Below are 72,089 nucleotides of genomic sequence, written 5' to 3'. Positions count from 1 at the left end.
TATAAGGCCCCCGAAGCTACCATAAGGCATCTGACTCCTCTGACCGTAGCAGCGGGCGCCGCTGCACAGCTCACTGATTGGCCGCAGTGAAGCCAGAGCTATTCAGGCAGTGCGAGGTCTCTTTAAATCAGAGAGCCCACACTGCCACTAGGACAAGCTGCCGCCTCTTGCTTGCTCTGCCCTGATGGAGTCTGGCTGACTCACAATTAGACAATAAATGTGTGCCGTATTCTTCTTCATGGAAAAATAAGACATCCCCGGAAAATAAGACGTAGCACATCTTTAGGAGCAAAAATTAGTATAAGACACTGTCTTATTTTCGGGGAAACAGGGTATGTGTACTCATGGTACTATGTGTTGCAATCAACATTAAGTGTCCTGTTCTATGTGGTAAATTAAAACATATATTTCATATAAGAACTCCCATCATATATGTATGTAGATTGAGACCCTAGTATACATCTGTTTATATCTGCTTTCCTCTCAATTTAGCTCTTCATATAAACCTCAGCTTCTGCACAATTCTAGAGCCAGTGTTGTATAGTGGTTAAGAGCGGTAGACTTGTAATCTGGTGAACCGGGTTCACTTCCCTGCTCTTCCACATGCAGCTGCTGGGTGACCTTGGGCCAGTCACACTTCTTGAAGTCTCTCAGCCCCACTCACCTCACAGAGTGTTTGTTATGGGGGAGGAAGGGAAAGGAGAATGTTAGCTACTTTGAGACTCCTTCAGGTAGTGATAAAGCGGGATATCCAATCCAAACTCTTCTTCTAAATGTTAACAGGGGAAATATCGGCTTGATATTTAAAATCATTTGGCATAATTCATGAATTTCTTAGAAGAGCTTGTTCATCTGTGAATAAGGCTCTCCTGGTTTTCAGGAGGAAATGATGGATATCTTAATGTACTTCCTGCTTACTGATTTCAGTTTGGTTAAAGCCACATCTTGACAAATGCTGGCTCAGGGTGGTGCTTTTATCCTCCAGTAAACAGCACAGGAAAGATAAAAACAAAACATTATTGGTGCCAGTCACAGAGAGAACCTGATAGTAGAATGTTCTGCTCAAATCAATTCATTTTGTGATATTTTCATGTAGGGCGGTCATCATCACTTTTAGACAGAAAGTGGCCATTGTTGATGGCAGGAGTGGTCTGTACTCTTCTTCCTTAACCATTTCCCTCTTCCATTCCTCAGGAGTCTCATACGAGAGAGACAAAAGCTGTGGAGCCCTCAAATATCATCATAGCACCTCCACACCATGTTGGAATCCACCCAGAGTGGCTGGGGGAACTCAGCCAGATTGGCGGGGTATAAATAATAAATTATTATTATTGTTGTTGTTGTTCTTGTTGTTGTTGTTATATTTCTTTTTCATCTTAGATGACTGGAAATATCCCTTTAACGCTGAATTAACCCATAAAAAAGATTTTTTTATTGATGAATGAAAAACTGTTAAAATTGACATGATGGAAAAAACTGAGCTTTACAGATATTTCCACGATGAAACTCTGTCATGCTGGGTAGTTGAACTTCCTCACAAAGGCGGTGCTGCTGCCTGGTTCATTCTGCCTGATGAAGGCAAACTGAAGGAAGTGGAGGATGCTATGGGGGAGGAAACTTTGTCCAAATGGAGAACATCTTTAAAAAAGGGGTAAGGCTTTTCTCTTCTGCTGTTTCTAAATGTCTCTGCAGTAGATAGTCTTTATTAGAGTTGGGAATGAAGGCATCTATTTTATAACTGTAAAATGCCTCTATTTAAGGGTATGAAGATCTGACACTGCAAATGCAGTTTATTGCTGAGTGTTATAAAACTCTTCATCGCTGATTATTTAATGTTCTGATTCTCGTTTAGGGAAGAAATTCATCTGTCCCTTCCAAAATTCTCCATGTCTGCATCCTATAATCTCAACGATGTGCTGTCTAGGCTGGGCATTACTGATGTGTTTAGCGGCAATGCTGATCTATCTGGAATTACTGGAAGTAGCGACCTGAAGATTAGCAAAGTACGTGTGTAAATATCATGTCTTGGGTATTTTATGGTATGAGATCAGGCTTTTTAAAAGTAACTGACAAATTTACTTCGAAGCATGAAGAATCGACCCCTGGACCTCTCCACCTTCTCTTGCAGTCTCTGTAGCAAGAAGACTGTGCCTGATCATTCCTTATCAGGAGACTCTTTGCCTCCTTGCCATAGTAACCAAGTACATAGGGTTGTAGGCAGTGTTAGTACCACTCAGAGATGACCCATTCAGAATAATTTTATTTATTTATTTAGTTTGTTCGTTAGTTCCCATTATTCACTCCAAGGTGCCAGGGTGAGTTACAACATTGAAACACAACATTAAAAATAGTTTGAAAACTACCTGCAATCATAAAAAGAAGGAGGGTCGTGGAATTGTAGAACTGTAGAGTTGTAAGAGAGCCCTAGGGTCATCTAGTCCAACCCCCTGCAATGCAGGAATCTCAGCCAAAGCATCCATGATTGATGGCCATCCAGCCTCTGCTTAAAAGCCTCGAAGGTATGAGAGTCCAGCACCTCCCTTGATCTGGATATTATACTGGAATGGACTTCCTTAGCCTAGATGCCCCTTTATGCCCCTTCTAACTCTACCAGTCTATGAGTCTATGAATTATTCTGGGACCTTTACTGGTGGCAACTGCATGCACACAGACTTAATTGCATTGCATGTGAGAATTTTGCTTGGGTTAGGGAAATGCTGCACTAAGTTCCAACACATCTGAAAGACGAATCAGAACCCAGTGTGGTGGAGAAAATTAAAATAAAGCAGCCAATCAAAAGACAGTCCAGACTGGAAGTTCTTTAAGACAGGCAGAACCCAGTCCCTCCATTCTTCTGTGCATATTTACAGGCAGCGCTTGTGGCCTTGGAACAAAGGTTTGGAAGGAATTCTTCCTCCTCCTTCCGAGCACCTTGGCCATGTGACTTGAGAAGCACCCAGTGGCCCAGTGGGCTTGGTGCTCACCTCACATGCATGCCAAGCCTCAAGTGCACATTCAGTGACTCAGTGAAAGACGGCATAAGGGGGACCAAGGTTTCCCTTCTTTCTTTCTTTTTTTTAAAAAATATATATTGATTTTTCTTTTTCCTTCATTACATACATCTCAAATTCTTAACATTTACTATATATTCCTCCCTCCCTCGCCTCCAAGGCTTCCCCCAACTTCCGCTTCTGGTTTGTTTCTATTTTCACCCACTTCTCTATCTCTTAACAGAAAAAGTTATTAATTACGTAACTTCAAGCCTAAAGACATGAAAATAACAGGAAATACACCATCATATTTCACTATCTTCTAAACATTTTCTAATGCTAATAATGTGAATTAAAGGGAAGTCTCTTTCTGCACAAAACTGCTCCATTTTGGGGAAGTTTTGCTCCTCTTTTCTCTTACTTTCTGAGAAGTCTTGCTCATAGGTTTTTCCCTGCTTTTGCACACACTGTACGAACCTGCTCTTCACGCCTAGCTGATCACAAAACCTGATTACATTGTTACATGATATAATCAATCATTAGTAACAGACATCCTAAGCTCATGGAAAACAAACTGTACTTGCTCTCCATGCCTAGCTGACCATAACTATAGAACCCGATTGTTATATTGTTCGTGCCAATTAATCCCTAGTTACAATTCAATTAGGAGGCTTCATGCCTGTCTAGTTCTAGCTCCGATTCTCAGCCTTCTCTCCATCAATGATAAATGATCACATGTAATCCCCACCTTTCAGATGTAATTCCCGCCTTAGTACTTATGTTAACCAATTACAAGTTTCTGTGTGTATGTATCAGCCAATCAGCCACAGGCCCACCTGTGGCAATGCTTGCAATATTCAATAAAATAGGCTCTCAGGGTCCGCCCTGACAGACGCCTAGCTACACCTGCCTCTCTCGTCTCCCGTGATTTTTCATTTCTACAGTGAATGTTTATTTAAATCCTGCCATCAAGTCTATTGACTTTCTTTGTTTCTGCAAATAAAATATGAATGGTTCCCAATCTTTTTTGAAGTCTCTGTTGTCTTTTTCTCTTAGTCTATCTGTCATTTTTGCCAGTTCTGCATAGTTCATCAACTTCTCTTGCCATTGTTCTTTAGTTGGTATTTCTCCGGTCTTCAAGGTAGACCAAGATTTCCCTTCACCCAGTACAGTTACATACGCTTGAGGTTACATACACTTCGCGTTACAGACACTGCTAACCCAGAAATAGTAGCTCAGGTTAAGAACTTTGCTTCAGGATAAGAACAGGAATAGTGCTCTGGTGGCGCAGCGGCAGCAGGAGGCCCCATTGGCTAAAGTGGTGCTTCAGGTTAAGAACAGTTTCAGGTTAAGAACAGATTTCCGGAACGAATTAAGTACTTACCCTGAGGTACCACTATACTGCCTCCGTTATCTACCCCACTGTCTCTTGAGTTGTCTTTCCTGCCCTGACTAACAGCCAATTAATAAAATGCAACTGGAGCCTAAAATGTTGTTATTGCAGAGTCCTGTGCACAACGGAATGATGAGCAGTACGTGCCACATGCTTAATGTTGCTTTATTTTCAGTTCAAAGTTGAGAAATTACAAACATGCATCTTGCCTCTGCGGGAGCAGAGAAGCAACCGTCCTTCTCCTCGGAACGAAGAACACCGAGAGAGACAGTGAAAAACAGGAAACCAGTGTACGTCACATCCAGCTTCCCATTCCCGTGGGAAAACCCAACAGTACTCTGACTGTGGAATGTAAACATTGTCTTGTGACAAGCACTTCGCTGCACAGTGAAGAGAGCAGAAACCAACATCCTCCCCCTTTCTGTGAACATCACTGGGCAGCGTGTTCGTACAATATCAGTACAAACCCAACTTCTGTACATAGGTACAGTGTTGATCCCTTGATACAATCTTGGACAATACATCAGCAGGAATTTCATTACCTGGCATATAGGACACCGTTACGAGTCCCTTCTGAATATGTTCCCTAGCATGTTGCAACTTCAATTGCAAGTGCTTCGTGCTTTGCTTACAACCTTCCGAATTCAGCAAAGCCAAACATGCTTTGTTGTCCTGGTAAACCTGGATTGGACATTTGACAGGAATTTTCATGTCTTTGCACAATTGTAACAACCATTCACAATCCTTAAGTGAATAAGACAGTGCATTCAGTTCAGCTTCACAAGTACTTAAGCTGATTGTTGTTTGCTTCTTGCATGACCAATCAAATAGACCCTGATTGTACATGTAGCAAACTCCAGACGTACTTTTCCTGTCTGTAGTGTCACTTCCAAAACTTGCATCTGCAAAGATTTCAAGACCACCAGACTTCTGATTGTTAAATCTCAGTCTGTAATGCATAGTGCCCTTCAAATAGCGTGCTATGCGTTTCAGAGCTTTCCAATCCTTAACAGTAGGATTGTTGACTTGTCTGCTTAGCAAATTACAGCTAACAGCAATGTCAGGTCTTGAACATCTGGCAATGAAGTTTAGCTTGCCTAGCACACTTCTGTACAGTGTAGTGTCAGAAAATGCTTCTTCAGTGTCTTCTACCTGATAACCTGTTGTCATCAGTGTGTCTACAGGGTTAGCATCCATCAGGTTTAGTTTGCTTAACACATCAGCAATTTTCCTTGACTGGTGTACTAGAATGTTACCACTTTGATCTTTCTCTATTTCCAGAGATAGGTAGTTGTTTACCTCACCAAGATCTTTCATGTCAAAGTGCTCTTTCAGTTGAGCTAGGGCGTTATTGTACATTGTGACATCTTTCCAAAAGAATAAAATATCATCAACATAAAACAAACAATACAGCTTCTTTTGCCCCTCCTCTTTGACAAACACACATGGATCAGCTTTCCCTTGCTGAAAACCTAGAGAAAACAATGCTTCAGTGAGTTTTGTGTGCCAACACCGTGCACTTTGTTTGAGACCATAAAGGGACTTCTTCAGAGCACAAACAAATCCCTGTTTTACCTGTACGCCATCAGCTGGAAGCATATAAAGTGATTCACCTAGAGATCCGTACAAAAATGCTGTATTTACATCGTGGTGACTAATGTGTAGATTCTCCTCTGCAGCTAGCTTGAGCATAAGCCTAATGCTCTCATATCTTACAGTGGGTGAGTAGGTCTCGTGATAGTCTTCACCTGGTACCTGTGCAAAACCTCTGGCTACCAATCTGGCTTTGTGTCTGACTATCTTGCCATTTTGATCAGTCTTCGCTTTGAAGACCCATTTGCTTCCAAGCAGTTTCATTCCTGGAACTACTGGAACTAGCTCCCAAGTTTTGTTCCTTTCTAAGGAATCAAGCTCAGCCTTCATGGCGTTTAACCATGGCTCAGCTTCCTTAGAATCCCAATCCTGGATTTCTTGGAAACTTGAAGGTTCAAATACCTTCTTGGAGCTTTTAACAGCTGCTACTGCTGTCTTAGCAAATTCATCAGCAAATCTCTTTGGAGGTCTGCCTTTTGTGGCTCTTTGTGACCTGCGAATTAGCCTTTGGTCTTCAACACTCTCCTCTTCCTTCTTAGGAGAAAAGTGACCTATTGTGAACAATGGTTCTTCCAATTCTTGATCAGAGCTTTCAGAGGGTCGCATAGAGGCTTTCGCACTCTTGAAATCCTCTGAATTATCCGATTCAGTTTCAGACTCAGAATCAGAACCTTCATCAGTGGGTGTGGGTTGCTGTTGCTTATCCTTAGTCTCATCACTGTCATCAGGATAACATTGAAAAATTCCCACATTCTCCCCCCACTTGGCATTGTACTCAACACTTCTTGTGAGCTTAATTGTCTTAGAGTCAGTCATCATTATTCTGTAAGAACCTTTCTGATAACCTAGAAAGATACCATGCAATCCACGTTTGCCTAACTTGGAGCCTTGTGGTGAGTGAATCCACATGTCAGAACCAAAAATTTTCATGTGTTTGATGTATGGTTTCTTGCCAAACATCTTCTCATAGGGGATGCAACCAATCGCTGAAGATAACCTGCGATTGTAACTGTAAACAAAACACGAGAGAGATTCGGCCCAATAACTCTCTGGAAGATTGGCATCATGCAGCAAGGTTTTTAACCCTTGAAGCAATGTCTGATTTGCCCTTTCACAAAGTCCATTCTGCCATGGCGAGCGAGGACTGGACAAATCGTGTTGAATTCCTTTCTCAGTCAGAAAAGCTTCAAACTGCTGAGAAGTGAATTCTCCCCCGCGATCTGTGAAAAGAATTTTTATCTTCTTACCATGCACATTATCCAACCAAGCACAGAATTCCTTAAACCTTTGAAAAGCCTCTGATTTCTGCTTGAGATTGTACACATAAATATACCTGGAAAATGCATCAATGAGAACCATGAAGAACCTATTTCCACCCAAAGAGGGCGATAGTGGACCAACTAAATCAGCATGAACAATCTGGTATGGTTCTGTAGCTTTCCTACTAGACACCTTACCTTTCGCAGCCATTTTCACCTTGTTTGCTGCGCATGCTTTGCACTTCATGTGGTACCTGCAGGGTTTAATAGTCATACCTTCAACCAAGGCAGGCATTTTAGATACTGCCTCAAAATGCAAATGACCAAATTTCCTGTGAAAATCATGAATACATCCTGCATGCAAACTTTTGTTAGAACCTGCAATGCAACAAGTATCATTCTGCACAACATCATCATAATACAAAACAAACAAACGATCAAGATTTTCAGCATGCAATACATAATCGTCTTTCTTTGTGATGGTGCATTTCTTGTTCTTGAAGGAAACGTCAATGTTCCGTTCATTCAGCTGCATCACACTTAAAGATTGTGTGTGGCATCTCTAAGTCCAAACTGTGAAGAACAACAGTTCCGTAGCCTTGACTTGGGATCGTGTGGTCATCCGCCTGGTGAATCGCACCTTCCTGCGGTGTAAAAGACACGAACAGTCTCTTATCGTTGCACATGTGGTGGGTAGCTGCTGAATCAACAACGAAGAAAGATCTAGACGTCTTCTGGACCTTTGCGACGTTTGGAGTGAAGCGTGAGACCATTGCCTTGTGCTGCGTTGTCCTGGACACCGGACCTTTGCCTTTGCTTTGGCCTTTTCCACGCGATGAGCTTCCGCTGCGCTGCTCTGTCTTGGCCCTGGGATATTTGCATTCCCTCTTCATATGGCCTAGACGTCCACACGAGTAGCATTTCACTGCCTTCAAAGCTTTGGCGCCCTCTGGTGGTTCCACTGCACTCTGGGATGACGTCTGTGAAGACTCCCCCTTATCCATGCAGCTAGCACCCCGGCGATCTGCTTCATTCTGGATCACGGCAGTAACATAGGCTACTGTGAGCTGAGCAGTTGGTTGAACAGCAATCTGAGTGGCAACGGACTCCCAACTTGGACCCAAAGAATGTAGTATCATGAAGGAATACACAGCCTCTGGAAAGTTGAGTCCTCTCTGTTGCAGCTCATGTCTCAGATTCTGCATCTCCATGAGGTGTTTACGCACATCCCCACCTTCAGCAAGAGCCATACCATGCAGCTTGGCATAGTAGTACATTGAGGAACCAGCTTCTGTCCTCAAGTGAGCTTCTCTTAAAGTGTCCCAAATTTGTCTGGCTGTGGTCTTTCCACGCAACAGACAGAGCTCTTCTGGGGATACTATCAACGTAAGTGTTCCCCTTGCTTTGGAATCCTTAGTAGCCCATTCATCTGTAATTGGAGCTGGGGGGTTGTCTGTAATAACATTGAACAGACCCTCTTTCCGCAGAACAGCCTCTGCATAAAGCACCCACTCCGTGTAATTTTTCTTATTGAGCTTAGGAATCCCAAAAGCGTCAACCAGCTTTGCATTTTCCATCTCTGCTGCTTTAAACAAGCTGTGTCACAGTACAGCAGCTTCCAAAAGCACTTGTAAAAAGTACTTTCGCTTTTCCAGCCACCCAAGCCTGTGAGCTTGTGCCTTTGCCTGTATCGCGGCAAAACGGCTTTAAAAGTACAAAGTCCAGCCATAAAGCCATAAACTAGAAACTGGCAGGCTTCCCGGAGCATGAGCACATACCTTCATCAATCAAACTTGACGCGCAGAGCAGATAACGCGATCCGTTTCTCTGTCCCTCTGCCGGCATTCCGACTCGGCCTCTGGAGTCTACATTCCTCAGTTTGATTTACGTCTTTCTGGGCCCGGAACCAAAATGTTGTTATTGCAGAGTCCTGTGCACAACGGAATGATGAGCAGTACGTGCCACATGCTTAATGTTGCTTTATTTTCAGTTCAAAGTTGAGAAATTACAAACATGCATCTTGCCTCTGCGGGAGCAGAGAAGCAACCGTCCTTCTCCTCGGAACGAAGAACACCGAGAGAGACAGTGAAAAACAGGAAACCAGTGTACGTCACATCCAGCTTCCCATTCCCGTGGGAAAACCCAACAGTACTCTGACTGTGGAATGTAAACATTGTCTTGTGACAAGCACTTCGCTGCACAGTGAAGAGAGCAGAAACCAACATAATCAATTAGTCCCAAACATATGAAGTTCTGTAGAGGGGGGGAAAGGAGTCCTGAAGCCAAATATTCCTCCTCAGCTCCCAAATAGGCAACTAACCAAACCCCATACCATGCAGGGACGGAAGGTGGGCACTCCAGTGAAAAGACTGGAGTGTTTCCACAGATCGAGGCCTCAAAGCAGCTTCGTCCTCTTGGCTAAGTTTCCACATGAGCCAGCAACACCCCTCCCCTGGGGCAACCACTCGAGTCTCCTTTCCCGGGTGGATTCTGGGCATGGCAAATTCACCCCCACTCAAGTGAGCGAGCAGCATTCCTTTGGCTGTTCTGAGGAATCAGCAACAAATATACTGAAGCTACTTGTTTAATTTTTCTTGTAAATGTATAAAAGCATAGATAACATGCCAAGGTAAACTGAATTTAGCACCGCAGCTTGAAACACCACTTTAGAATAATATGGAACAACAGGAAACAAATAAAGAATAGGTTTATAAATTTGAACACACTTGGCACCTATCCATGCACTTCCTGGTCATTGTTTGTATCAATCCCATACTCTGAGTAAACCCATTGAAATTAACCTTAACAAAGGTCCGTATAGTTAAAGCCCTGGTTTTCCCAGTAGTGATGTATGGAAGTGAGAGCTGGACCATAAAGAAGGCTAATCACCAAAGAATTGATGCTTTTGAACTATGGTGCTGGAGGAGACTCTTGAGAGTCCCATGGACTGCAAGAAGACCAAACCTCTCCATTCTTAAGGAAATCAGCCCAGAGTGCTCACTGGAAGGACAGATCCTGAAGCTGAGGCTCCAATACTTTGGCCACCTCATGAGAAGAGAAGACTCCCTGGAAAAGACCCTGATGTTGGGAAAGATTGAGGGCACAAGAAGAAGGGGACGACAGAGGACAAGATGGTTGGGCAGTGTTCTCGAAGCTACAAATATGAGTCTGACCAAACTGCGGGAGGCAGTGGAAGACAGACGTGCCTGGCGTGCTCTGGTCCATGGGGTCACGAAGAGTTGGACACAACTAAATGACTAAACAACAACAACAAAGTTTGTTGTGTCTATTAGCAGAAAAAGAAACAAGTGGGAGACATGCAGTTGGCCGAAAGAGGGGGAGTGGGAAGAGACTGCACACACGACAGTGGCTCATTCATTCATTCATTCATTCATTTAATAAATATACTGCCCTTCACCTGAGGATCACAGGGTGGCTTATAACATGAAAATATGTAACATAACACAACACACTGGCAGCTGACTGGAAGCATTTAAACCTTAGACCCAATGGATGTGTGCTTGTGTGCATTTTTGTTTGTGGGGTTGTTTTCTTTGTGTGTGTTTGTGTGGTTGTGGTTTTTTCCTTGTGTGTGTTTTGATGGTGGGAAAGCACTGGGAAATGATTCTTGGAATGAGGATAGGAGGATTATAAATGTGTTTCGCTTTTCATCTGTGATATGTTGGAGGCTGTGATGGCTTCCCAAAATGGATAAGAAAATTGGCTTCCAGGTGGAAAAGTCAAAATTAGAAACAGAACTGTTAGAACCCAAAACTAAGAATTTGTCAAGAATGTATAACCTGCTGTTGAAATGGAACACTCAGGATGAAACGGTGAAATATGTTATGATCAAATGGGCACAGGATGTTGGACATAATATTATGCAACTTTCCTTATATTAAGCCATGTCGGTGCGAATTTAATTTCAATGCAGAAACAGTTGTCCTAAGTTGTGTGCTCATCAAGAGTTTTGCTGGGCTATAGCCTGTAGTCCCTAGTTTAGGATAGTGTGGATATTGTGGGCTGGAAGTAATGTGTTCAAAGTCATACTCTGCAACTGCTCAAAATCTGCAGCTGTAAACTGAGAACCAATGTCTGTCACAAGCTGTGTAGGAATCCTAAAGCATGCATGGAATTTCCCTTTTCCACAGCAGTCACACAATAGGTAGAAATCTTGTTCTGTACTAATCTTGGATCCTAGAACAATAGGCAAGTAGGATCCTAGAATGCAACAACTGATTGGCTTGCAGGAAAAGACCAATCAGGCTCCAGGAGGAAGTTAATCAGCCTGTTAGGCTGGTAGGATCATAGAATGCAACAACTGATTGGCCTGCAGGAAAAGACCAATCAGGCTCCAGGAGGGAAGCAGAATCGGCCAATCAAACGGGACTCATTGTGTAAATAATGTATATAAAAACCTGAGGTTTGGGGGGCAATTCATCACTGTTTTACAAGCTGCAATAAAGAGCATGAAATCACTACAGGACTCCGAGGATATTTTAAATCTGCATGGAACAATCCACCATGACCTCAAAGTTTTGTTCCTGGTATTTGAGCCCTCACGGAGAACCTTTTAAGACCCAGCCCAGGCCCTTGATGGATCTCACGGGATCCTTATGAAAGGTAGCACCCCACAAGACCTCCTGCGAATCTACCGGGAGGAGTTTAACTCTGCCTCCACCCCTGTTATCCAGGCTCCACATCTCCGGGGAATGATGCCCCATGTACAGGTAATGCCAGGATTGAGGTTTGTAATATGAGCTGTACAGTATTATGGGTTCAACTGCTTCAATGCCCAATTGACAAAAGCAGACAGTTTGGTTCTAAGAAAAGATTGTGAGTGTCTCCCTTCCAGTAAGGGAGATGGTGAAGTGTTAAAACAGGCACAGTGAAGTCTCTACAGTATGTGGAAATTTCAAGAGTATAAAGGGAAACAGCTGGAATAAAGTTTTTGCTACAGTTTCCAGCTGCTGGCTAGGATGTTTTTTGTCAGTACCACAGCCAGTACTTTGAATGTCATTACAGTCAAACTTTGGTTGTCCAACGTAATTTGTTCCAGAAGCCCGTTCAGCTTCCATAACATTCAACAACCGAAACGTGGCTTCCGATTGGTTGGTTGGTCCTTCATTCAAGCGGAAGCCACATCAGACATTCAGCTTCCGGAAAACGCTTGAAAACCTGAGCATTTACTTCCAGATTTTCGGTGTTCAGGAGCCGAAACGTTCCAAAACAGAGCTATTCGGGCCATTCCCCTCTTTATCTAAAAGCCTTCATTTTTAACATGTTGACATTTGCGTAGGATTTAGCACTCTGCTAAGTTCTTTTTCGGGGCAGGAAACATGTTACACATTTGAAATGAGGCACATGAATTTCACCTACTTCCAAGAACCAGTGTTTTACAATCAACTTTATTTTACATTTAGTTTGTAGTCAGTGGCATAATCATCCGAAAAATCAACTGCTGGTTTTGATATTGGGCTGATTCCACAGCGTCTGTAGAACAAAGGAGGGAGGCTCTTTTGTCACTAAGAAAGCTGGCCATTGGAAGCCTCGGAATGGTCCCCTTATGTTCATGGATGAGCTGGGTTTACTGTTTTCCCCATGAAAAGCATGGGCCCATCAACTGATGCCATTAAGAAAAAAAAGTATGGCCTGTCAAAGACCAAACTAACGGGACGGGGCCCAGGAGCAGCTCCAACCTTATAGCTCATAACGGTGGCGGCGGCTGCCTCGGTGCCACTTTCATCTATATCCAGAAGAGCCTTGTGAGAAGCCTGCACAGGAGGGAAAATAGGTATTTTACTGGAAACCATCACAGCCTCCAACACATCACAGATGAAACGGCAGACACATGTATACTCCCCCTATCCTCATTCAAAGGATGGTCTCCCAGTACTTCCCCAATCACTGTTCTTCCCCATGGGTACGGGATGTATGTGTGTTGGATATAGGAATACAATGCAGAGCTAAAGCGACCTGAGGTAGGTTTGTGGTGGAGAGACATGAGTGACACATTGCGCTCAATGGAATAAAGGCAGGATATAACAAATTTTCCACTTTGTTTGAAGTGGCCCAGATGTTCGTCTCAGTGGGTAAAGGGACCCCAGACCATTAGGTCCAGTCGCAGACGACTCTGGGGTTCCGGCGCTCATCTCGCTTTATTGGCCAAGGGAGCTGGCATACAGCATACATGGGGCCACATGACCAGAGCAGCGCACAGAAACGCCGCTTACCTTCCTGCCAGAGTGGTACCTATTTATCTACTTGCACTTCATGGTTTCAAACTACTAGGTTGGCAGGAGCTGGGACCAAGCAACGGGAGCTCACCCAGTCGCGGGGATTCGAACCGCCGACCTGATCGGCAAGCTCTAGGCTCTGTGGTTTAACCCACAGCGCCACCCGCATCCCATCTGGGTGGGTACCAGGAATGATTAATGCTTCATTGGAAGGAGAAAAGGTACCATCTGCCTTGAAGGAAGGGATAGTACTCTCCCTGCACCCAGAAGTGTTAAACCACTATTGTCCAGTGGCAAATATCTCCTTTCTACTCTATTCCGAACTTAAAAATGGAAAGCGTAAAGCTGATGGTCAACAAAATAGATTTAAAGACTCTCTCAAGGCAAATCTAAAAAAATGCAGTATAAACACCGACAATTGGGAAACACTGGCCTATGAACGCTCCAATTGGAGAACAGCCTTTACCAAAGGTGTCATGGGCTTTGAAGACACTCAAACTCAGGACGCAAGGGAGAAACATGCTAAGAGTTGATCTTGTGCTAAGTTGATCACCGTGATCAACTCCCACCCAGAAACCTATGTCCCCACCTGTATATGCGGATCCAGAACTGGCCTCCACAATCACATATGGACTCACCATTAATACCATGTTCTTGGGAGACAATCTTACTCGGCTACGAGTGATCACCAAAGAGGAAGAAGATCCCCTTTTTGGACAAGTACTTTAGAGATGGTGGTGGTCAAGTTCCAGGCATCCTTGGAGGAAGCTAATTACTTAGAGCAATTCCTGTCTGGCTTCAGGCCATGTCATGGCACTGAAACTGATTTGGTTGCCCTTGTTGTTGATATTTATCAAGAGAGAGATGGGATGGGGAATGTGACACTGCTCAGTCTCCTTGATCTCTTGGCAGCTTTTGATACTGTTGACCACAGTATCCTTCTGAGGCATTTCAAGGAGTTTGGGGTTAGGGCACTGTAGTTCCATCCTTGTCTCCAGAGCCTAGTGGGTGGTCCCCTAGATTTGATGGATGGGAGGTTGCCTGCTCTTGATGGGGTAACACCCCCTTTGAAGGAGTGGGTATGCAGTTTGGGGGCATTTCTGAATCCATTGCTATCACTTGAGGCTCAGGTGGCCTCAGTGGTATGGAGTGCCTTCCATCACCTACTTAATCTTGTAAAAAGTCCAATAACATACCATGAAATACCCAAACTGACCACATTTATATACGTACTTTGTCAATCTTCACCTTGGCACCTCCAGTAATTCCAGTCAGGTCAGCGTTGGGAGTAAAGACTTCGGAAATGCCCAGCCTAGGCAACAAATCTTTGAGATCGTAGGATGTAGCCATTGATAATTTGGGGATGGATAAATAAAATTGCGTTCTGAACAAGAATCAAAACGTTAAAAGATAGGCGATAAGAAACTTTGTTTAGAAATATGCAGCATTTATGGCTTCAGGTCTACATCAGGTCTACTTAAAGGGAAGCATTTTGCAGTTTGTTTTCGGGTGTATCCAGAGGCGTCGTGTGGGGAGGGCCAGGGACTGAAGCCCCAGGTGCATGATTTGGCAGGGGCGTGAACCAGGTGTCAGCTTGCAGGCACCTCTACCCTGCCTGACACTGGGGGGTCTTGCTGCCGTGCTGCAAGTCTTCTTGCTGAATGGCAGCATTGGGGGGGGTGGTCTGGCCCTGTGTGAGCGAGTGGGCAAGTGGTGCAACGTGGCCCCATGAACCCTCCACACCCCACACCCACTCAGTGGTGGCAGCAGCAAGGGTTGGGCTGGTGTGCTGGGTTTCACACCCAGCCCCTGGTCCCACATGCATGCAAACAAAACATGCAACACCACTGAGTATATCAGTTCTGATTGTGTTCTGTGTTTCTTTGCTGCTGTCAAGAGTGGGAGGAGAATAGCTTACTAAATCCTACAGGAATATGGTGAGCATATACTGCTAACCAAATGAATCTTGTACTTGGAGAGCAGAGCACAAAGTTCTAAGCTTCATTGCAGGTAAGAGAATCTTACAAGCGTCTTTTCCTGCTGACCCAGTGAAGGAAAATAGGATGGTGATGAGTGTTCATGACTCCTAAAGCATCTTGAAACATTAGGTAGGCAAATCCTACCACTAGAGGGAGGGCCCTTATCATTTTCACAGTAGCCCCTAACTGGCCCCAAGAAACCTCTCTCTTTTTTTGGCCTCCTTCATACTACTGGGAGTCATTTGTTTGTAGTGGCAATGCTTGATTGCTTTAATTGGCTGTTAGTCTGGGCTGGAAAGGAAAGTGAGGAGATGGCAGGGAGTAAATAACTGAGGCAGTATTGGGTTAAGGGCAACCTTTGGTCACCTTATTCAGACTTGTACTGGGTCATTGGAAATAAACTTTAGGCTTGGAATGCACATTTGGGGGCAAGGGGGGCAGTTCCAGTAGGGCTACTGTGCACTTGTCAAGCTCACCAGGAAACTTAGAGAAAGAAGGAAGTATCCCTTCCAATTATTTTATCTGCATCACTGAGTATCACCTGTAAAGATGCCCTGCTGTCAGGAGTGACACAATTTTAGGGAACTTGTCTTCATACACCACATTTTGCTCAGGCTAAGTATAATTTGTTTTGCAGGTCCCCTAAAGGGTCATATTAAATAAACATAATTGTTTTCACCACAGTTAGTTTCTTGGCTCTTCTGTTGGTGTGTTGGCAGAGTCCTTTGCAAATATGTCCTCCTTGATTTAAAAACAGATGCCTTTATTCCATGCATTAATAAATACTAATTACTACAGGGACATATAGAAACAGCAGAGAAAAGGCTTACCCTGCTTCTAAAGATTTTCTCCATTTGGACAAAGTTTCCCCTTTCAAACCATCCTCAACTTTCTCCAGTTTGCCTTTGTCAGGCAGAATGAACCAGGCAACAGCACCTCCTTTGTAAGGAAGTTCAATGACCCAGCAGGAAAGACTTTCATCACGCACATGTCTAAAATAGTCAGTTTTCTTCATCATGTTGACTTTCACAGTTGTCTTGTCATCAACAAAAAAATCTTCTTTTTCGGTATTTCGAGGAATGAATGGATTTTCCCACTCATCTTAGAAAAAAGGAAGAGTTAGTTGCCAATTTGAGAATTAACCTTCAGCCATGTGTATGAAAGCAGTGTGTTGAATCAGGAGAGTGCAGACAAAGGAGAAAGATTGCCAAGGGTAAGTCAACATGCTATTGGTATTTCAGAACATGCCCAATCGCCTTCTAAATCCAGCCCGCAGATGGTCAGCGTAGTTTTTACATGAGTAGAATGTTTCTTTTTATTTAAAACGCATCTCTGGGTTATTTGTGGGGCCTGCCTGGTGTTTTTACATGAGTAGAATGTGTGCTTTAATTTAAAATGCATCTCTGGATTATTTGTGGGGCATAGGAATTTGTTCATTCCCCCCCCCTTCAAAATATAGTCCAGCCCCCCACAAGGTCTGAGGAACAGTGGACCGGCCTCCTGCTGAAAAAGTTTGCTGACCCCTGTTTCAGAAGATAGCAAGGGAGATAAGAAATGGGAATAGTGGGGTCTCATGGGCCCAAACGTGGACTGAGTCAAGGGGAGCTGCTTCCTGTCTGGTAGATAAAAATCCAGGGGCAGGGACCTTGGTGCCCTCTGGATGTTGCTTGAGTTCACCACCATCAGTGTCAGCCAGTGTGCCCAATGGTTAGGGATGGTGGAAGATGTAGCCCAAAAACATTTGGAAGCCTGCAGGTTAGCCATCTCAGCCTCATCCCGTGCCCTTTTCTAATGCTGCATTGAATGCTACATATTTTGGGACGTTCAACAGTTTTCAAGCCACCCCTTAGCAACTGGTAACTTGGCAGGCAATGATGACAAAGTTATGTACTTTAGTTAGCAAAGCTTCCTTTGTTTTGAAGGTATACTCCTTGCAACCCAGCCAGATGGGTGGGGAATAATAATGATGATAATGATAATAATAATAATAATAACGGAACAATTCATAGCCTTAAATATTGATTACTTATCTTTCTTCAACATACCTTTGAAGTAGATATAGTTCACAAGAACCATCATGGTGCTTGGATCTAAGCCTCTTACTACTTCGCGTATTTTTCCTTTAGTGTTGGCCTTCACAAAATTATTTATCTGCTTTTCAGCCACTACATTGTCTTTGAAGTTAACAGCAAAGATCTCAGATTTGTAGAAACTTTGGAGATCCTTATTGTACCTAGTGGCTATTTTGATGCCCTTAGCTAGGTACAAGCCGTTCCCCATGTTCACTATGCCTTGATGATTTGAACTGGTCAGCACCTTGAGGAGCTCTTGAAATCCTTTATGTATCATGCTTGTGTCAATTTTCTCCAATCCAAGTCCTTTGTAAATTTGCTTTTCGGTGTCTCCTTTAGCACCCATGCCGATAATTGAAAACGCCATGGAGATACTCATAGGGGAGAAGAAGATATTTTTGCCACCCTGGAGTGAAGCTACTTGTCTGGAGACCTTTCTGGCACCTTGACGTGAAGTTATGAGTTTGGAGAATTTAAGGGCAAAGTCATCAATTCCGGAAACAAGCCTTTCTTGAACTGAATCTTTACCTCCATAACCATTGTGGACTTGAAGGACAATCAGTAACAAGGAGAGGAGGATGGTTGGTTTCATTGCAATTTGAGATTCACTAAAAAGAAAACGCAAACACCACCAGACAGAATGTATTAGCACTCTCCTATGGAAATATACTTGAATAATTCATTTTGGTCAAAAGCAAAATTTACTGGGAATGAGTCATCCTCATGTGTTGCTTGTGGCATAGTTCTACAGAACTATGTAACAGAAATACATACAGGTCCCACAATGCATTCCCTCGAAATCATTTATTAGGTGAGTGTTTGCATATAACAAGTTGACAGTTTTCATTATTTCCTTTGGGAACTTTTCTAATCAGGGATTTGTCCAATCCCTCTCTCCATTCTCCCCAAGGTTTCTTCCTGAAATGACTGCTACCAGATAGCAAAGAACAAAGAAGTAAGGAACTGGGAAAAATTTACCTGTTTAGATAGCTGAATCTGCATAGTGCATAGCAAGGTTTGGGCATAATTCCTTATGTTTGGATAAGTGAATTTTCACATATGGAGCAGGCAGGTAGTGGTAACCGCATGTAATTTACTTTGTATACAGAAGGATATATGAATCTCTATCATATATGCCTTTCAGAATTTATAATAATTTGGAGCCAAATTCAAATTTCTTAACTACTTCCACTAAATAATTTGGTTCTACACAATTAAGTGCTTAAAAAAATTCCAAGGGAGAGACTTGCTAAAGTGTTTTTGTTATGTACTATGCTTGGATCCTAGAAAAATAGGCAAGTAGGATCCTAGAATGCAACAACTGATTGGCCTGCAGGAAAAGATCAATCAGGCTCCAGGAGGGAAGCAGAATCAGGACTCATTGTGTAAATAATGTATATTAAACCCTGAGATTTGGGGAGCAATTCAATCACTGTTTTACAAGCTGCAATAAAAAGCATGAAATCACTACAGGACTCCGAGTATATTTCAGTTTTGTTTTTGATTTGCTTTTGCTTTTTTACTAAAATGAAGAATGTTTGATGATTTTCTTATTGGATCAGTCATTCTTTGCCCTGGAACAAAATCAGTTTGTTCTAGGTATATATAGCTGCCAATAAACGTTTTTAATCCATTGACCAGACTGGCCATAAAGATGTTATAGTTTAGATTTAACAAAGAAATCAGTTGGTATGAGTCAAAATTAGTGGGGCTCATGTGGGGTGTAGAAATAGCTACTATTCTTGAATGCTTCTAAGTTGTTTGTTAAAACTATGTTGAATTCTCCTACTAGCTACATATGTGGTGTGTGCAATTGTACATACAGTGGAGTTCATTTTTACTTCTTTTCCAAAAATTCCAAGTTTATGGCTCCTCCAGCTACCCTGCTAGAATCACATGAAGCACTTCCGGCACCTAGGAATCAGCTGCTGGGTTTCCAATTCTCACAGTATTTGGATCTTAGCAGACAGCCGCCTTACTGTGCCCTGATTGGTCCATTTGCTTTTCTAAAATAAATAAATTGTGATGAATTAACACTTCATCAGCTGGGGTTCCCTCTAGTTCATCATCCTTGCCAGTGATGTAGCCCATCATCCACAACTGGCTTGCCTTATATTTTGTCTTCCTCAAAACCAATGCAAGGTGTCCTAGTTTGGGGACTGTCCTGAGCTGCTTCAGCCACTCAGGCAGCTTCACCAGGCCCTGATGTTAAATGCCAGCTTTTAGAGTCAGCCACTTCTGCAAGGGGGCAGGTGGCCTGATGTTAACTTGTACCTCTCCCCACTCACACGCATTCAGCTACTTGTCTCTGCCCCACGTGCCTCCTCCTGCTTTCCCCTGCACTTTCATTGTCTAGTTCTACTTCTCCCCTCCTTAATTTGGAAAATCATGAACATTTTCACCCTGTCCTTTTTGGATGGTGTATTGTGAACAATTACTTTTCAGATCCTTTTTATACATACCTAGGTTTCCCCCCAAAACGTCCTGTAGTGCCTCTTATTACTTTGGCACTTGCTCCTTTGGGCTGAGATGTTTGCTCTTGCTTCTTGCTTGTAGAGTAAGCTCTCTTCTCCCTAGGTTGCCTTCCATTTATGACCCTGGCTTGCTTCTACCTGCTGCTGCAGCAGCCAATTGGGTAAGGACACCTACCTGGTTTCTATCTGATGCTGTGCCAGCTGATAAGATCACAATCTTATGGTTTGAAAAACACAAATATGTGGTGGTACCAGTTCCAATGAGCTGTAGTTAAACAGTGGGATTTAGGAAAACTTAGCCCCCAGAGTTTTGCCAGCGAAGTTCAAAGTGAATTGTCATTGAGTAAAGATTAAAGGGAGGATGAACTTCGTTTCATCACTCCAGAGATTGCAAAAACCGTGAACTAAAGTGTGATTTCATTCCATGGTTTGAAAAACACCAATATGTGGTGGCCAAGCTACTGAACTGCATCCAGTTCTAGTGAGCTGTAGTTTAATAGTGGGACTTATGACAGCTCTGCCCCCAGAGTATGGAGAGTTTTGTCAGTGGAGTGCAGAGTGGCTTGTTGTTGTTGCTGGTATCCATATGTCTCGTGAGACAATGGAGTGTGCCTCAGGGGGCAAAGTCAAACCGCTGTGTTAGCAGCACCAAAGTGACTTCCCTGGGGTGCAATCCTAGGCAGTGTGATTAAAGGGAGGATGTGCTTAGTTACATACATACATACATGATGCTGGTTAAACCACTGAGCCTCTTGGGCTTGCTGATTGGAAGGTTGGCGGTTCAAATCCACACAACAGGGTGAGCTCCCATTGCTCTGTTTTAGCTCCTGCCAAGCTAGCAGCTCCTGCCAACCTAGCTAGGTTCCGCTACGTGGGGGTGGAGGAAGGCGGTGTGGTGTGTGGCGGCCACCCCAGGTGTCACCACTGAAGGGGTGACAAAATGGCAGGCGGCCCTCACCTCTGGGCCTGCAACACGTCCGAGCCACACGTCTCTCCTTGGAGTGATGTGGTGGCTTGGGTGCCAGCAGGCTCCATGCTGTCCCAAACAGTCAGCCCACCTGTAGGGTGGCTGAGTGGGAGGAGACAGGCAGACTCCTTGGAGGCCCTGCAGAGCATCCTGCCCTGGCTGGCCCCGCCCCTGCTGGTGACTGGCCCCGCCCCTGGGCACAGGGCACACACGCCACCCCAGGCACCCAATCGGCTTGCTCCACTGCTGCAGCTGCAGCAGGAAGGTAAATGGAATTTATGTGTGCTCTGGCACTCATCCCACTGTTCCATTACTCCAGAAGTGGTTTAGTCAGGATGGCCATATGACCCGGAAAGCTGTCTATGCACAAGCGGCAGCTCCCTCAGCCTGAAAGCGGGATAAGTGCCGCACCCCATAGTCGCCTTTGACTGGACTTAACGGTGCAGGGGTCCTTTACCTTTACCTAACCTACCTACCTACCTACATCCATAGTTGTATTTGTATCCCACCTTTGCACAGTTCAAACCATGCTCAAGGCGGCTTAACATAGCCCTTCTGTTAATACAATGCTTTCAACTTGCAGTTCAGTATAAAACCAATTGTAAACTAGTTTGAGTTCTAAAGCTTCCATAGGAAATTCTTTAATTTGGACCTTATACCATATTTTTTGCTCTATAAGACTCACTTTTTCCCTCCTAAAAAGTAAGGGGAAATGTGTGTGTGTCTTATGGAGCGAGTGCAGGCTGTGCAGTGATCCCTCTTGCTGTTCTGGCTTCTGAGATTCAGAAAATATTTTTTCCTGTTTTCCTCCTCCAAAAACTAGGTGCGTCTTGTGGTCTGGTAGAGCGAAAAATACGGTGCTTTATGTTCAAGTATCAAGAAACCTGCCAGCCTAAGATCAGAACTTTCTTTTTTTAAAAAAAATAATATTTATTAGTTTTCAAACATTTTAAACAATACAAAAAAAACAACACAATACAATACAAAAACACTGCATAACACTAACACATTAAACTAACAAAACAACAAAAAACACATCAAACAACATCAAATTAACATCAAACAATTTCAATATCTTATCTTTCATTCACTTATTTCAATGACCTCCTCACACCTCCCTTTTTGTATTCCACTTCTGTTAACTGTTTCAGCAATTCCTTTCCATCTTCCTCTGTTTTCTATCCTATAATTATCTTAACACATTCTAACCTTATTTTTTCCTTTAATACTCTATTAATCTATTTATATTTAGTTCCTTATAACATTTCTACTAAAGCCATATAACTTCATTCCAACATTTTTCTAACATTCATTAATTTTACAGCATTTCTGTAAATAGTCTTTAAACTTTTTCCAATCTTCTTCCACCGACTCTTCTCCCTGGTCTCGGATTCTGCCAGTCATTTCCGCCAATTCCATGTAGTCCATCAACTTCATCTGCCATTCTTCCCGGGTGGGTAAATCTTGTGTCTTCCAATACTTTGCGATGAGTATTCTTGCTGCTGTTGTTGCATACATAAAAAAGTTCTGTCCTTCTTTAGCACCAATTGGCCGACCATGCCCAGGAAAAAGGCCTCTGGTTTCTTCAGGAAATTATATTTGAATACCTTTTTCATTTCATTATAAATCATCTCCCAGAATGTCTTAATCCTTGGGCATGTCCACCAAAGGTGAAAGAATGTACCTTCAGTCTCATTACATTTCCAACATTTATTGTCGGGCAAATGGTAAATTTTTGCAAGCTTGACTCGTGTCACGTACCACCTATAAATCATTTTCATTAAATTTTCTCTTAGGGCATTACATGCCGTGAATTTCATACCTGTGGTCCATAACTGTTCCCAGTCAGCCATCATTATGTTATGTCCAACATCTTGTGCCCATTTAATCATAGCTGATTTCACCATTTCATCCTGAGTGTTCCATTTCAACAGCAAATTATACATTCTTGACAAATTCTTAATTTTTGGATCTAACTATTGTGTTTCCAATTTTGATTTTTCCACCTGGAAACCAACTTTTTTGTCCAAATTGTATGCCTCCATTATTTGATAATAATGGAGTCAATCTCGCACTTTGTTTTTCAATTTTTCAAAGCTCTGCAATTTTATTCTGTCTCCATCTTGTTCCAGAATTTCCCAATATTTTGGCCATTTGGCCTCCATATTTAGTTTTTTCTGTGCCTTCGCTTCCATTGGTGACAACCATCTTGGGGTTTTCTTTTCCAACAAATCCTTATATCTTATCCAAACATTAAACAATGCTTTTCTAACAATATGATTTTTAAACGCTTTATGTGCTTTTACCTTATCGTACCACAAATATGCATGCCAGCCAAATGCATTGTTGAAACCTTCTAAATCCAATAAGTCAGTGTTTTCAAGAAGCAGCCATTCTCTCAGCCAGCAAAAAGCAGCTGATTCATAATAGAGTTTAAGGTCTGGCAGGGCAAATCCACCTCTTTCTTTGGCATCAGTTAATATATTAAATTTTATTCGGGGCTTCTTACCCTGCCAAACAAATCTGGAAATATCTTTCTGCGACTTCTTGAAACAATCCATCTTATCCAAAATTTGCAATGTTTGAAACAAAAACAACATCCTTGGCAACACATTCATTTTTATCACAGCAGTTCGGCCTAACAATGATAACTTCAAATTTGTCCATATTTCTAAGTCCTTTTTAACTTCAGTCCAACATTTTTCATAATTATCCTTAAATAAATTCACATTTTTAGCAGTCATGTTAACCCCTAAATATTTCACTTTCTTAACCAATGTTAATCCTGTCTCCTCCTGAAACTTCTCTCTCTCATTCACAGTTAAGTTTTTCTCTAAAACCTTAGTTTTCGTCTTGTTCAACTTAAAACCTGCTACCTGTCCGAATTCTTGAATCAGTTCCAATACCCTTTTAGTACTAGATTCTGGTTCCTGTAACGTCAATACTAAGTCATCAGCAAATGCTTTCAGTTTGTACTTTTTAGCTCCCACTTGTATACCTTTAACCTCTTGGTCCTTTCTAATCATATTTAACAAAACCTCAAGGACTGATATAAAAAGCAATGGAGAAATTGGGCAACCTTGTCGTGTCCCTTTCTCAATCTTAAACTCTTCTGTCACTACATTATTCACAATTAATTTTGCCTTCTGTTCTGAATAAATTGCACCTATACCATTTTCAAAACCTTGACCTACCCCCATCCCCTGTAGATTTTTCTTCATAAAACTCCAAGAAATGTTGTCAAAGGCTTTCTCTGCATCCACAAATATCAAAACTGCCTTAGTATTGATATTCACTTGTAGCTTTTCTAGAATATTAATTATATTCCTCATATTGTCAGACAGATGTCTGCCCGGGAGAAAGCCTGCTTGGTTTTTATGAATTTCTTCTACTAACACCTTTTTTAATCTTTTAGCCAAAATATCTGCAAAAATTTTGTAATCCACATTAAGCAGTGATATGGGGTGGTAGTTCTTGAGCTGTGTCTTTTCAGTCTCTGTTTTCGGTATAAGTGTAATGTAAGCTTCCTTCCACGACTCTGGTGCCTTTCTCCCTTCCAATATTTCATTGCAGACTTCCTTCAATGGTTGAATTAACCATTCTTTCAAAGATCTGTAATATCTTGAAGTCAAACCATCTGGTCCTGGAGATTTACCTAATTGCATGTTCTGAATGGCCCCTTCCACCTCCTGATCCGTTATTTTGTAATTCAACATTAGCTGTTTTTCCCGAGAGATTTTGTATAGTCCATTTATTTTCAAAAATCGATCAATGTCCATTTCTTTCTGCTTCTCCTGTGTATAAAGTTGTTTAAAATACCTCTGAAAACACTTCCTAATCTCCACTGGGTTCTGTATATTCTTTCCTTCAACTTCCAAATTCATAATAGTATTAATTTTTTGTCTTTTTTTCATTTGCCAAGCCAACAATTTTCCACACTTATTTGCCGATTCAAATCTCTTTTGCCTCATTTGTTTAATCTTCCATTCTATTTCCTGATTCATCAGCTTCATATAGTGTACTTGGTATAGCTTTATCTCTTTCAGGATCTCCTGTGACTTTGGTTTTACTCTCAGTTTCTTCTCTCCTTCCTTTATTTTCCCCAGGATTTTATCCTTTTTTTCATTCTGAATTCTCTCCTTAATTGCATTCTGTTGTATTAGGAATCCTCTCATAACCGCTTTGCTTGCATCCCAAATTACTCTTTTTTCCACTGTAGTATTCATGTTTATCTCAAAATAGTCTCTTAGAGTTTTTTGGGCCTTCTTGGTCACCTCTTCATTCCTGAACAAAGTATCATTCATCTCCATCTAAAGGAACCCATTGGCGTCAATTTCATTTCCATCTTCACAGCATTATGGTCAGAACAAGTTTTGGGGCAAATCTCCACTTTGCTGATCTTCGGAGCCAATCCCCTGGTTACCCAGATTTGGTCAATTCTTGTCCATGTCATTTTAATCTCAGGGGGGGGGAGATCAGAACTTTCTTGAAAATAAAACAAAACTGTTGATTTCTACGTGGCCAAAGTCATTTCTGAATATAATATGACCGGTTATCAAGTATTATATCTTGGGGGGGGGGGAACCAGGTTCTTGTATGTTTGTCTTCCCCAATTGTAGAAGATAAGGCAAGCGTTGATTTCAGGGATGTTGTTTTGCAGTTGCCATCTCTCCAGTGCTGTACATGTACGCCAATGGGCTTCACTGTTAAAATTACTTTTATGCTTTCTAACAAATTCCATCTTTTTCCTCTGTGTGGATATACCATTTGTAGGCATCAGATGGACACATGCTAATTTTGACTCCAACTAAAGATCATTTTGTAGGGAGCACGTCTGTGGGTGTCTGTTTCACCCAGGGTCAGCAAATACTCATGTACCAGTATGTTACACCATTGTTCCATTAACGATGACCACCCTCGGGATAAAAGTGATGACAACTATCTGAAAATATCTCAAAGTAAAATTGACTTGGGCAGAACATTCTCCTATCAGGTTGTTTCAGCAGCTGGCAGCAATAATGTTTTGTTTTCCATCTTTGTTGTGCTGCTTACTGAAGGATAAGATTACCACATTGTGCCAGCTTTTGTCAAGACGTGGCTTTAACCAAAGGAAGGTCAATGGGCAGGAAATAGAGATTACCATCATTTCCTCCTCAAGCCCAGCAGAGCATTAGTTAAAGAGGAACAAGTTCTTCTAAAGATTTCTTTTAAAAAATACTTCCAGGTTTGCTGCGTTCTGGAGGCGATTTGTTCTTCAACTAAGCTGTTCAGGAACCAAGGTACCACTGTATATGAAATAGGTATACCATAGAGTTGATTGGAGGTTACATACACACACACACACACACAGAGAGAGAGAGAGAGAGAGAGAGAGAAAATGCACTTAATTATAAATCTTGCAGTCACATCTTAATCTTCTTTAGAAACTGTATTCATTTTTTCGAATGAGCTATGGCTGCTAAAAGAAACAACCACCTGGAGCTCAGCGTTGCAAATGAAAGGCAAGAAAAAGTAAGGAGCAAGCAAAGCAAGAGGGGTTCTTCCTGAAATACCTTTGTACCCAGAAAGCAACTGAAGAATAAGAATTTGAGTATACTCTTGTTGAAACCAGCACTGAGGGATAGGACAGGATTCGGATATATTTCTGGAAAACATACAGAGGGAAAAGAGGATGTCAAGGAAAGTGAGATTACTGCAATTGATGATATAAACTAGCAGAAAATTAGGCAGGAAGAACAATATTGGTGATAAATCATGGAATACTTTATTGCCTTGGTCAGAGTTCTTGCCACCAAAACTTGGCATTCCGTGATAGGGCGTGTTGAATTTTTAATTTTCAAATTCCAAAAATGGGTGAGGAGTGCAAGATGATTTGGGAATTCAAAAGATTGGTTCAAGTAATATAGTTTTGCTTGGTAAATAACTACTTTTTAACGTTTTTGTGGAATTAAAAAAAGTCTCCTTTAATTTTTGTGAAAAAAATGTGTGTCAAATTCCATAAAAATCATGAAAAATGATTCCCAAGTACTTGCAGTTATATTATATATTAATAATTATATTATTGTTATTCTTATATACTCTACATGCTTTATATTGAATTGCATATTACAATTACACAACTACACACACAACTAATGTTGTGCTATATCTGCATTTGCTTCTTTTACAGGTTGAAGACTCTTCATTGGTGTGTTAAAAATTACTTGTCGGGCAATGCTACTACTACCATCATCCTAACCAGTAGGATTTACCAAGCTAAATGTTGTCCAGACACAACAATAATAGCAGATTTGAATTCCTTATGCCCAAAACGTATTTTTAAGACCCCTCACTGAAGAAATTTGCAAAAAATTCCACCCCCTAAAATGGCATACCCTAGTGGCGCAACTGAGAACTTGTAAAGTGCTAGCAATGGATTTTTATTTTTTTAAGATTATCTAGCCCTTTTTGATCCTATCATGAATGAGACCACAAGCTAAACATGCGTCAACAGTGTGATGCAGTGGCAAAAAAAAGCTAATGCTATTCTAGGCAGCATTAACAGAACTATAGTGTCCAGGACAAGAGAAGTCACAGAACTGCTTTATTCTGACCACACCGGGAATACTATGGCTAGTTCTGGGCACCACAATTTAGGAAGGGTATTGATAAGCTGGAATGGGTGCAGAGGAGGTAAACCAAACCTCATGAGGAACGATTGAAGTAACTATGTTTAGCCTGGGAAAGAGGAGATATCATAATCATATTCAAATCTCTAAAGCAGGGGTCAGCCAACTTTTTCAGCAGGGGGCCGGTCCACTGTCCCTCAGACCTTGTGGAGGGCTGCACTATATTTTGAGGGGGGAAATGAACGAATTCCTATGCACCACAAATAACCCAGTGATGTATTTCCCAGGAAAATCAGAGGCTCACTATGTCAGGTTCCTATTGGAAGACCGGACAAACGCTAGAACATTAGCAGTGGCAAAGTTTTTATCGGTGCTTGCAAGAACCAATGATCCCTATCTTTAAGTCTGAACAGAATGCTTGTTTAACCTGGAGGTAGGCTGTCTGAATTGTGCATTGCTTTGTAACGATTTGTTGGGTCTCTGGACCGTAATAAAGATTGATGATAGTGATTTTAAATAAAAGCATACATTCTACTCATGTAAAAACCCCAGGCAGGCCCCACAAATAACCCAGAGATGCATCTTAAATAAAAGGACACATTCTACTCATGTAAAAACATGCTGATTCCCGGACTGTCCGGGGGGCAGATTTAAAAGGTGATTGGGCCAGATTTAGCCCCCAGGCCTTAGTTTGCCTACCCATGCTCTAAAGGGCTGTTATATGGAAGATGGTGCAAGTGTGGTGTAGTGGTTAAGAGTGGTAGACTCGTAATCTGGTGAACTGGGTTCGCATCTCCGCTCCTCCACATGCAGCTGCTGGGTGACCTTGGGCCAGTCACACTTCTCTGAGTGTTTCTTGTGGGGGAGGAAGGGAAAGGAGAAACAGAGTGTTTCTTGTGGGGGAGGAAGGGAAAGGAGAATGTTAGCTGCTTTGAGACTCCTTCGGGTACTGATAAAGCGGGATATCAAATCCAAACTCTTCAAGCATGTTTTCTCCTGCCCGGGAGGGTTGGACTCGATTCAATGGATTCAACTTACAAGAGAGGAGATTCTGACTAAACATCAGGAAGAACTTTCTGACAGTAAGAGCTGTGGTGGTGGGGTTTATGACAGCTTAGCCACCCGGGAATGGTTGACACTGTAGTGCATTGTAATTCACAGAGCATTAGAAGGAGGATGTGGGTAGTATAATTATTATTATTATTATTATTATTATTATTATTATTATTATTTATTTATTTATTTATTTATACCCCGCCCATCTGGCTGGGTTTCCCCAGCCACTCTGGGCGGCTTCCAAAAGAATATTAAAATACTGTGATACATCAAACATTAAAAGCTTCCCTAAACAGGGCTGCCTTCAGATGTCTTCTAAAAGTCTGGTAGTTGTTCTCTTTGACATCTGGTGGGAGGGCGTTCCACAGGGAAGGCGCCACTACCGAGAAGGCCCTCTGCCTGGTTCCCTGTAATTTGGCTTCTCTCAGTGAGGGAACCGCCAGAAGGCCCTCAGTGCTGGACCTCAGTGTCCGGGTAGAACGATGGGGGTGGAGACGCTCCTTCAGGTATACTGGACCGAGGCCGTTTAGGGCTTTAAAGGTCAGCACCAACACTTTGAATTGTGCTCGGAAACGTACTGGGAGCCAATGTAGGTCTTTCAAGGCCGGTGTTATATGGTCTTGGCGGCCGCTCCCAGTCACCAGTCTGGCTGCTGCGTTCTGGATTAGTTGTAGTTTCCGGGTCACCTTCAAAGGTAGCTCCACGTAGAGCGCATTGCAGTAGTCCAAGCAGGAGATAACCAGAGCATGTACCACTCTGGCGAGGCAGTCTGCAGGCAGATAGGGCCTCAGCCTGTGTACCAGATGGAGCTGGTACACAGCTGCCCTGGACACGGATTTAACCTGTGCCTCCATGGACAGCTGTGAGTCCAAAATGACTCCCAGGCTGTGCACCTGGTCCTTCAGGGGCACAGCTACCCCATTCAGGACCAGGGAATCCTCCACACCTGCCCGCCTCCTGTCCCCCAGAAACAGTACTTCTGTCTTGTCAGGATTCAATCTCAATCTGTTAGCCGCCATCCATCCTCCAACCACCTCCAGACACTCACACAGGACCGTCACCGCCTTCACTGGTTCTGATTTGAAAGAGAGGTAGAGCTGGGTATCATCCGCATACTGATGAACACCCAGCCCAAACCCCCTGATGATCTCTCCCAGCGGCTGCATGTAGATGTTGAAAAGCATGGGGGAGAGGAAAGAACCCTAAGGTTCACAAGTGAGAGCCCAGGGGTCTGAACACTCATCCCCCCACCACCACTTTCTGAACACGGCCCAGGAGGAAGGAGCGGAACCACTGTATGAAAGTGCCCCCAGCTCCCAGCCCCTCAAGACGGTCCAGAAGGATGTTATGGTCGATGGTATCAAACGCCGCTGAGAGATTCAGCAGAACTAGGAAACAGCTCTCACCTTTGTCCCTAGCCCGCCGGAGATCATCAACCAGTGCGACCAAGGCAGTTTCAGTCCCGTGATGAGGCCTGAATCCCGACTGGAAGGGATACAAATGGTCCGCTTCTTCCAGGCGTGCCTGGAGTTGTTCAGCAACCACTCGCTCAATCACCTTGCCCAAGAATGGAAGATTTGAGACTGGGCGATTGTTGGCCGTCGTGGCCGCATCTAAAGATGGTTTTTTAAGAAGCGGTTTAATAACCGCCTCTTTCAGCGGGTCTGGGAAGGCTCCCTCACGGAGGGAAGCATTCACCACCCCACGAAGCCCATCGCCCAGCCCTTCCCGGCTAGCTTTTATAAGCCAGGATGGGCAGGGATCAAGGAGACAGGTGGTTGGTTTCACTCGTCCAAGCAGCCTGTCCACATCCTTGGAGGTAACAGCTTGGAATTGATCCCACGCAATTTGACTAGACAGGACTCTAGCACTCTCCCGCCCTGGCCCTGCTCCCACGGTGGCGTCTACCTCTTCCTGAATCTGAGCAACTTTATCTGCAAAAAACTTTGCAAAATCATTGCAGCAGATCATGTGGCCCGTACTGGGCCCCGATGTAGCAGGTGGTTCCGCTAAATTGCGGACCACCTGAAAAAGTCTCCTGTTGCTGTTTTCTGCAGATGCAATAGAGGCGGTGAAGAAAGTCTTCTTCGCCGTCACTACCACCACTTGGTAGGCTCGACACTGAGCTCTAACCTGTGTCCGGTCAGCTTCAGAATGGGTCATCCGCCACCGGCTCTCTAGCCGTCTCAACGATTGTTTCATTGCCCTCAGGTCCGGGGAAACCACGGGGCTGTCCGGGCTCCATGCAATCGGAGAGGGCGCTTCGGAGCCAAACAGTCAATAGCCCTGGTTAACTCCACATTCCAGTGGGCCACCAGGGAATCAGCTGAAGGGCCATCAACATGGGATAAAGCATCCCCTACCACTCTCTGTAAACCATTTGGATCCATTAAGTGGCGGGGGCGGACCATCTGAATCGGTCCCACCTCCTTGCAGAGGAGAAGTCACGGAGAAGTCAAGTTGCACCAGGAAGTGGTCTGACCATGGCACTTCTTTCGTTTTACTTTTACTTAGTGTCAGATCACCAACATCCAGAGATGGTAAACACCAGGTCCACGGCATGTCTGCGGCTATGGGTTGGGCCAAACTTATTCAGGGACAGCCCCATGGAGGCCCCGCTTTCCACGAAGTCCCGAGCAGCCCCTTGTAAGGTCGTGTCGGCATGGATATTAAAATCCCCTAGGACAACCAAACTAGGTGTCTCCAGGAGAACATCCACCACGACCTGAAGCAGCTCAGACAGGGAATCCTTGGTGCAGTGGGGAGGTCGGTACACCAAAAGGAATCCTGTACTGCCCCTATTGCCCAACTTCCAGAACATGCACTCAGAGAACCGGGTCTTCCCAATAGGACACCTGGTGCAAACTAATGACTTCCTAAAAATCACTGCAACCCCCCCTCCCCGCCCACAAGGCCTGGGTTGCTGTGCGTAAGAGAAACCTGGTGGACAAGCAGCGGCAAGAACAGGTCCATCTGCTTCATCCAACCAAGTCTCTGTTACACATGCCAGGTCAAATCCTCCATCCATGATCAAGTCATGGATGGCAGTGGTCTTATGAATCATTGACCTGGCATTGCACAGCAGCACCTTCAGGTCATGTAGGTCAGGGTAGTTGCAGGCCCTCTGGGAATGCAAGAACTCTATATGGAAGCCTTAGATCTAAAGCTATATTTCTGTTGGTTGCATGGAGAAAGTCTACTAGCATTTGCTTGAACATGAGTAGAACTCTCAGGGATCCCGGTTAATCAGGGTCCCCAATCACACCCTGGAGTTTACCTGCATTCAAGTGAATGGGAGTAGAAGCCTCCCACACATCTGCATCATTTTCAAGTGACCTTTAAAAAAAGGTATTCCTGATCTTAACACGTGTTAACAAAAGGACCCAATTGCTACGTGGTTCCTGAAGATTTTGGGAGATTAGAAGAGTTGGGAGATGCTTCTGAGAAGCTGGACCTGGTATAGCCAACCAGTCTAATCCCAATTTTCCATCTCTCTAACTTTTATGAGGTTGCCTTAGTTTTGACAGTAATTTCTTTGCAGTAGGGCTCTAGCTCAGTGATAGAGCATCTGCTTTGCATACAAAAGGTCCCTGGAGGCTTTCTTATCTATAGGACAGATATGGCAGGTGCTTCTGAGAAGCAGGAAGTGGCATGACTAATTTGTCTAACTCCATTTCCCCATCTTTATCACCTTTAAGAGAGTGCATCAATAGTTCAGTGGGAGAGCACCATGACTGAGCACTTGCAGAAAAACTATGTGCTCATCTCTTGATGACTTTTACTGACAATTGAAGGTGGCGGCCAGAACATAAAAGGGAAACTGGTCTGTATCCCATGACATCAATGAGCCCTACAGTCTTCCCACCACAGAGCCAGAACAACATTGTAAACAGAGCTGTGGGCATTGTTTTATGTTTGGTATTGCCTAGAGAACCTTGACCAAGAAGGAGGTTATTTAGCAATTGTCAAGAAGTTTAAGGAGCAGGATGTCTGGACGCATTGCCTCATCAAGGATTTTCTCTTAGACCTGCTTCAAATATAATGAATTTTCCGTATATTGAGGTCAATTCTGGATAGAAGGAAAAGTGTTCATCCTTCCACATGCGCAAACATTGCAGAAGTGTCTGTAAAGCTGCAATTGTTTCTTTGAACCTTCAGACAGGGTTCTTATCTCTCTCGCCCTGACCTAGCCACTGTGATCCATGCAACGGTCGCCTCCAGACTGGATTATTGTAACACGCTCTACGTGGGGCTGCCCTTGAGACTGACCCAGAAACTCCAGCGGGTGCAGAATGCCGCAGCGAGACTCCTTACGGGGTCTTCGCTGCGGGATCACATTCATCCGGTGCTATACCAGCTGCACTGGCTCCCGGTGGAGTACAGGATCAGGTTTAAGGTGCTGGTTTTAACCTTTAAAGCCCTATACGGCCTAGGACCCTCGTACCTACGGGACCGCCTCTCCTGGTATGCCCCACAGAGAAACCTACGGTCTACAAATAATAACACCCTCAAGGTCCCAGGCCTCAGAGAGGTTAGGCTGGCCTCAACTAGAGCCAGGGCCTTCTCGGCTGCAGCTCCAACCTGGTGGAATGCTCTGTCACAAGAGACTAGGGCCCTGCGGGACTTGACATCTTTCCGCAGGGCCTGCAAGACAGAGTTGTTCCGCCAGGCCTTCGGTCAGGGCGCAGCCTGACTCCCTCCTCTGGCAACCTGCACAGAATTTTGTTTAATCGGTTGCCATCAATTCGATTTTAACTAATTTTTATAATGAAATATTTTTAGAATGTGTTATTATTTGATTGTTTATTTGATTGTTGTTAGCAGCCCTGAGCCCGGCTCAGCTGGGGAGGGCGGGATATAAATAAAATTTATTATTATTATTATTATTATTATTATTATTATTATTATTATTATTATTATTATACCTCTGGCCTGAGAAGCTCCATTAGTAACAATGCAGGGTCTTTGGTTCAGTTATTACAATATGATGGGTGGGCCTGATAGCCTACCTGACCCTTCCCCAACTTCTCGCCAGGACAAAATCATTCTGAGTCGTCTTCTCAGAGGAGTTGGGGTGTGGCAAATTCATCCCCACTTGAGGTTGGGAACAACATTGTACTAGGAGATTTTTGCCTTCCTTGTAAGTATCCCTCATGAAGAATAAATGAGAAAGCTATAATTCTTAATCAGTTATTAGGAAAAAGAATAATTGGGAAAGAATTTGGCCAAACCAATAACACATCCACTTGGGCCCCGCTCTAGCAACCCTAATCCATGTTTACTTTAAAGCCCCTCCTGCAAATCATTGTGATTGGTATGCACTGCTAACATAATTCACTGTGATTAAAAGCTAGACCTGTCCTGTCAAAATGAGGGGTTTCACCTGCTTCACCTGTTCCCCTCTATAGCCCTGGGCATTTCCTTAGTCAGTGGTTTCATTTCTTAGAAAAGAAAAAGGGCAGCAATGAATTGTTGGGGGGGGAATAGTCAAGCAGATATGCTACCACTGAAATGGAACCTTTACCCAGAGGAAAAATCAACTGTGTCCAGAGCCACTGAGCAAGTCTTAGATCACTACCTGTCGAGTTGGATGGCCCAGAGAGATTCAGGGCTGTCAAGGGGTGGATTGTCAAGCAGAAAGAAAAGCTAGTCACTTTCAGGAAAACCCAGAAAAAGGCCAAGGCATAACAAACCACCACTTTTATCTTCTGGGAGAATGTAGGCATGGGGTGTGTGTGGCAGAATGGGGTATGGGGTTCTCCTTTTCTGCCTGACCATCCTCAATTCCAATCCACCCACCTACAACAAACACCTATGTATTTTAATCATTCATCCTTCATTCCCTTTGTTCTCTCTCATTTTGTTTGTGCTAATGTCTCTTGGAGTCCCATTGTTCCCACCCCACTCCACTGCATGTGTGCGTTAGTTTCTTGCTTCTCTGTTTTAGTTTGCATGCTCAAAGTTTCATATCAGCTGTGGCACAAATTTTTATAATTTCTCTAGAGGAGAAACTAGATTGTTGGGGTCCTGTAGGGGGAGCAAGGAGGGAACCAGCCAGTGGACTGATGACCTAAGCTTGGAGGCTTGTTTGTTTGCTTCTGCCCCCACCCCAATGGCTTAGCTTGAAAGAATAAGCTATAGCTCATGGTGTGCAAGTGGAGATTAAATATATTAGACCAATTACCAGATGGCATACTTCGAGAGCCATAAAACAAAGGTGGGAAAACTTTATCTCCCAAGGGTTGAATCCCCTTTGGGGTTCTCTCAGTGGTGGAGGGCACAGGGCCAGAGACGAGAGTGGGTAGAGAAATGAATGCAAGGTTTGTCTTTGTACAGTAGGCTAGTTTGTACCCCACTTTTAACCATGGTGTGTCTGGGGCATGGGTGAATCTCCTGCCCATCACCAGTGCTGATTGCCCAACAGGACCAGCTGGGCATAGCCCCACCCAACTCTGACAATCTGGCCAGGGATACGCATGAAGGGGGTGCCGAACTCTGCCCCCGCGCTGGAGCACTATTGGGTGCCCACTATTGGATGCCCAGCCGCAATGCCACCCACTGGAAAAGGTGAGCGGTCCTCTCTTTATCCTCCAACAAAGGAAGAAAAAGACTCTATAAGACATATAAGGGCACATTCCAGCCAGTCCAAACCATTAAAGGAAGGTACAAAGGAGATCTGGTAGGGGGTGTGGCTTCGGAGAGAGTGTGACCTTGGGAGAGTCCCAAGAACCAGATAGAAAGGATCTCAGAGGCTTACATTCAGCCCCATGGCCTAAGGTTCATCTTCCCTGGCATAGAGGAACAGGGAATATTTGATGGCACTGCTGTCCTTCCTCTGATCTACAAACTTGTCATACAGTGACTGAGATGCTGCTGTCAAGATCATACTCCTTTCATCCAATTAATAACATGTTTTTCAAGACTGCGATCTTAGGGATGATATGCACCGCACACTGGTTAGCATGCATCTCTTTGGTTATTCGTTTTCTGCTGCAGAAAGAAACACAAAATGCTTTAATAGATTTCCGTGTATCACATCAGCATTTGATTTGTTTTAGAAGGTGTGATAGTGACAGCACAAGCATAGTAAATGAAATCTAAGTATCTTTTCACGCATGCTATATATTTAAGCGGCACTCAACTGCCAGCACTGCAGGAAGAGCACTAGGTGACTTCTTAGTTCTTTGTGGGATCTGCAACTTTTCCGAGGAATAAGATGGCCTCAGTAGGCCAGTCCATAATTAAGACCATGAACGGGCGATTTAGTTTAATTTCAGGTGGGAGGGATGTAGGTCCAATTTCAATAAAAGTGACAGCTGCAGCTTCAGTGCCATTCTCATGGACATTTAAATAAGCTTGGTGAATAGCCTGTAAAGAAAGCAAACAAACATTAGTACAGACAGTGACCCAGAGTTAAGTATATGAGAGACTCCTGCTCCTTCAGAGGAATCCATTGAAAGTCTTTGTCGACTTTGTCACTTCTTACTCTCGTGATCTCTTGATCTCACCCTCCCAACCAATCATGTGTGTGTGTAAAGTGTCATCTTGCACCTGTTAGCCTGGAGGAAGAACTGAGAAGGGTTCCTTATGATCTCTCCTCTCCAAAATGATCCTTAATGATGTGTGATTCCAATGGTCTGTGTCCCATGACACCAATGAGCCCTATGCTGCTCCCAACACACAGTCAGAGCAGCATTTTAAAGAGTTGTGGGTATTGTATAGAAGCCTGAGGAGCAGGGTGCCTGGACAGCCTTGCCTTATTAGAGATCATATCTTAGACTTGCTTCACACATGATTTTTTCATCTATTGAGAGGAATTCTGGATGGAAGGAAATGTGAGCACTCTTCCACATGTGAAAAATTGCACAAGTGTATCTTAAGTTGTATTTGTTTTCATGTAGAAGACACTGTGCACATGAATTTTGCTTACAAGGGAACAATCTCCATGTGTGGTGCCACATTCAAGTACTCTAAACCTCAACTTTATTTGAACCCTCAAATATATATCTGACCCAGAAAGCAACATATCAATGTGGAGTCTTACGTTCAATTCTTACACTATGTTGAATTTTGATAAATCTACCTTAGTAACCTTCACCTCAGGCTTCCCAGTAATTCCAGAGAGGTCTGCTTGGTCTGTGAATAATTCAGTTATACCCATTCTACTTAGTATCTCTATAAGATCATAGCGTCCACGAATCATTAACTTTGGAAGATGAAGTACTATTCTCCTATTGAAAGTAGAATCAGAGGCTATTAAGATTTCACTCTTAGAAAATGTTTAGATGACACAATTTGTAGACACTTTACAGTTTGGCTAGATAAAAAATGTCAAGACTAAAGTTGTAAAAATAAGCACAACAGTGTAAAAATGCTACCTAATATTCACACAGCTTTAAATTAAAAATGTGTATTTCTTTTTGGATTAAACATTTTCCCCAACTTTTATTATGTTTCAGTCAGAGGAATGGAGTCAATATGGTGGATTTAAGCACACATAGACCTCTGCTGAATATAACATTTTGTATGTGACTACTGTTCCTTCTCTCAGATGCTAAGTGCATCAGTGGTGGTAGTGGGAGCAATTCTCCCTATGTGGTGCCAAAGGAGACAAACAGCCCATCTACAGCCTCAATACACAGTTGCTGTTTGCTTGAACCAGCCCACCGATCCAGAATGCAGTACAGGCTTAGATTATCACAGACAGGCTGCATAGAAATGTAGACCACTCCCCTGAGTTTTATTTCAGGGCAGGTTTTCTTTTGGTTTCACTGCCAATCCATGGGTGAATTGATTTACTTTGCAGTGTTTTCTAAGGGACAAATCAGGGATAAAAAAAATAGGACTCTTCTTTTGATTTAGACCATTGGCCCTCTTAGCCTAGTATTGTTGACAACAGGGACAGCCTGCCCATGCAATGGGCTGAAGCATCTGCATCGGGCAGTGGCACCCAAGAGGTGGTCCCCTTGTGGGCGCTGTACCCACCCTGCCACCGACGGAGAAGAGATGGAAGCAGTGTCAGCAGCTTTCGCCAAGATCTTTTGAGAGCTAACTAGAACCCAGATAAGGAAGGTTTCGAGGGGTGGGGGTGGGTTTTGGTGTCAAGACAGCTGTGGGAAAGCACCTTCCCATTTTGCCTCAGGCATTGAAACAGGATGGGCCATTCCTGGTCTACCATGACTGGTTGCTGTTCTCATAGATTTCAGACAAAGGCCATGAAATCCAGCCCTGCCTTGAGATGAGGCCTGAGGCTTTCTGCATGCAAGGCCTGTGTTCTGTGACTCAGCTATGGTCCTTCCCATGAATAACTGATTGCAGCTAGCGGGGCAGTCTGGGTAATGAAGAGGTGCCAAGAAGGTGAAAAGGACTATCATAGACAATTCAGGGGAGATGAGATTTGGGATTAGAGAACTTTAAGCATGGTTGGGAAGATTAATAATTGGCCAAGTAGCTACTTTTCAGTCTCTGAACTGAAGCTTAAGCTGATCCATCGCAAGAGGGATGGAGGAGGTCACTAGGTGGCCTCATTCCCCCCTCCCACACATTGTAATTAAGTGTTCAAGGCAGGTTTCCTCTCTTAAATGTTAATAAAGTTGTGGTCCTAGTGTGTCTTCCTACTTATACCAGGCGTGCGCACTATTTGTGTCCACTGTACATGACATCTTTGGGTTTGTTTTCAAGCAGTACTAGCAGATGGTAACACCTGTACTCAATGAGAACTTTGAATAGTAAACTCCATTAGAACCACTTTTGTGCCTATTGAATATATATTTATATAACCAGCCTAAGGTTAGTACACACACACACACACACACACACACACACACGAGAGTAATTTTAATGCTCGCTAAATCTAATATTTTAAATATTAATTATATTGTAATTTGTTATGATGTACTTATGAAATAAAAGGTTGGGTGTATCCCCCCCCCCCCGCCGCCGCCGCCAAAGAACAGGGAAGTGTTGTCCAGTAGCTTGCATTTTCTGTTCTCTGTGAAGAGAACAGGAAGCCCTAGATTGTATCATGTTCCATGGACACATTGAATAAGGACTTGAATCTGCATTGTAAACATTTCGCTCTAGAATCAGAAAACATCTGTGCAAGAGATGTGGGCTTATTAGCACTGATGGATTTTGCTTTTCTTCCACAGAGATCAGGGTGGAACAAAGGGTTCTGCTCCCTGTTATTTAATCATACAAGATAATAACAGCTCTGAGGCTGAAAGATGCGGACTTCCTTCAGGTCACCCAGTGAGCAGGAATGGCTATTAAAGTCCTGCTTGTTCCAGGTGTAATGCCCCCTTTGTGGTGATTTGTCTGCTAGAGCACACAGACTTACTGTTGCCTCACTGATTTCATCCATTTTAGCAAGACGTCTCTGTTCAGACCATCTTCCACTTGCTTCAGTTTCCCTTGATCAGGCAGAATGAAGAATGCTATGGCACCGCTTTGGTAAGGGAGCTGCACCACCTCACAGGACAGACTTTGATCATAGTACGTCTTAAAAGTGCTGTCTTTGATCATCATGGGAACTTTCACTGTTGTTTGCTCATCCACAAAGAAGTCTTCTTCTCGAGTGTTCTGACTATTAAAAGGACTTTCCCAATAATCTAATGAGGACAAAAACAAGAGGGTACAGGTCATTCCCATAAGATCTGGTTTGGATGGGCGGGGTATAAATAAATTATTATTAGTATTATTAGTATTATTATTATCTCAGAAGCAGCCATTCGCTAGGCTTCCAGAGACAGTGAGTCTGCAGAGTTCTGCTAGGAGATCTTGTTTCCACTCCAGCTGCCCTAAAAGTCTGGGAACTGATGGTTCCTGGTTGTTTTTCCTCATTTAATTGGCTTACAGTGTGAAATATTTCTTCTTGATGCTCCATCAAGAAACATGCACTACCCTCAAGATGGAATTTGGACCTCAGTTCAGTGCTTCACCTCAGTCTGAGGCTCATTGTAACCTGCTTTTTTTTAAAAAAAAATAATATTTATTGCTTTTCCAACAATTTAAACAATACATAAAAAGGTACAATACAATACAACACACAAACACCACACAACACCAACACATTAACAAAACAAAACAAAAACAATCCAAAACACATCAAACAACTTCAATATCCCATCCTTCATTCACTTATTTCAACGACCTCCTCACACCTCCCTTTTTGTATTCCACTTCTGTTAATTGTTTCAGCAATTCCTTTCCATCTACCTCTGTTTTCTATCCTATAATTATCTTAACACATTCTAACCTTATTTTTCCTTTAATATTCTATTAATCTATTTATACTTAATTCCTTATAACATTTCTACTAAAGCCATATAACTTCATTCCAACATTCTTCTAACATTCATTAATTTTACAGTATTTCTGTAAATAGTCTTTAAACTTTTTCCAATCTTCTTCCACCGACTCTTCTCCCTGGTCTCGGTTTCTGCCAGTCCTTTCCACCTGTTCCATATAGTCCATCAACTTCATCTGCCATTCTTCCCGGGTAGGTAAATCTTGTGTCTTCCAATACTTCACGATGAGTATTCTTGCTGCTGTTGTTGCATACATAAAAAAAGTTCTATACTTCTTTAGCACCAATTGGCCGACCATGCCTAGGAGAAAGGCCTCTGGTTTCTTCAGGAAGGTATATTTGAATACCTTTTTCATTTCGGTATAAATCATCTCCCAGAATGTCTTAATCCTTGGGCATGTCCACCAAAGGTGAACTCTAATCCTCAGATTCGTCTGTTTTTCTTTAAGTTTAATCATAGCAAGCGTCAACTTATGTTCATCAAGTTGCCTCTGTAGGGCTGGGACTCTCTCTCTCTCCAGTTGTGTTACTTTACATTCAGCAGCAACAGCTTTCTCCCTGGCTTCCTCCGCAGTTTGCCGTATCAAAGTAGATTCCTGTATCAATTTCTGCGTGGTTTCTGTATTGGTATTGTTCATACTTTCTGTATTTAAGTTGATTTTAGTAATTGCAACATCCACTTTCGCATTTATCACGTCTATCTTCTTGTGAAGCTGTTCCAGTGAATCATTTATCTTATGTAATGCAACCGCTAAGGCCTCTTCTGTCGACATTCCTCTTGGTTTTGAGTGTGCTGGTACAGAGGTGGCAGCAGAAGAAGCGGGGGGGCCTGATGATGAACCTCTCCTGGGTTGCTGCCAATTCCTCCCAGACCTTAATGTTTTTTCAGCAGTTGACTGGTCTGTTTTTTTCTTTCCATTTGCCATAACACTTAAAAGATTCAAGGTCAGTCCCAGAGTCTCACAGTTTTTTATCTCGCAGCTGGAAATTCCCCTAGTCCAGCTCTTATAAAGCAACCAGTTTCAAAGGCTTCCACTAGGGGAAAACAGTTTCTATTTATATTAGTCAATAATGTCCTCTTTTAAACACAGTTCAAACAATCCAAAGTTAGTTTCAGTTTTCAGTTACTTTTACTCCTTTTTAAAAGCAGCCGGAGACAGTAGAAACAATGTATTTCTCTTATTTAGCTAACTGTCAATGAACGTTCTAAACACTGTCAATGAACAATCCAGAAAACGTCAGTCCTGCTAGCAGCCCATTTCCAGGGTCAGAGCGGCGGTATTTTGGCTCTCTTCACTCTCCTGCAGGCATACTCAGTCCACAACTCCCCCCCTTCCTTCTCCTGCCTCCAAGGGGGGGGTTAATGTTCTTTACCGATGGAAATTTAGTCTTTTACAAAAGGCTTTCCAAAATTTCAGCTTGCAGCCTCATTGCTTCAGTCTATTTACAAAAGGGGAAGGTGGACTTCCTGTATTGAACCTCCCCGTTTCGATACCAAATTAAACGTTTAAAAATCCAATTCTCCCACTTCAGCTCTACTCACGGGTAATTACTTTGAAGTCAAATTGTCCACAGGAAAAAGTCAGTGCTCTCCGGCAACAGCTATGCGTCTCCACTCCGTGGAAGAAGCAGATGATTCGAAGCACCGCACCGCTCACCCCACGTCGCTCCGGACCCCCGAAACCGGGTTTCCCCACAAGTAGGGGAGGCACAAAGGGTGCCCACCGAATTCCATGTTCACAGGCTTCTCCCGCCTGTGATTTTTTGCGGGTCTCCGCCTTCGCCGTGGCGACCAGACCCAAATTCCCACGGAGCAAATTCCTCCCGATCAGAGGAATTCCACCATTACCGGAGGCACCAACCCAGAAGTCTCATTGTAACCTGCTTGATTCAGCTGTCAGTCTATTTGCTTAGTCCACCTCCCCTTCATTATCTGAAGAACAACAGTGATTGTAACTCCCCCCCCTTTGCTAGAACGTGATGGAATTTGTAGGCATAACAGCCTCTCTAACATTGATAAAGTCTACAAAGTTGCAACTAATTCCCATTAACTTTCTTATGGTGGTAGTGGTGGGGAATTGAATGGAATTTGCAGGCAAGATCACATGCAAAATTTCCTGCAAAATTTCAAAAGGACAGATGTGTTATTTCCAGCAAAGGCTGATGTTACAATTCTGGGGTGGGCAAAAAAAATGAGTCACTTAAATATCCCGTAGTGCTTTGTGGGTCTGACCTTTGCAAGTATGAGAGAGCTGCCATATATATGGAGAAACGTGACTCAAAGAAGTAGGAGGCCAGGGTTCACTCTGATTGTTTAGAAATACACAATCGCTTTGAGGTCCTCTCCCCTAGCATGGAAGACGAAGAGCAGACTCCATTTGAGGATCTCTCCCTCATTACAGTCGATCAGGTATATGAAGACGAGCAGCAAAGTCAGGCCTCAGGGAATGTGCAGGCGACCTTGGAACGGACAGCTCACGGAAGAACCCCGACCAAACCCAAGAGGAGGTGTGTAGTGGTGATAGGGGATTCCCTACTGAGGGGAACAGAAGCAGTGATCTGTGGGCCTGACAAGATGTCTCGGGAAGTGTGCTGTCTCCCCGGGGCTAAGATCCAAGATGTAACTGAACGACTGCAAGGAATCATAAAACCCACTGACAAATACCCCTTCCTCTTGGTTCATGTGGGAACCAATGACACTGCAAGCAATAGCCTCCAGAAGATCAAAAGAGACTACGAGGCTCTCGGCAGGAAATTGAAGCAACTAAATGCACAAATTGCCATCTCGTCTGTCCTCCCAGTTGAACGACATGGCCCAGGGAGAGAGGGGAAAATAGTGGAAGTGAACAGCTGGCTTCGCAAATGGTGTAAACAGGAACGGTTTGGATTCTTAGATCACGGACTGCAGTTTCTTGAAGATGGACTTCTGGCAAGTGATGGGCTGCACCTCACAACGGTTGGGAGAAATGTTTTTGCCAAAAATCTCAGAAACCTCATCAGGAGGGCTTTAAACTGACTAATGTGGGGGAGGGAGACAGTGCTCCTGAAGGTAGGAGTCTATCAATTGATGATGAAGATCATCCAAATGTCATAGACCAAATGGAGCAAACAGCACGCGGACCTAGTGGTGGGAGGGGAAAAAAGAGACACGGGGGAATGATTAATGGACTTCAATGTCTGTACACTAATGCGCAAAGCATGGGAAATAAACAAGATGAGCTTGAGCTCTTGGTACAGCAAACTAAATATGACATAATAGGCATCACTGAAACCTGGTGGGATAAGTCCCACGATTGGAATGTAATAATGGGGGGATACAATCTATTTCAGAGAAAAAGACCAGACAAGAAAGGAGGAGGAGTGGCGTTATATGTCAGGGATGTGTATACCTGTGAAGAGATCCAAGATTTAGAACCTCAAAGCCAAAGTGAGAGCATTTGGGTCAAAATTAAGGGAGAGAAGAATAACAGAGACCTCATTGTGGGAGTTTACTATAGATCCCCAAGCCAAATGGAGGACATAGATGATGCCTTCCTGGAACAGATGGCCAAGCATGCAAAAGGAAGGGAGATAGTAGTAATGGGGGACTTCAATTACCCAGATATTTGTTGGACGTCAAACTCAGCCAAGAGCATAAGGTCAAACAGATTCCTCACTGGCCTTGCAGACAACTTCATTGTCCAGAAAGTGGGAGAAGCAACAAGAGGAACAGCCATTTTAGATCTGGTCCTAACCAATGTTGATGACCTGGTTAGTGGGGTAGATGTGGAAGGATCATTAGGCGCGAGTGATCATGCTCTTCTGAAGTTTACTATACAGCGGAAAGGAGCAGCCAAGCATACTAGGACTCAATTTCTTGACTTTAAGAAAGCCGACTTCATAAAACTTAGGGAAGTGCTGGGTGAGATCCCATGGACAGCAATACTAAAAGGAAAGGGAGTTCATGATGGCTGGGAGTTTGTTAAGAGGGAGATAGTAAAAGCACAACGTCAGGCAATACCAATGAGACGGAAACATGGAAGGTGCCTAAAGAAGCCAGGGTGGCTATCTAAAGAACTTTAAACTGAATTAAGATTAAAAAAGGATGTGTACAAAAAATGGAAAAGGGGGGAAACCACCAAAGAGGAATTCAAACAAATAGCCAGCACGTGTAGACACAAAGTCAGAAAAGCTAAAGCACAGAATGAACTCAGGCTTGCTAGAGAGGTTAAAAGCAACAAAAAAGGCTTTTTTGGGTATGTTCGTAGCAAAAGGAAGAACAAAGAAACAGTGGGGTCACTCAGAGGAGAAGATGGTGAAATGCAAACAGGGGACACAGAAAGGGCTGAACTCCTCAATGCCTTCTTTGCCTCAGTCTTCTCCGATAAAGAAAACAATGCCCGACCTGAAGAATTTGGAGCAAATGATTCAGCAAAGGAAACACAGCCCAGAATAACTAAGGAGATAGTACAAGAATATTTGGCTATATTAGATGTATTCAAGTCTCCAGGGCCAGATGAACTGCATCCAAGAGTATTAAAAGAACTGGCAGATGTGATCTCAGAACCACTGGCAGTCATCTTTGAGAATTCCTGGAGAACAGGCGAAGTCCCGGCAGACTGGAGGAGGGCAAATGTTGTCCCTATTTTCAAAAAGGGGAAAAGAGAGGACCCAAATAATTACCGCCCAGTCAGTCTGACATCAATAGCAGGGAAGATTCTGGAGCAGATCATTAAGCAAACAGTCTGTGAGCACCTAGAAAGGAATGCTGTGATCACCAATAGTCAGCATGGATTTCTGAAAAATAAGTCATGTCAGACTAACCTGATCTCGTTTTTTGACAGAATTACAAGCCTGGTAGATGAAGGGAACGCAGTGGATGTAGCCTACCTTGATTTCAGCAAGGCATTTGACAAGGTGCCCCATGATATTCTTGTAAAGAAGCTGGTAAAATGCTGTCTTGACTATGCTACCACTCAGTGGATTTGTAACTGGCTGATGGACCGAACCCAAAGGGTGCTCATCAATGGTTCCTCTTCATCCTGGAGAAGAGTGACTAGTGGGGTGCCACAGGGTTCTGTCTAGGGCCCGGTCTTATTCAACATCTTTATCAATGACTTGGATGATGGACTCAAGGGCATCCTGATCAAATTAGCAGATGACACCAAACTGGGAGGGGTGGCTAACACCCCAGAGGACAGGATCACACTTCAAAACGACCTTGACAGATTAGAGAACTGGGCAAAAACAAACAAGATGAATTTTAACAGGGAGAAATGTAAAGTATTGCACTTGGGCAAAAAAAATGATAGGCACAAATACAAGATGGGGGACACCTGGCTTGAGAGCAGTACATGTGAAAAGGATCTAGGAGTCTTGGTTGACCACAAACTTGACATGAGCCAACAGTGTGACGCGGCAGCTAAAAAAGCCAATGCAATTCTGGGCTGCATCAATAGGAGTATAGCATCTAGATCAAGGGAAGTAATAGTGCCACTGTATTCTGCTCTGGTCAGACCACACCTGGAGTACTGTGTCCAGTTCTGGGCACCACAATTCAAGAAGGACACTGACAAACTGGAACGTGTCCAGAGGAGGGCAACCAAAATGGTCAAAGGCCTGGAAACGATGCCTTATGAGGAACAGCTAAGGGAGCTGGGCATGTTTAGCCTGGAGAAGAGGAGGTTAAGGGGTGATATGATAGCCATGTTCAAATATATAAAAGGATGTCACATAGAGGAGGGAGACAGGTTGTTTTCTGCTGCTCCAGAGAAGAGGACACGGAGCAATGGATCCAAACTACAAGAAAGAAGATTCCACCTAAACATTAGGAAGAACTTCCTGACAGTAAGAGCTGTTCGACAGTGGAATTTGCTGCCAAGGAGTGTGGTGGAGTCTCCTACTTTGGAGGTCTTTAAGCAGAGGCTTGACAACCATATGTCAGGAGTGCTCTGATGGTGTTTCCTGCTTGGCAGGGGGTTGGACTCGATGGCCCTTGTGGTCTCTTCCAACTCTATGATTCTATGATCAGAAACCTGCCAAATTGTGAACAAACTGGGCCAGGGTCCTTTGTGCTGCACACTTTTAATAAGACATGGAGGGACAACTGAAAGGGATTTGCTTTCCAGTTAAAACTACAGTGGTACCTCGGGTTAAGAACTTAATTCGTTCCGGAGGTCCATTCTTAACCTGAAACTGTTCTTAAACTGAAGCACCACTTCACCTAATGGGGCCTCCTGCTGCCGCCACCCCGCCGGAGCACGATTTCTGTTCTTATCCTGAAGCAAAGTTCTTAACTCGAGGTAATATTTCTGGGTTAGCGGAGTCTGTACCCTGAAGTGTATGTAACCCGAGGTACCACAGTATCGCCCCAATTACAAGTTTAACCTATCAATCACAATAGAGCTCTTTCTTCCCTCACCTTTTGCTTTCCCTTCCCCCATCATTTAACCCAGGAATAATTATGTACGCAGGAAGTTAAGAGAATACACTTTTGTTATGTACTGAGTTAAATAGCATCCAAAATGCAGCAGTCTGATTGGTCCTAGAACAATGCAGCAGTATGACTGGTCCGCAGGAGCCACCCAATCCAGCTCCAGGAGGAAGTGAATCCACAACCTGATTGGCCTACAGGAGAATCCTGGAATTACCAATCATGTGCGGCCCATTGTGCAAATAATGTATATAAAGCAGATATTGTGGGGGAACTTTCATTCCTCATTACTATGAGCTGAATAAAGAGCATGAAATCCACACTCGACTCCGAGTATATTTCAACTTTTTAGCTGATGCTCGCGAGAAGCTTTCTTTTTCTTTTTTAAAGAGCTGAATCTGCAAAGCACTACAGAGTTCTTCAGGGGCCCTGCTTTGAATTATCCCACCTTGTATGCATCCTGCTTCTAGTCTGACAAGGCCCAAATCTGTCTGCCCTCATGGTTTGGTTCAGTATTCATCTGAATACAGAAGAAACCCATGGTATTTGCCTTATTCTGAGCCAATAGGGAAAGCTCCGGGGTGGCGGGAGACTACATGCTATGCTATTCTGTAGCTCTTCTTCCCAAATGAACCCATCTCATTACAAGCAGAAAGAGTGATAATGTTGAAGGTTAGTTATTACCAGCAGGGCAATACCATTGGAGAAGGTCATTTTTCCTCCCCTGCCCTCAAGTTGATAGACATTGCCATTCAAATGGTCTGCATGTGCTCTGCCATGTGCTCAATTTGGTGGGGCCAGACTTACCTGGGCCCCCCAGTATTTTATTCAAGTTGGTTCTCCTGCAACAGATACAACAGATTGAGCAGTATCTAGCACTAGTGCTTAAGCAGTGGACATTTTAAGTTAGTTACAACACCCTGCAATAATAATAAAGTAAACTCCATCTAACTTACCTCTCATGTAAAGAAAACTTATAATAACCAATATAGCTCTTGTATCAAGATCCTTGACAATATCAGTTATTTTTCCATGGGTTTTCTCCTTTATGTAGTTATTGATTTGGTTCTCGGCTTCTGTAGCATTCTCGAAGTTAGTAGGAAGAACATCAGCCTGATAAAAATATTCGACATCTTTCAAGAACTTTTCCCGCAGCTTAAATTTCTTATTTGGGAAAAGGGTATTCCCAATGCTCCGTTGGATTTCGGCCTCAGTACTGTTTAGCTTCTGGATAAGATGACGGAAACCTCTATGAATTTCCTGCTCGCTGATATCTGTCTGGTTAAAGCAAAGTCCTGACAAAAGCTGACTCCGAGTGGTAGATTTGGCTGCCAGCACCAGCAAAGCCAAGGGCATGGAAATGATTGTAGGAGAAAATAAAATGTTTTTCTTAGGAGCCTCTGGAGCAACCTGGCGGTAGAATTGAAAGGCAAACTCAGTATTCCCTGGGGCTATCTTCTCATAGGGTAAATTGCCTGGTTGACCGGTCTGACAGTTAGCAACAGCTAAGAGTCCAGCAAAAATCAAGTACAGATTGAAATGAGGCATTGTGTTCCTCTGAAAGTAACCTGTAAAGAATGACATTTCTGTTACTAGATCCAGTGACAATAATATAGTCATTGCCTAGTTTGCATATAAAGCCAATCTGTGGTTTGTTGAGCCAGAATGTGGTTTGTTTGAATGTCTGAACCTAGTGCAGACTAACCATGGTTTGTTTTGGGCAGCAAACCACAAACTGCTTGCCTTACAGACCAGGACTTGCTTTAACTGTTGTTTGGCATTATGCCTGAACTCCCCAACCATGTTTAACCATGCTTTGTTTGCCACTACCCCAAGCTCCATACAATTGCCAACCTACAGACACATGAGACAAGAAAATAGAAAAGCCAAGAAAGTTCTGAAGAAGGAAGACATGGTGTCTGGATACATAGGTAAGAGGCGCATCAAACATAAAATCCACCCAAACAAGCCATGGATTGGTATTATGTCTGAACACAGGAAACTCTCTTGAGGTGTTTGCTTTCCAGATGGCATTCTTTATGATGATTGACCTATGGGCGTCCGTTCAGTGGTGGATCCTATCTCATTGCTGGGACTAGCCTAGAATAGCATTTGGCTTTTTTGCTGCTGCATCACACTGTTGACTCATGCTAGGCTTGTGGTTTACTAAGACCCCTAGATCCTTTTCACCTGTACTACTAGTAATCCAGGCGTCCACCATCTCATATTTGTGCAGCTGGTTCTTCCTACCTAAGTGTAGAACCTCTGTCGAGTTGCAGCTCGGCATCCAAAGAAAAATCAGTCTCACACCATGATGGGTTCCGAAATATGGCTGCTCATAGGGCTAATGCAGCACAGCTTTTATTGTGTGAAATCAGAAAGATACAAAATACAAGCAAGCAATTTGTTCTAAGCCAGAAGATAAGGACCTTCGCACTAGCATCAGGCCATGCTACGTTAGCCAATCATATAGGACAGCACGAGCTGTTCACGCGCTGTTCATGCTCCAAGGATGCTTCTAGCTATGAAATCACCCTGCAACAATAAGAACTTTGCTCATGCTTTCATGTACAAGCAATCATTTTCCCACATGTCCCCTTTTCTTGTTTATATTATTAGAGGAAAAGAGGGACCATCATTCCAAATCGTACACTTCATTGCCTAAGCGTCTACACTTTGCAACATAAACTCCTCTTGTAACCCCTGTGGTGGGCCGTGGTCGGTACCACCATGCAGTGCATTGGGAAATCAAAGAGGGTATGCATTGAATGCAACAACACACCATAATGAAGCCAGCAATACATGCAATTACAATCAATAATATTTTTCTTAACCATAATCCATTAGGTAACCATCAGGGCTGCTACCCAGTCCCAGCTCACATAGGACCACGCTACCAGCGTTCACGTTATACAGGTTCCATTTTCAAACTGCAATGTGCAGCCCTACGTCTCTGAGTTTCCGCCTCTAGCACACCAGCTTAATACCCTAGCCTTGCTCCATCTCCTGCGCCTTTCCTTAACGTCTCTGGGTCCTTCTGCCTGGGGTTTTCCCCTGCTCTCCCCCCTTGCTCTGACCGCTGGCGCTCCCTTCTGGGAATCCCCGGACTCACTGGACAGGCTCGGGGATCTCGGGTCGTCATCCCCACTCATCCCTCCTTCATATTCCTCCCCCTCGCTCTCTGTTTCCTCCCTTCTCTGCGTCTCTGCTCCTGAACCCCTGACAGCAACCAAGAAAATAAGCAATCCCATGGATCAAAACCTTCAGGTGGATTCAAAGGATTATGGGCTATCATTTGTTCCATATAATCAATAGTAGCAGAGATATTGGTCGATTGATCAGTTATATACATACAGCAATGAGAATGAATTAAGGCACAAATTCCACCTTTAGAAGCAAGGATCACATCTAAAGCATAATGATGTTGAAGAACTACATTTCTTATTTCTGATATTTCTTTGTTAATAGCTTTTTTAAAATCATTTTTCTCAGCAGCTAAAGGGCACTAGCCAAGCATACTTTTTTCGCTTCAAGCATATTCCACTTGCTGTAACCAAAAAGATTGCAACAAGGTCGAGAACAGAGCCCATTGTCGCAGGCCTTGCTAAAGAACCATATTGCAACTTTCTGTCCGGGAACCATGCCAAAGCACAAAAATGAAACAAACTGGAACACACTGAAATTCCCTCACCCCCTCCCTTGCCAAGAGTCCACAATAGTGCCAAGACAGCCCTCTGTACATGTTCAGGGGAACACATCATAGGGCAGGACTCCTGAGGGAGGAGAAAAAAAAATCTCTGGGGGGTAAAATCCAAGTGATGTCAATAAGGATGAGAATGGTAAATTAGTCCAATGGCTGTTTCTGAGCAACCTGCGTGATATTTCGTGGCTCGATTATTGGCATGTAAAAACCACAATCCAGGAGAAGTCACACAACCATTTCTGCAGATACAGGAGCCCATTTGCTGTAAATAAGTCTGATGTATTGCTCCTTGTACTGCTGAGTCAAAAGTCCAAGCCCAACGAAACGTGATGACACAGATGGGATGGTTGCTATTAGGAGGCAGCAAAACTGTAATGATGTTTGGTGGTTGAAGTGGCTTCCCAAGAAAAAGGGGGGCCAATGCAGTAGGGGTGAAGATGGCCTTTCAGCGTGCCAGGAAACACTGGAACAGCTGTGGAAGAGCCTCTTCCATTGCAGAGGTGACTGTGATCTTGTCCGCTGGATTCTTGTGTCCTTTAAGGGCAGAAAATAGTGGAGACAAAGTGGAGGTGGGCAGGTCCAAATAACTCTTTATCCAATTCAGCTGTCCAAGGATTTGTTGTAAATCCACCAGTCTAAGATGATCAGGAAACTGTAGTTGAGGCGTAACTGGAATGGCTGCAGATGGTGTCAGCTTGTGTCCCAGGTACGTAATGCGTAAAGTCCGCTGGATTTTTTCTTTAGCCACTGTCAATCCAACAGGTTGTAGCCTTTGCAGGATTTTGGGACACGGCGGAGGACAAGGCCGTGGCTAGCAGGCTGTGGCTAGCAGTGCCCACTGACTGGCAGGCTTTAAGCATATCAGCAATGGCTATATTTGATGTTGCCATTAGAAGGCGCAGCTCTTGCGTACAGTGCTCATTTGAATTTTCAAACACAAGCTGGCGTACAATCGGTTCTTGTGCTGCCAGGTCCTGAACTTGCCACTTGAAGGTATTGTACAAGCGATCAACAAATTGTCCATAGAGCTTTGTAGGACCTTGTCTAACGCTCCCCCATCGGCCACCGCGCTCAGTTTTGTCATCAGGGACAGAAGCTAAAGCCTCCTGAGCAGCAGCCGTAGTGGCCTCCCAATATTGAGGATCGAGAGTTAGCTGTTGGGCAACAGTAAGAAAATTGCCTCCTCCCGTTAACCCATCGAGGACATCAGCTTGGCTCAGCATGACGGGGGCTGAGGGTGCAGGAGCAATCACAGGAAAGAGATTTGGAGTATCAGCATCAAAAGGCAGCAACGGAGCGGTGGCACAGAGAGATCTTTGAAGAGGAGCGGTGCCAAATGCCTTGGGCGGAGGAGGTAGAAGAGCTGGGGGTGCTGCAGAATTTGAAGAATGCAGGGGAGTGACAGGAGGAGCCGAAGGGAAAATGTCCGGCGGTTTAGGAGGTAGGTTTGAGGCAGGCAAAGCAGGAGCGGGGAGGGCGGGCGAAGAAGTTGTGGCAGCAGCCAGAAGAATGTTTGAAGGAGTTAAGCACGACATAGCTTTGTAGACGTTACTCCAGGCATGCAAAACCTTGACATCAATCTGAGGATGATTTTGAAAGAAGTGTCCAATTTTTTTCCAATCGTCTAACTCCCAATTTCCGTCCTGGGGGAACCAGGGGCAGTGAGTGTCCAGGGCTTTTATAAGGGACTTAAGGTCAGCTTTCCGAACAGCAAGGTTGTTACTGGCCAAAAGGAATTTAAGGTCTTTATAAATTTTTTTCTGTGGTGCAGAGAGAGACTTTCCCATGATTGCAAGAGTTGCAAAAAGAGCAGGGAGCACTTACCGGAGGGATCCTTAGAAGGATGAGGGAGGCGCCTTTTTGCCCTGTCTGGGCGGAAGTAAGTGCTGATAAGTCCGTAACGTAGTCCAGAATCACATTCACACGGGAGCTCTCACCAGGGATCCACTACGTGGATGAACGACGCGTCTGCAGCCCTTGCCAGGCGAGGTGAGGCTGAACGTTGTTTAACAGCATGAAATCCAAAAGAAATCACACGGGAGCACTCACCAGGGATCCACTACGTGGATGAACGACGTGTTGGTGAGTGCTGAATAATGAAAAACAACGTGAAGTCCGAAGGCAGTCACACGGGGCACCAATTGTCGAGTTGCAGCTCGGCATCCAAAGAAAAATCAGTCTCACACCATGATGGGTTCCGAAATATGGCTGCTCATAGGGCTAATGCAGCACAGCTTTTATTGTGTGAAATCAGAAAGATACAAAATACAAGCAAGCAATTTGTTCTAAGCCAGAAGATAAGGACCTTCGCACTAGCATCAGGCCATGCTACGTTAGCCAATCATATAGGACAGCACGAGCTGTTCACGCGCTGTTCATGCTCCAAGGATGCTTCTAGCTATGAAATCACCCTGCAACAATAAGAACTTTGCTCATGCTTTCATGTACAAGCAATCATTTTCCCACAAACCTCCCCGTGGTTGAGCCCAGTTTTCCAATCTGTTCATTTTGAATCCCGATTCTGTATTCTGCAGCATTAGCTCCTCCTCCCAGTTTGGTGTCATTTGCAAATTTAATTAGCACCCCCTCAACAACAAGCTGGGGACAGAACCCTGCAGACCTCAGTTGTCCCTTTTTTTCCTGGATGGTAAGGAGCTGTTAGTGAGCACTATTTGTGTTTGGTCAGTCAACCAGCTACAAATCCACCTAACAGTTATCTCATGCAGCCCACAGGTTAGGTTACCAGCTTCTCTGCACATATATATGGAGAATATAATGCAGAATATCATGGGGGACTTTGTCAAAAGCCTTACTGAAATCAAGATACACTACATCCACATCATTCCCCTGATCCACCAAACTTGTAAGTTTATATTAAAAAAAATAATGAAATGAGATTCATCTATCATGACTTGTTTTTGAGAAACCCATGTTGGGTTTTAGTAATCACAGCATTCTTTTCTAAGTCTGTTTCATTATCTGTTCTAGGACCTTTCCTGGTATCAATGCCAAGCTCACCAGCCAGTAGTTATTTGTTCAATTTGCATGATTCAAAACTCTGACTGGCAAGCCAGAGCCTGGAATTTCATGCTAATAATTCAAAGTTTATCTTTATTTTACCCTAAGAAAGTGATGTAGTTTGCTGGCACTGCAAATAGTGCATACTTTTCCAATTTAAAATAATATTTCTGTGGCAAATTGGAGTTGTGGTCTGGCTGTCTATGGAACATTGTTTTAATCAAGAGTGGATTGGTTTAAATTCAGGCAAGTTTAATCTCAAGCTGGGGTTCCATTAAAAGGCTAATTTGAAGCATTGTTTTGAATCACCTTGTACATATGAGAAACAGGTTAATAACTGAAAGGAATGACCCGAGTTGCAATGGGTATAGTGGCGCTGTGGTCTAAACCAGTGTTTCCCAACCGGTGTTCCGCGGCACACTAGTGTGCCGCGAGACGTTGCCTGGTGTGCCGTGGGAGGGAGGCGGGCGAGTCGGGCGGCGAGAGGCGGGGCGGCGGCAGCGAGGAGAGGCCGCCCAGCGCGGGGCTCTCGCCGTCTGCCTGCCTGACTGCCTGCGTGGCGCTGACGTCAAGGGGCTGTAATGTGCCCCACATTGGCACACGCGGGGCGGCAAGCGAGCTCCCTCCCACATCCCATCGCCGGCTCTGCACCAGGCGGTAGAGCTCGGCGAAGTTGCTGCGCTGGAAGGCCAGCAGCGCGCGCGCCTTGGCCAGGCTCTCGCCCGCCTGCGCCTCCAGGCACGGCGCCTCGGCGTCGGGCAGCAGCGAGCCCAGGAAGCGGCCCAGCCGGCCGGGGTCGCCCGCCTGCAGCAGCGCCTTGCACACGCACGAGACCTGCTCCGCCGAGAAGCACGGCGAGCGCGGAGGATCGGGCGCGGCGGAGGCCAGCCCCGCGCTTGGAGAGGATGCAGCAGCCGTCGCCAAACCCGATCCTCCTCCTCCTGCTCCGCCGCCGTCCTCTGGCTCTCGGCCGGGAGGAGCCTGCGGCGACGGGGCGGGCGCCGAAGTTGGCAGAAGTTGGCGCGCCTCCTCGGCAGCGCCTTCGTCCTCCTCCTCCTGCCTCTGCTCTCCTCCGGCGGCGGGGGTGCGCCGCCTTCCCCGGCCGGGGGGCTCGGCGGGGCCCGCGGGGAAGGAGGCCATGTTCGCGGAGCGCGGGATCGCGGCCCCCCTCGCCCGCCTCCGGCCCGCTCCCCTCCCCCTGCGCACTGCCCTAGCCGTGCGGGTCTCCTCCCCCTGCGCCGCCGTCCCCTTTCCACATCCTAGGAGCCGCGGTCCGCCTTCCGCCCCCGGGCCGCGCTGGCCTCCGCCTCCTGGGACGCGCGCCCACCCCTGCGGCCCCCCAAACTTCGGAGCAACTCTCCAGACGCTTCTCCCCCGCCTCGGTCTTCCTCCTTTCCACTTCTCTTCCCCCCTTCCTTCCCTCTTTCTTTCTCTTTCTCTCCCACCCGCCTTTCCTTCTATTAACTTTCCTTTCCCCTTCCTATGTAGAACAGTCCCTGTAAAATAAAAACCTAGCATATTTGGAAGAGGGATGCTAGCCTAACCATTACCTTCTATGCTGTTACTATTTTTTTATTTTTTTTTACATAAGTAAAAAGTGACCTTTCCCCATCTGGCATGGTGGTGTGCCTCGAGATTTTTTTCATGAAACAAGTGTGCCTTTGCCCAAAAAAGGTTGGGAAACACTGGTCTAAACAACTGAGCCCCTTGGGCTTGCCAGTCAGAAGGTCAGCGGTTCGAATCCCCAGGACGGGGTGAGCTCCTGTTGCTCTGTCCCAGCTCCTGCCAACCTAGCAATTCAAAGGCATGCAAGTGCAAGTAGATAAATAGGTACCAGTGGGTAAGGTACTTGGTGTTTCCGTGTGCTCTGGCTTCCGTCACAGTGTTCTGTTGTGCCAGAAGTGGTTTAGTCATGCTGGCCACATGACCCGGAAAGCTGTCTGTGCATAGACGCCAGCTCCCTTGGCCTGAAAGCGAGATGAGCGCCACAACCCCATAGACACCTTTGACTGGACTTATCCATCCAGGGGTCCTTTACCTTTTTTACCTTTTTTTTACCTAGTCCTTTGCATAGGATCACCTCAAACATATGCTCACACCCCACAAGTACACTCCTTAACATTCATCCTTGTAGCACTGGGCTAATGAAAGTATTGCTTTTGCATCCCCCCGGCCCAGAAGCACACATACCAAGTTAAGATTTAAGAAATTCAATAGGTGTTTGCAAGGACAGCAGGAAAATATTCTGGCAGCAAGCAACTCGCAGATTTTTAAAAAACCATTTTAAAACATAGTATTGTATGTTACCTTCATAGATCATATGATGATCTGTTTCCCACTGTGAGAGTTCCAGCAAAGTACCCAATGTCGTACCTAAAGTTTGAGAGTGCAAGGTGGTCTTTCTCACTCAGACCTCCTGCTTCTATGCGCTCTGAATCTTGACTACTTGATACTTATATGGAAAAATCCTGAATGAAGTCCAATGCAATCTCAGTGGTCAACAAGCCACTCCCTCAATTAAGTGTCCCAAATAACCAATCATATTCTGCAGCATCATGCTACAGCATCAGCAGCATTGCCAGAATAGTTACTTAAACAAAGGAAGGACATGAGAGATGCCTATCAGAAGCTAGAGCTGGTCTAGTCCACTTGCCTAACACAGTTTCCCCATCTCTCTGACCTTTATGAGATTGCAACAGTTTGAACAGTTTTCCTTTGGGGAAGGACTCCAGCTCAGTGGTAAAGCCTCTGCTTTGAGCACAGAAGGTTATTGAAGACCTTCTTTCTAATCAGCAGAAAAGACACGGGAGACAATCCTGAGAAGTCAGAGCCAGCAGCATGAACTTGCCTGTTTCCCCACCTCTCCAGCTTTTACATGGTTGCCTCAAGTTATTTATTATCTAAATAATGGCTTCTATTGTTTGATTTTCTGATTAACAAACCAAACCAAAGGGGTTGTTTTGGGAGTGTTTCACATCATCTGCCTTGCAAGTATGTTAATGTAAAATAGCTCCTTGCGTAACAAAGCAAATTGGGGAGGTTCAGGGTCGTCATTCATGTTAATAAGTCAGCTCACGTGGTATATATTGGCTCTTCAGCTAACAGCTGATCCAAATGCTCATGCTAAATTAACCTTGTGAGGTAATCCAGATTGGAAGACCAAGAGACAGTCTTTTGGGGAGAAATGGGTGGAATGTGGCATACAGTGGTACCTCAGGTTAAGTACTTAATTTGTTCCGGAGGTCCGTTCTTAACCTGAAACTGTTCTTAACCTGAAGCACCACTTTAGCTAATGAGGCCTCCTGCTGCCGCTGTGCCCCCAGAGCACGATTTCTGTTCTCATCCTCAAGCAAAGTTCTTAACCTGAGATAATATTTCTGGGTTAGTGGAGTCTGTAACCTGAAGCGTATGTAACCCGAGGTACCACTGTATGTGCATTAGATCAGTTGATAAGCTCAGATGGATAATTTTAATCACTTCCTATTCTGCAGCTAAGGTATCAATTAACCATGAATGCAAAATGACAATATTGTCATTTACAACATCTGTCGGTGTGTTTTTATGGCCTATCTGCTTTGAGTGCTTCAGCATTTCCTATACTGCTGGAGAGAATTACTGGATCCTTACAGAAAATTCAACCTATAACCACTGTTTATAAATACTGAATGCATAGTTAGAGAAATTTGGAACAGGGAATTAGAGAATAGTATACAGCATAAAGAATAGAAAAGTGCTTTAGAATGTAAAAGTACAGAATGTTTCCCTGAACATGAAGTTGATTATGCAAAAATTAATATTTAGAATATATGGGACTCCACAAACTTTGTACAGGAATGCACTGTCTAATATAGATATATGAGGTCTGTCAGACTGCTCTTCTTCCCAGACTGAGAGGGAAAATGGTGAAAAACAGGTTATTTATTGGGACAGAGTGTCTTTTGCAGCTGTTGTTAAAGCTGCAAAACAACATAGCACAGGACACAGCAATGGAGAAAATAGGAAATCAGCTCTGCCCAAGGCCTGCTGGATAACAGCAACAATTGGGGGAAAGAAAGACATAACATCTTATAAGGACAAGACAAAACACCACGAACAATTGCCACACACAGGAATTACAAGGATATAGTTTTAGTTCCTTACTTGTAGCTTTATAAATCATTGAATATGCCAACACAAATAGAAGTTATTAATATTGCAGTTGTTGTATAAGGGATTATTATTATGACTGGAATGTAATAGAAAGTAATAAGATTTTGGAATGCAGAAATAAAGCAAATAATCAATTCATCCAATCTAGCATTCAGGGGGCCACTTTATCTAAATGATATAATTCGGTATTTGAATTATTGGTATTAATAATTATTGTAACTTAACCTTTAAGGTCAAAAATAATAATAATAATAATAATAATAATAAATTTTATTTATATCCCGCCCTCCCCAGCCGAAGCCGGGCTCAGGGCGGCTAACAACAATAAAACAGTACAAAGGTACAACATAAACAACATTCTAAAATCATTCATTATAAAAATTAATTAATTCAAGCCACTAGCAACCATTGGGCCAGAGCTCTGCGAAGATTGCCGAGGGAGGGAGTCAGGCTGTGCCCTGGCCAAAGGCCTGGTGGAACAGCTCTGTCTTGCAGGCCCTGCGGAAGGATGTCAAGTCCCGCAGGGCCCTGGTCTCTTGTGACAGAGTGTTCCACCAGATCGGAGCCACAGCCGAAAAAGCCCTGGCTCTAGTTGAGGCCAGCCTAACTTCTCTGTGGCCTGGGACCTTCAAGATGTTTTTATTTGAAGACCGTAGGTTTCTCTGTGGGGCATACCAGGAGAGGCGGTCCCGTAGGTACGAGGGTCCTAGGCCATATAGGGCTTTAAAGGTTAAAACCAGCACCTTAAACCTGATCCTGTACTCCACCGGGAGCCAGTGCAGCTGGTATAGCACCGGGTGAATGTGATCTCGCAGCGAAGACCTCGTAAGGAGTCTCGCTGCAGCATTCTGCACCCGCAGAAAAAGTATTTCAAGGGGCAGGTCTGTCCAAGGTGCTTTCAACAGGCCATCCTATGCAGTATTCATGACCTGAGATATGGGACTACTTGCACTTTCCCATCCTAAATGGTTGTGTGTATGGAGGATGAGGAAGAGGCCACAGACACTTATTCAAGTGGAAGAAAACTTGTTTCTAAACAGAGAAGATTAAAATAAGCAACATCACCACCTATTGATAATATGCTATAACAGTTAGCTGGGAGCCAATCAGAGCATTTTTGTTTGTTTGCTAAGTAAAATTTTTATTTTTATGTACCAAATTATGTACCTAATATTATGATGTAGCTAGTATTAGGGGGGTGATTGGGTTGTTTTTGTTTTGAGCATGTATTTTGTGTATCATATTGTGATCTTATCTTGAGAACCACCCTGAGACCTGAGGATAATAATAATAATAATAAATTTTATTTATATCCCGCCCTCCCCAGCCGAAGCCGGGCTCAGGGCAGCTAACAACAATAAAACAGTACAAAAGTACAGCATAAACAACACTCTAAAATCATTCATTATAAAATTAATGAATATAGGGCAGTATACAAACGTATTTTATTCATTCATTCATTCATTCTGGTTCACACATATGGTTTCATCCATCCCATATATGCATGCATAAACAACAGTACGACTAATATTCACTATTATAAATACAAATGAATGAAACATCACTGTCATCATCATCATCATTTATGTACTGTCCTTCCAGTGAGCACTCAGGGCTGATTTCCTTCAGAATGGATAGGTTTGTTCTTCTTGCAGTCCATGGGACTCTCAAGAGTCTCCTCCAGCACCATAATTCAAAAGCATCAATTCTTCGGCGATCAGCCTTCTTTATGTTCCAGTTCTCATGGACGTGCGCAGTGTAACAGGAAGTACTGATAACGGTTCTGTGTAACTTGTAACTTGTTGTGAGTCTCTTGCTTGCACCTTGTGGTGAGAGAAGCTGAGAAAGAGTCTTTGACTCTTGTTGGACTCTAAGCATGCCTTGACCATGGCAGTGGTGAATGTCAAGTAAACCTCTACACTTGACTGAATCTTTGTTTATTGCCTACTGGTGTACTTTCAACCCGAAGATGCTTCCAAGGAAGGAGCTGCTTTGAGATGTAACTCTGCCGAGTATGGATACTGGCGCGCACGCACACACATCCATCTAAATCATTCATCAGAGGTTGATGGATTGCTCCAACAAACAGAAAGGTGTATGCATGTAAAAACTAGCCTGCTGTGCAAAGATAATATTTGCATTCATTGCTGAATCTTTGCCTCTAGTCCTGCCCATCACGAGCACTTGCCCTGTCCCAGGATGCCCAGAAGGGAACACTGACCTTGGTTTGAAAAATGCTCCCCTCCCCTGCACTAGGGATTCATCTACAGTGGTGACCCGCAAGACGAATGCCTCACAAGACGGAAAACTCGCTAGACGAAAGGGTTTTCCGTTTTGGAGGTGCTTCGCAAAACGAATCTCCTATGGGCTTGCTTCGCAAGACGACAATGTCTTGCGAGTTCCTGCTGGGTTTCCCCCCCCCTTTTTCTAAGCCACTAAGCCGCTTATCAGCCGATCCGATCAGCAGATAAGCCGCTAAAAGCCTCAGCCTCTAAAAGCCTCTAATAGCGTTAATCCGCTAATCCTAATAGCGTTAATCCGCTAATAGCGCTAATCCGCTAATCCTTCAATGGGCTTGCTTCGCAAGACGAAAAAAACCGCTAGACGAAGAGAATCACAGAACGGATTCTTTTCGTCTTGCGATGCACCACTGTATTTGGGCAGTCAATATATATGAATAGGGTGATAGAATGGGTCTGAAGCTACCACATCACAAGGTGCTGTTCCCAAATTTGCAGGTAATGCTGATTTGATGACACCAGTTGGCCTTTTGCCCTTCCTTTCTTCCCCAAGTAACCCAGTAGTGCAGCTTAACTGGAGAAACAATAAGCAAGTCAATTCATTGTTGAGCAGACCAATGAGTTTATTGAGTACATGCTGATTAACAGTCAGATGATCTTGGTCTACAGCTACTTCTCTGTAGGATTGAGGATCTTTGCCATGAAGAGGATACTGTTAGTAGGTTCATCAACAACCATGGTTATAAAAGGCTTGTTGAACTTAACGATAGTAGGCATAGACATTGGCACCATGTCCATAGAAGAGGCTGCTGCGGCTTCTGTTCCTCTCTCATCTATCATCATCATAGCCTTATGAAGGGCCTGTGCAAAGGGAAGATGGGGGGGGGTAAAGAGAGAGAATGTCATTTTGCCAATGGATGGATAAAATGCAAATGAGTTTTCTTGGACTAGGGGTGGCTTACAGTTTTTTGAGATTGAGGGAAGCATTCTCATATGCCCAAACTTCCAAGAGCAAGAAGCCCCACACTCTCAAACACACACCCTCATATAAGCACACACAGAAGACACACACAAACACCATTTTTCCTGATGGGGAGGGAGGAGGTGATTTGCATCACCATCGGGTTGTCCATACCAGCAATGAGTCTACTTCTTTTCTTTCTTCTTCTTTGCCACTGCCTCCAAAATTGGTGGGTGTTTGGGAGGGGGAAAGAATCAACTTGAGTGGCACTAGGGTTGTCTTTGTTATTTATTACATTTGTTGGCTGCTTTAGACCAAAGAAAACAAATGCTCAAAGCAACTTATCAAGAAAAACCAGGTGCGCTTTGTATGCTTCCTGTGACAGGGTTGGATTCTGGGTTTGCAAAAGGGTTCTGTTTGCAAAAGGGCCAGTTTTCACAAGTTTCCTTGTCCCTTCCAATTTCCTGTGAAAATTCACCAGCATTTTAGTACTTCTCCCCCGGGAAGTTAAGTTATTAAATTGTGACACCAGAGGGCACCCAGGAACTGGCAATAGGAAAAGTGTGTTTTGATGGACAAAACAAGGTAATGAAGATTTTTAATTTACCAGTATGCCATGTGACATTTTAGAACGACATATCTAATATTGTTCTAATAACCTTAAAAAGGTCAGTGTAGATCCAACCGAAGACTGTGTCCCTAAACAGACTTAGCAGAGATCAAGCCCACAGTGGGCTAAGTATGTAGAAGATTGCCCTGCCAGGTACACATATAAATTCCTTGGTATCCAAGGAATTGGAATTTACTGTGCAAGGTAGCTGGAACTTTGGCCATTATCTACATCCCATAGCTGTCTTAAAGTGGTGGAACAGGTCATTCTATTTTTTTCCAGAATCTCTAGAAACTTTGAGTTCTTTGAGAGGCCCGGAGTTCTTTGGCCTGGGGCTAACTAACAGAAAATGTTTACCACCCTCACCAAATGACAACACCTGGATTTTTTGAAGGACACCATGATGCTGAAACAAGTTAGCCTGGTGATATGCAGACGCAGAAATTCAAGCCTTCACAGCTTCTACCATATTCATTCTCTTTCCTACACACACATAAATAAAAGCCCCAACTTACTCCCGAGAGCCTGTGCTGAGGCTGCCCTGTAATTCCAGACAGGTCTGCTCTGTCAGTGAATACATCAACCACACCCATGGTGTACATTATGTCTTTCAGGTTAAGCTCTCCACTCGCCAAGCATCTTGGAAGATACACATCTACAGAGCTATTCAAGAATAAAACAGGGGAGAAAGACAAAGAAGAATTTATTAATCATATGAGAAAATACCATGCATATTAGGCTGTGTATATTATACAGCAGAATGAAGTGGTACAATTGGCTTCCCCTACTTCAGAGTATAGATGGATGGCTATCTATCTCTCTATAATGTACCATTACATGTAAAAATCCTTGCAAAGAGAGATCCAGCAGAGCAGGCTAAGGACTGAGCTAGAAACTTTCTCCCTGCCAGGATAGCTTTCTATTTTCAAGGAGGGGCAATTGCATGGGGGAGTGTTCAAAAGTGGTGCCCTCACCTGTAGTCCAAAGTGAAACCATCCATGTTACCTCCTTATTCTCATGTGCAAGCCCAGGCTGCACTCACACGGCAGTTATTCCATTTCCCCAACATTTCCCTGCCTGATAATTTCTGCATTTGATTTCAGCTTTCATGCAATGTAAAAAAAATCACTTTCAGAAATCTGGCTCAAGTTTAGGGCTCATTCTGCATTATTTGGAAATGCTTATCTTCTGGAAGCAGGTAACATGAAAATGAGTGCGAAATCTGCACTATATTCTGCTATATTCCCAGAAGACAGCTTCCTAATCTCCATGTGTAGAGGCAGGCTACCTGAACACCAAATGCCAGGAAGGGCTGCTTAACAAAGAGTGTGCACCAGCAACAAAAGTACAATTTGGACCCTGATCTGTACTTTGTCACAAAGGCCACCTCAGTCTGAAGTGCCCCAAAGGCTGTCTGGTTTTGCTTTATGTCCAACACTGGGGGAGGGGGAGGAATGGGAGCACAAATTCTCCATCCTTGCCATCAGCTTTCTTAAAGGTAAAGGGACCCTTGACCATTAGGTCCAGTCGTGACCGACTCTGGGGTTGCGGCGCTCATCTCGCTTTATTGGCCAAGGGAGCCGGCGTACAGCTTCCGGGTCATGTGGCCAGCATGACTAAGCCGCTTCTGGCAAACCAGAGCAGCGCACGGAAACACCATTTACCTTCCCGCCAGAGCGTGCTTTCGAACTGCTAGGTTGGCAGGACCTTTTGATTGGCAAGTCCTAGGCTCTGTGGTTTAACCCACAGCACCACCCGCGTCCCATTGAGTGTCCAACATCTTGAGTCCCAAAACACTGGAAGATGCACATCTTCCAGGCTGTGTACCTGCACAAAATCATGTGACCTGTGTGAGATCACATAACCCAAAAGACACTTTTCCAGGGCAAGATCTGCCATGCTCTCATACAATAAAACAGGATGTCCCAGTTTTTTCTGGGACACTTGTGGGGTGTTGTATGTCCACCCCCTGAATGCATTTGCTGAAGTAAAACAAGGATGGGGAACTTGTAGACCTCCAGAACCTGCTCAGCTACAACTCCCTTCATCCCTAGCCATTGGCCAGGATGGCGGGGACTGATGGGAACTAGAGTCCAGCAACATTCAGAGGGCCTCGGGTTCCCCACTGCTGAAGTAAGGCCTTTCCTTCAAAAGCTCACCCCACAATTGTTCCTATATCTCTGAATCTGAGCTGCCTGACACCAGAGTCAAAAGTTGAAAGCTGTTACCTCCGTGTGAGTATTCTCTTCCAAGTCCGCAAAGCTCCACACGACAAGCTGTTAGCCACCCTCTCCATCTGCCCCTTGTCAGGTAGAATAAAATAGGAAGCGGCATGTCCTTCGTAAGGCAGCTTCAAAACGGTGCACAGTCGCTCGTTGTCATAGCCGGTTTCAAACATGCCCATCTGAAACATCATTGGCACTTTCACAATCGTGTAAGGATCCACGTAGAAGTTCTGCTCCGTCGTGTACTTTGGGTCAAAGGGCTTCTTCCATTTGGCTTACGGAAAAGAAGAAAGGGGTTTTTTTTTAAGTGGCATAGATACTTGTTACTCATTAGAACAATTCTACTCTTGCATAGACCTGTTTGCATGCAAGAAGCTGCAGGTACTTTAGGACACTCAACATTTCTTGACCTAGGTTAGATCTTTAGTCCACGGGATTTTGTCTTCTTTCTCTTTACCTTTCATTACTCCAAGTTGTATCCAATGTTAGTCCTACTCAGAGTAGAGACCCTGAAAATAATAGACATGACTAGTTTGGTTCATTAATTTCAATGGGGCTAAGGATAATGGCATTGGCTACAACCCTTACTCTAGAGCTGTCCTTTCACTTTTCTTTCGGCTTTCAAAAATATTTCTGCTTTTCTCCCTCTCTCACTTTCTCTTTCACCATCTCTGAAATAAAGTTATAGTATATGATGTAATTCATCACAACCTAGATCATAGAATCATTGAATCACAGAATTGTACAGCTGGAAGTGACCCAAAGGAACACGTAGTCTAACCCACTGCAATGCAGGAATCTCAGCTAAAGCATCCATGACAATCTTTGCTTAAAGTCCTCCAAGGAAGTAAAGATCACAACCTCCCAAGGGAGCCCATTCCACTGCTCTTACTGTCAGAAAGTTCTTCCCGATATTTAGTCAGATTGTCCCATGTTAGCTGACGTAGTTAAAAGAAACGAAAAGTTTGCACGTAGGCCCACATGGTTGTGAGTGGCATCTGCTAAACAATCACAGATATAATAAACTGAGGTGTGTATATTGAATTCACTTTTGAAAAAATCAGTTCAGGGGGCGGGAACGTAAACACCAATGTGTACCCTTTTATAACACTATTTAGAAGACATCTGAAGGCAGCCCTGTTTAGGGAAGCGTTTAATATTTGATGTATTACAGTATTTTAATATTTTTTTGGAAGCCGCCCAGAGTGGCTGGGGAAGCCCAGCCAGATGGGCAGGGTATAAATAATATAATAATAAAATAAATTGTTGTTGTTGTTGTTGTTGTTGTTGTTGTTGTTGTTGTTGTTGTTACTATTTATCAAATAAATTATTGTGGTGCCCAGTTAATTTTTTAAAAAACTGAGTTGCCTGTTAAGACCTCTGCTCCTTGCATTATCTCAAAATCCAAAGTTAACAAGTGGCTTAAATCCAGAGCTAATGGATCTGTATCATTTCAGGCTGCAGTTAAGAGGGGGTTCTATGGATGAATGTTACTCTACACACACAGAGACAGACACCTCTGATTTAAGCAGATGTTGGATGGCTATCTGACAGAGATGTATCCTGCACTGTAGCCTCCCAACAAAAAATAGTAAAAGCACATGTATTACTCAGGGGTTGGACTTGATGACCTTTAAATGACCTTTCAACTCATTATATCCTACAGATGTCATGGTGGTTTGACCGCCTTGGTTTTGTATTGATTAGCTGTTTGTCCAACCTAAATTTAACAGTTCTAAAACCTCACTAATGAATAACACCCTGATATCTTTTCATGGTTGTACGTGGTTGAATACAACTTCAGTATTTGGCTAATAATTCATATATGGAAACATATTTAATTATTTGTTCCACTTTTTCATCTAAATCAGAGGTTGCTGTATTTTCCCCCTTCTGACATTGTGCCTAATTTAAATACTTTTACTAAGTGCTCTTTAAATACTTTTACTAACTTCAGTGAACACACTAAGGAATTCCGGGCATTTTACTGGCCTTGGAAGTGCAGGGCATAAGTGCAGGGACGCGGGTGGCGCTGTGGGCTAAAGCCTCAGCGCCTAGGGCTTGCCGATCGAAAGGTCGGCGGTTCGAATCCCCGCGGCGGGGTGCGCTCCCGCTGCTCGGTCCCAGCGCCTGCCAACCTAGCAGTTCGAAAGCACCCCCGGGGGCAAGTAGATAAATAGGTACCGCTTACCAGCGGGAAGGTAAACGGCGTTCCGTGTGCGGCTCTGGCTCGCCAGAGCAGCGTTGTCACGCTGGCCACGTGACCCGGAAGTGTCTCCGGACAGCGCTGGCCCCCGGCCTCTAGATGTGAGATGGGCGCACAAACCCCAGAGTCTGTCAAGACTGGCCCGTTCGGGCAGGGGTACCTTTACCTTTACCTTTACTAAGTGCTCTTTAAATACTTTTACTAACTTCAGTGAACACACTAAGGAATTCCGGGCATTTTACTGGCCTTGGAAGTGCAGGGCATAAGAAAGACAGAACGAGAGAACGAGAGAACGAGAGAACGAGAGAACGAAAGAAAGAACGAAAGAACGAAAGAACGAAAGAACGAAAGAAAGAAAGAAAGAAAGAAAGAAAGAAAGAAAGAAAGGGGTTAGAACATTGAATTAGGTTCTGAACTGAATTGAGGCTGCCTTGCACAGTCGTAATTACTGAGGCCACCTAAGGACAGATCCATTGCATAAAATCACTGTGAAGCAGGAATTGGTTGCCTGACCAAAATTCTCTTCCTCACAAACAAAAGCAAACATCAGTACACAGGATGAAGTTCTACTTTGGAAGTATGTGGGAAGTGACAAGTATCTAGGATTAGCCATAAGGTAAGGAAAGGAGATCACAGGGCAGGCCCATTAGCTTGTCTTACCTTTCATGTAAATATAGCTAACCAGTAGTATTTCAGTAATTGGGTCGACTCCATCGACGAGCTTAGAAATCTTCCCATGGGTTTTCATTTTGACATATTGATTGATGTGCTCCTCAGTTACTGCTGTGTTCTTAAAATTTTCCATATAGATCTCTCCTCCATAAATGTTCCTGAGCTCCGTTAGGAACTGAGGTTGTGGATGCAACTCATTTTGCACAAACAGACAATTCCCCATTTCCATTTGGAGGCCCGAACCCCCGTTGCTTAGCGAGTAGATGAGGTTGTGGAAGCCTTCATGTATCATCCTCTCCTGAATCTCTGATGGCTTGAAGTCAAGTCCTCTAAGGATCTGATCTAAGGTGTTGGCCCTTGCGCCCAAAGCCAGCATCGCAAAAGCTGTGGAGATACACATGGGAGAGAAGACGATGTTCTTCTTGAATGGACTGCCCCGGTTGCCTCCATTAGAAGAAACCTGCCTGAAGAACTTGAATGCAAAGTCTGAATTGCTGTTGACCAGGACCTGGTTTGGAGTCTGTGTTCTTCCTCCATTGGGTTGGTTTTGGCGGTTCATATCTTGGGGGTTGCTCTCATAGTTGTCACACCTGTTCATGTAACTGCTGGGATTCACAGAATTTGGTAGGTTAAGATTGTTAGCCAGGATCCCAGCAATTAAAAAGAAGAGGAGGGAAATCGCCATTTTCCCCCTTTAAAAAAAAAAGAGGGGGGGAGGGAGAAATAAAAAAATACATTAGTTAAATTAACTCATTATTTTCAGCTCCCCCCCCCTAGTGTGCTATTTGCACCATTGGCTGTAAACCATGGCTACCCTGAATCATGCAGGGGCAGAGGTAGTAGCATCCTTTTGGTGGCACTGCCCTTGTTGTTAGAAGAAGAAGAGGAGGAGTTTGGATTTGATATCCCGCCTTTCACTCCCTTTAAGGAGTCTCAAAGCGACTAACATTCTCCTTTCCCTCCCTCCCCCACAACAAACACTCTGTGAGATGAGTTGGGCTGAGAGACTTCAAAGAAGTGTGACTAGCCCAAGGTCACCCAGCAGCTGCATGTGGAGGAGCGGGGACGCGAATCCGGTTCCCCAGATTACGAGACTACCGCTCTTAACCACTACACCACACTGGTTAGGATAGAGATGAAGGAAGGAGGTGGCAAGGTTAGGGGCACTTCCCCTGAGCTGCCCCAATTTCACCGCTGCCCCCTCATCCCACCTCAATGAATACAGCACCCCCACCTTCATTATAATTCAGCAGATGGAATATTGGGTTCCATTATAGAAGACTTGCAGGCTCTTCCCTGTTGAACTTTGAAGTCCACTTACAGGAACATTAGAGCATGAGAAGAGCCTGCTGGATTGGGCCAATGACCCATCTAGTCCAGCCTCCTGTTCTCACAGTGGCCAACCAGATGCCTGTGGGGAATCCTCAAGCAGGACCCACGCACAAGAGCCTTCTCCTTGCCCCTGCAGTTTTCAGCCAACCAAAGTCTACTATGGTCTATTAATTATTGCGACATTTTTTACAGAGCATTGTGCATGCATAGTTTGCCGCAGCTTCCAGTTCCTTTGCACTCCCCTTTCTCCTTACACTTAATAAAAATACTGGAAAACTTCAACTGTGATATGATTTTATGAATAACTACATTGTGAAGGAGGGACACAGGTGGCGCTGTGGGTTAAATCACAGAGCATAGGACTTGCCGATCAGAAGGTCGGCGGTTTGAATCCCTGCGATGGGTGAGCTCCCATTGCTCAGTCCCTGCTCCTGCCAACCTAGCAATTCAAAAGCACGTCAAGGTGCAAGTAGATAAATAGGTACTACTCTGGCAGGAAGGTAAACAGCATTTCCGTGTGCTGCTCTAGTTCGCCAGAAGCGGCTTACTCATGCTGGCCACATGACCCGGAAGCTGTATGCTGGCTCCCTCGGCCAATAAAGTGAGATGAGCGCCGCAACCTCAGAGTCAGTCACGACTGGACCTAATGGTCAAGGGTCCCTTTACATCGTGAAGGAGCTCATGTATACACCAGCAAGCAATGGCATTAAGATCTATCATTTGTTTTTGTTTCGTTATTTCGCAGTGTATTATCAGTGTTCATGTGCACAGCTATAAACAAGAGGGGCCGGGGTTGGGGAGACAGGTGTAAATTAACTGAAGGAACTGAAAGCTGCAGCAAGCAGCCCTTGCTCCAGTTTTGGAATTAAGTTTAGAAAATTTTCTAGTTAAACCCAAATCCAGGACAAGTGACACTCAGGGAGAGACAACCCTGGAACAATAAAACAAAGGAATGGAATCGGAGTGGGATTGGATACTCCCCCTGTTTCAAACATTTATTTAATACATTATTAAATAATATATTATTAAGAATCAGGCTCTTGTTCCATGTTGCAGATAAAAGTAGAAGAGCCAAGCAGTACAGCATTTGTTTGGCATGCAGAAGGTTCCAGATTCCACCCCTGGTATCTCCAGGTACTGCTGGAAATATCTACAGTCTGAAGCCAATACTCAGCTAGATGAGTTACAGGTAGGTAGCCGTGTTGGTCTGCCATAGTCAAAATAAAAAAATTCCTTCCAGTAGCACCTTAAAGACCAACTAAGTTAGTTCTTGGGAAGTGTGCATGCACACGAAAGCTCATACCAAGAACTAACTTAGTTGGTCTTTAAGGTGCTACTGGAAGGAATTTTTTTATTTCAGCTAGATGAGTAAGTCATCTGACTATGTTCACAGAAGCTGTTACCTCTACTTTCCTTGCTAAGGCAGGAGTAGAATTGTTGACCATAATGCTATACCAGCTTCAACCAGTGGATGCCACTACAGTATGTCTAAGCATAAACTATCTCAATGAGTTCTTGTAAGATTCGAATGAGATAAGCTTGTATTGGCCATGCTGAGCCACTGGAAAGGGTTGTGACATATATGTGGACCATATATGTATGGTCAACTTGGGGGAGGAGGGTGTAGATCCTAGAATCATTGAGCTAGAAGGAACCCCCCAAGATCCAACCCCTTGCAATGCAGGAATCTCAGCTAAAGCATCCATGAAGTTGTCCTGTCTGTACAAGGACTTCTGCTGAAGAGCTCTCACTGGAAAATGTTCCCACATGTGGAATAAAGTGTGCCTTATTCTGCAGTCTCCCCAGTACAAAGATATTTTGACAAGCTCACTAGGTGACATGCTTTATTGCTTAATGGCTCATACAGTTAAACTCTCATTCAAACTTCAGAAGTGTTAATTGCTTCTATGCAGCCACCCAAGAACGGTTTGGTGTAGTAGTTAGGATACCAGACTAGGAGTGGCGAAGCCCATGTTTAAATCTCACTGGGTGATCTTTGAGCAGTTGCTATTTCTACTCTAGCCTACCTCATATGGTGACTGTGAAGATAAAATGGGTGCAGAGGGGGAAAACTTGAGCTCCTTGGATGAAAGGGAGAATCTACAATAAATGCACACAAAAATCCCACTAATTGTACTCTAGTTTTGCGACGGTGTAGTTGGTTTGATCAGTGGCATAGCATGAGGAGGGCCACAGGGGCAGCTGCCCCACATGCAAAATTGCTAGGGGGCACAAAATTTCAGTACCCAGTCCTGCATCAATACAGCTGTGAGCTTCCATCGCTGAGCTTTGTTGAAATTGGCTTCTCCATGTGAACCAGGAAGTGACCTCTCCAGACAACGGAATGACTCTTCTTTTCTTATCTCTGTGGCTACAATCTCCTGGGTTACACAGGCGCTGTTAGGCAGTTGAATGCGCATGCACACTCCATCCGTTTCCCTCCCTTCCATGGCCCTGGGACCTGGCAACCCACGGTACGCTACTGATATTACCTTCCATGTGACTCAAGTGCTGGAGAAACGTAATTACTCTCCTGCCCTACTTCTGGGTTTCTCATTTGTATCTGGTTGGCTATTGCAAGAAGCAGGACTTTGGACTAGAAGAAGAAGAAGAGTTTGGATTTGATACCCCGCTTTATCACTACCCGAAGGAGTCTCAAAGAGGCTAACAATCTCCTTTCCCTTCCTCCCTCATAACAAACACTCTGTGAGGTGAGTGGGGCTGAGAGACTTCAGAGAAGTGTGACTAGCCCAAAGTCACCCAGCAGCTGCATGTGGAGGAGCGGGCACGCGAACCCAGCTCACCAGATTACGAGTCTACCGCTCTTAACCACTACACCACACTGGAACTAGACATGTTTCAGGCTGCAATCCTAACCCCATTTACTTTGGCGCAATCCCATCTAATTCAGTAGGCTTTACTTCTGAGTAAACATAGATTGGCAGCCTTTGTCTAACTCAAAGGACTATTCTGGTGTTCTTTGTGCCTTTAATAGCACCCTCCACACGGCCCCAGGTGCTGGCCACCCACACTATTCCACTGGGTTTGATCACTCTTTTTTATTTCAACGTATCAGAAGGCCTACCAATTTCATTCTTCATCTTTCCACTTTTCTTTTTAGTTTCTTATTATTTCTTGGTAACTTACCTTGCTCAATACTTCCAATAAAAAATTATGATAGGATCTCCCTTGCATAAGGATATTCTTCCACACTAGCTTATAAGAACTTTATGAAATTCACCAGCAAGCCCGCCTTTCAATTAAGTAGGTTCATGAATTTCAGATCTCCAACACCGTGACTAATAATATATTTATCACAAATCCCAATTTACTAAGAGAATTTTACTTACAGTTCAGTCAATATTGTCCTGCCACTCTCTCTGTGTCTTCACCACCGCTCCTTCTTCTTTGATCCCTTTGGACGCTGGAGAAAGCAAAGCATCCTTTGACACTGGCAAGCTAGTTTATCTGACTCATAGGCACAAAGGGAACTAGTTTTACTAGATGCCGAATTGACATGTGACTTTATAATGATACAGGACTGTCTGTCTCCTTGACATTTGGGAACTGGTTTTCATCAAACTGAATCCCTTTGTGAATTCATAAATAAATAATCAATCCACACCTCAATTGTCTTGATTTTCCAACTCATTATAAACAAAAGGAACAATTTTGAAAATGGCAATTAAGCCCAAGCAGTGTGGATTAATTTGGCAATGACAAGCACTATCTAGAAGGCAACAGCCCCATATAGCTAATTATATCCCTGTGCACTTGATATTCTTTGAAATGGGAATCACATCCTTCAAAATTGGTGAAAAAAATATTTGGGGTATAACATTTGAGAAATGGACCATATTCCTATGCAGAACACCGATTCATGTAATGAAGATTTCAAAACTATCTGTTCATGCTTAGTTAATGTAAAAGGATGAGCTTCAGTGTGTGAACAGATGAAATGCGTAGCATTGTAAACAGGACTATAAAAAGTTGCATCACTTGGTGAGAGACATGTTATTGAACCATCTGGAAACTGTGACCACGGGGCTATCAAGCTCAATAAATATGTATGTCATTGGCGCCAACAAAAGTTTTGTTGTGAGTGCTCAGAACCCACACTGCAGGGCCTCTGACATGACTTCCAGGGCCTCACAAAGCACCGGAAGTCGCATCGAGGCCTCGGACACCACCTCAGAGGTCTCGTGATGCCTTTTGTTGCAACTTCCAGTGATTTGAGAGGACTTGAAAGTCACATCCCAAGACCTTGTGGGGCCTCCAACATGGCTTCTGGGGCTCCCAGGCACCGCTATGGCGCATAGCATGTGCTGCTGGGCACCCATAATCTGGTCCCCACGTCAGGGCCCCTGGTGTATGTGGACAACTACCAAGGAATTCCAACGTATTTGAGTTTGAAAGAGGGCACTACCACTAAAAAGGGGGTGGGAAGCAGTGTAGCATTCTGTTCCCACAGTAGCCAACCAGATCCCTTTGGAAAGCCCAGAAGCAGGACATGGTAAAGCCTGAGACTCTTAATCCAAGAGTTGTGAGTTTCAGCCTCACATTGGGCAAAACACTGAGCATTGCAGGTGGTTGGACTATACGACCCCTGTGGTCCTTTCCAGCTCT

At 44.0% G+C, this 72,089-nt stretch overlaps 2 protein-coding genes across 2 annotated transcripts; both read right to left on the bottom strand.

Moving 5' to 3' along the window:
- Positions 1–14,692: 14,692 nt before the first annotated feature.
- LOC309539970 (alpha-1-antitrypsin-like) lies at positions 14,693–21,031 on the bottom strand (the record flags this gene model as incomplete). The annotated part of the gene is made up of 4 exons (XM_082236492.1): positions 14,693–14,855; positions 16,281–16,551; positions 17,496–18,130; positions 20,955–21,031. The coding sequence occupies 4 exons, from the start codon at positions 21,029–21,031 to the stop codon at positions 14,693–14,695; spliced, it is 1,146 nt and encodes a 381-aa protein (XP_082092618.1).
- Positions 21,032–35,803: 14,772 nt separating this feature from the next.
- On the bottom strand, positions 35,804–70,967 carry LOC309539961 (uncharacterized protein; the record flags this gene model as incomplete). The annotated part of the gene is made up of 11 exons (XM_082236458.1): positions 70,814–70,967; positions 66,120–66,823; positions 63,257–63,527; positions 61,544–61,691; positions 60,128–60,318; positions 59,924–60,026; positions 48,096–48,201; positions 47,304–47,915; positions 38,967–39,237; positions 36,711–36,858; positions 35,804–35,995 (listed from the first exon to the last, which is right to left on the bottom strand). Exons 2-11 carry the CDS (start codon positions 66,814–66,816, stop codon positions 35,804–35,806), a joined length of 2,739 nt encoding a protein of 912 aa, XP_082092584.1. The 5' UTR covers positions 66,817–66,823; positions 70,814–70,967.
- Between the last annotated feature and the right edge of the window lie 1,122 nt (positions 70,968–72,089).

The sequence above is a fragment of the Podarcis vaucheri genome, assembly GCF_965113315.1.
Source record: "Podarcis vaucheri genome assembly, chromosome: 1".
NCBI classification, from domain to species: domain Eukaryota; kingdom Metazoa; phylum Chordata; class Lepidosauria; order Squamata; family Lacertidae; genus Podarcis; species Podarcis vaucheri.
This window is presented reverse-complemented; position numbering and strand designations above follow the sequence as displayed.